This window comes from Haemorhous mexicanus, chromosome 2, assembly GCF_027477595.1.
Source record: "Haemorhous mexicanus isolate bHaeMex1 chromosome 2, bHaeMex1.pri, whole genome shotgun sequence".
Classification (NCBI taxonomy): domain Eukaryota; kingdom Metazoa; phylum Chordata; class Aves; order Passeriformes; family Fringillidae; genus Haemorhous; species Haemorhous mexicanus.
Window position 1 is genome coordinate 117657402 of NC_082342.1, and position 52478 is coordinate 117709879.

The following is a 52478-nucleotide window of genomic DNA, read 5'->3' on the forward strand; positions in this document are numbered from 1 at the left end:
TTATTGCCCCATTATCAGAAGAAATGAACTTCTTCCTGCCTCACTCAGTCCTGAAGACACCATCAGGATTAAGAGGAAGAAGCTGACACTGCCCAGACAGAATCCTGTGTGTAAATGGAATTTATGCATCATTTATGAGGTGTATGAATATGCAACAGGCTGTTGCTTTTAAGGGTTAATCCTCTGTTAACGTGGGTCCTTTTTTGGGCTTATTTTGCCCAGAAAGAGGTACCCAGATTGTCTGTAACTCTTTGTTTTTATTGTCTCATATTGTCCTAATCCAAATTGTCCAAATTATTATTACTGTAATCAGATTGTTATTTTTATAACCATTTTATTCTCATTAAACTTTTAAAATTAAAAAAAGCCACAAGTGATTGGTGTTTTTCACAGCTCAGAAAACTGGGAAACAGGTACAGAACATTAGCTCACCTGCCTGTGCTGAGTGAATCAGTCAAGGCTCTGTTGGCAGGGGAAGTGCAGTAAAACTTTCAATGAGATTTTACTTGGGCATGTGAATAATGTAAGTTTGGTTTGCAAGGGCACCAAGATGAACTTATTAAGTCCAGCAGCTGTAATTGCAGATTTTGTGTGTAACTAGACAGAAAACCTGAGTAAACCTGTGTCAGTAAATGCAGAGCATGGCTAAGGGATTCTGTAGGTTAGAAGGGTCAATCTGACTCACCAAGGAAGTGCTAAAATAGACACAGATCTGTTTGCATCCTTATGGAGACTGGGAAAGGAAACAAACTCCAAGCAGGTGACTTTAGAGCACAAATACAATTTGTTCAGCTGGCAGTCACTAATACCTGTGCCTCAACAAACAAAAGCTGTACAATCACAGAAACAATTTAAGGCTTTGTTTCATCCTTAATTCTATCTCCTGCTTCTTCCATCACCTGCCAAATGCAGCAGGAATTCCAGCAAGAAGCTGCCATAAAGACTTACCTCAAATATCAGCAGCTTGCACAAAGGGGGGTTGTATTTTCAGCCCCACTTTCAAAAAACCCAGGCACCATCACATCAACTTCAAACTGCATCTCTTACTCTTAATTTTGGATTTCCTTGACAAAGTTGAGCAGATGCCTGCACAGGCCTGAATGAAGGCTGCTGGGAGGCAGATGGGTGTCACATCTTGCTCTCAGGGACAAGTGCCAGGGGCAGTCACAGCAGCTGAATGGATTTGAGTGGCACCGGGGAATTCAAAGCAGGAGGAGCAAAGATGCATCACACCAAGACATGGCACAAATATCAGTTGCTCATATGGATGGGAAGACAAGCAGAGGCCACCCCAGGTGCTCCTTTCTCTGGTGTGTATGCCTTTATCCCATGAAAATCCCAGTATCAGTTTAAAAAATTCAGTTTTGGGGGAAGTGCTAGAAATAACAAACCTGGAAGATGCCAAACATGCATTTTCTCAGGGAGGCCACACAGCCTCCAGTCTGTGTAGGGAGTACCAGAAGAGTCAAAGAACATAAGAATTGTGTTCTCTTTGGGAGTGCTGTGTCACAAGAGAAGTGCAGGATACAGAACATCCCAGATACAGGACAAAGCGTGGACATCCTGGCATCCTGACTTTGGCTTTCTGAGAACTCAGGTGAGAGTTAGATGTCCTTTCAGGGAAGAGACTAAACTTCACAATGTCATGCTTCTCACAGACCTTTCAGAAAACAGAGGTGCCTTTCTCCTGGTCAAGAATGTTTGATGTCACAGCTGTACCCAGTCGAGTGAAAAGGAGGAGAACAGGCAGTCAGATAAATGCCAACAGGTAATCAAATAAATGCCAAGAAACTCAGGAGATTTGCAGCAGTATCTACCAACTCCTGTGACTAAGCCAGCTGATTTTTATATGGGCTACAAAATGTAGTCTCAAACAACTTATCAGCTAAAAATCCTTCTGGGACAATGAAAACATGCCCAGAAGGAAACAACACCTTGTTCAGCTATAACTCCTGATGAATTCCTTACAGACACACCCAACGGTGGGGGCCCAGAGCTGCTCTGTAAAAATTCAAGTTGGATTCAGTAAAACATGGCATTCTGAATTTCAGTTCCTCCATATTTTCACTTTTTTGGCTGAGTAACCCAGTGGACAACTTTGCTCACTGGGCAGGTATGGTGCAGAGCACAATTAAATGTGCTGGAATAATGCTGAGAACACTATTGATATGTAACACTCAGTAATTGAGTAATGAATGTTGGGGGCTTTGTTTTTATTTATTGATATGTTTATTTATTTACATTTGTGTTTTTAAATGGTAAAAATGTCAACATTGGCAGCAGCCTGGGCTGCAGTGATCATGCCCTGGTGGTTTTCACCAGGTTTTCTCTCAAGGCTGGCACCAGAACAAACACACCACCCTTCTGTCTCCATGTACCAATAATAGCTGTGTTTGTTCAAAATATTGCTGTGAATCCCTTCCTTCATCTTTCCAAATTGCCAGATGCCAAAGGCAGCTAATAAATGAGAGCACTGTTCATGGCCAACATTCCATATCAAAGCTCCAGACACTCTGAGAGGCAAAGCCAGACATTTCCTGAGTGGATTTGCAGAGTTTCAGTATTACTAAGCATAAGCCATGAAGAATGCACTCTGTCAGTAGAGTTATTAGCTGCCAGCACGTTCCCAAGGACGCAGTGGTATTGTTTGCTGGAATAATTGCAACCAAATGAAAATTCTACCCAAATGTCTCTGTCAGGAAGGCAGCCTCTTCTTGGAATTCAGAGTCACCTTCACAGTCCTGGAGGCAGCAAGGTTTTTTGGGATGGATTTGTGTCAACCTGCTGAGAATGCAGCTCCTCATACCCTACTGAACCATGCCTGATCTGCCTCTAAATACCAGTGAAAGCAACTCCACAATGCCACCATACCCAGAGGTCCCAAGCCATCCTCAATGCTTATATCATTTTTTTCCTTGGATTTTCCCAAAGGCTTGATCCAGGTCAGGAAATAGTAAAAGTCCTATGCAGCAATTTGCCAAATATTCACTGCATCAGCAATAAAGTAACCAAAGCTTATTTTTTCTTCTCATTTTCCTTAGATCCTCCTCAGAGTTACCTGAAGCAAAACCCAACACCCAACAACTCAAAGAAAAGCAGCTGCCAAATGATTGTGTTCTTTATGGGCTTAAACAGAAATATTGTGGAAGAGAAATGCCAATTTCCTTTTGAAATTGATTACTTCTGTCATAAAGCAGGAAAAGGAGAAAAATGCTGTTTAAATAAAGGTTTATTCACCTGTTCCTACAAATGCTTGTAATTGTACAGAAGGCATTAAATATTTTTATGTGTGAGAAAATTACCTAGGAAAAAGCACTTTTACTAATATTTCTTCCATAAGGACAGGGAGAGGAAAAAGGGGAAAAGGTGAGCTCAAATTGATCTCTCTGCACTATAAAATTGCAGTATTCCTAAATATGCTTAACTTTCCCTAAAACACACCTAAACAAACAAAAAATAGTTGGATAAAACCAGTATTTTTTCATTCCTTACAGTTATTATTTCACCAAATCCAGTTTCTAAGCAGAAACACTCATTTACCCCATCCATCCTAATTGTTTTAGCCTTCATCATAGAGAGGACTGAACACCAGCTGATTAAAAGAGAATTTTGTGAGTGAATGTTTTGAGATCCTTTGCGAGCACTACACCAGTGTTTTATTTGTGAAACTTCTATACAGAATTTCAGCTTCATTGCTCTGATCTTTTCCTTGCCATCTCCAAATATTCTGCCTTTTTCTCAATTCTTCTTTCACACTTGCACTGTGGTTGTTTTTAGTGTGTAAATATTTGTGTTAGGTCTCTGAAACTCTTCCTTCTGTGGATTTCAGAGGAAAAAATCACTGGGGAAAGGAGGGCAGGAGAGGCAGGGAAGGGAATTTTCTGCCTGTGGATCAGGGAAGCCATTAGGAGGCTCTCTGCTCTAGGCTTTTGACTAAATCTTACTCAACATCATGGCTTTAGATCAATTGCAGCCAAACTTTTCCAGTTCCTCTGTTTCCTTCCGCAGCCGGCAAGAGAACTTTCCAAAGAGGCATTAAAAACCTGTCTTGTTTATATTTTAATGGAGGAGGAAATTTTCCAATATCTCAGCTTTTTCCCAACCCCACTGGGACCAGAATTTGGCAGCATGATAATATGGGGGAAAGGAATAGTGGTGAGTGTTTTGCATCAGGTGTCAGCAGTGCTGTGCTCCCCGTGAACAGTGGGGACATTAGACATGAACACCCCTGGCCCAAAGTGCTTCTCAGGAAACAGGGTGAGAAGCCAAAACTAAATCTTCATTTCTCCACATTTTCCATCCATTGTTTTAAATAATTATTTAGAGCCAATGTTTAATTGCAAGAACAAAATATGGGCAATGCCAAATTGGAAAGGGGGAAAGCAGCTCAGGGATTTGAAAGCAATCAGTGAGGCTCTGGGGCACAAGGAGGGTAATTTCTTAATCCAGGTGATGGTGAAAAAGGAGAGGAAGCATTGCTACACCTGTTGCTTACCAGCATAGAAAAAATGAATGCTGGGGGCTTTGTTTTTATTTATTTATATGTTTATTTATTTACATTTATGTTTTTAAATGCTAAAGATGTCAACATTGGCAGCAGCCTGGGCTGCAGTGACCATGCTCTGGTGGTTTTCACAAGCCTGAGGTACATAGGCCAGGCAAAGAGTCAGAACACTGAATTTTAGAAGACTAAACTTTCAGTTGTTTAAGGAATCAGTGGATACAACCCCCTGGACAACTTCCTTCAGGGATAAAGGAGCTGTGCAGAGCTGGCTACTCTTTAGGAGCCTATTTATTCAAGCAAAGAGCACTCAATTCTTCTTTTGGAGCAGGTGCCAGAACTGGGCAAATTAAACACCTGGGGAGGCTGGTGTGACAGTAGTTTCAGATTGAATCACCACATTGCTGCAAGAAATTGGACTGGGAACGTTGAATGCTCTTTTGGTTGTCTTTGCTGGAAAGGATGAAACTCAAGTGTATTTACCCTTTGTAAAGATGAAGAAAGAAACCCTTGGGAGGCCTTTTCTCTTGCAGTTGGTGGAAACTGCAGTCCACTGGGGTTTGGATGAGGTCCTGTGTCATGCTTTCAGTGATTTCTGAACATTATACTGGTACTGGAACAGTTCAGAAGCTGCCACATCCACCAAGTGCACATCATTAATACCTGTGACCAAATCACACAGGAAAACATAACAGTACAGAAGTCAACAATAAGTTACAAGGCTGCTTTTATTAAGATACCAAAATTCCTATAAACAGACTCAGTCACAAATAACAGTTTCTGCTGAGCATGCAAGGTATCAAATACAAGCTACTGCTTGACATTTCATCCTGAGGAGTAGTGCTCAGCTTTTGAAAATGGCATAGCTCCACCAAAATCAACAGGCAGATCTCTAATCCTGTCACCTCTGAGAAGTTCAGGATTGTAAGTACTAAAATCTAGAAAAATATTTATAGTAAAATAGCTGATCCTGTCACTGAGTGCAGAAGGCAAACACATTTCACATTTGTCAGCCAACTGAGCAAAAGTTAAGAGACTCCTACACAAGAAGAGCTACTGGTTATGTTGTTGTCCAAAGAAGTTGTGGACTCCCCATCCCTGGAAGTGTCCAAGGGCAGGCTGAGCACCCTGGGACAGTGGAAGGTGGTCCTGCCCATGGCAGGGACTTGGAGCTAGGTGGTCTTTAAGGTCCCTTCCAACCCAAACCATTCTATGATTCCATGTTCATCAGATTAAGACTGCAAAGATAATTTATAGTTTCACCACTTACAACTAAATGGTTGTAATTATTTTGGGTTTTTTTAGATCAGGATCTGGTAACTCTTACTTCCATAAGGAAAAGACAAGTCAAAGTGTCTTAGTCCTTTACAGAGTTACTTGAATCTAAAGCAGAATTCAATGATTAATCTGATATTTATTGATATAAATGATTTCTAAAATCAATCAGTTCAACCTCTTGCAAAATGTGGAAGCCTTTTATCCAGTAATCTTACTACCTAGTGGAAATTGGACTAGGAGGATTGAAAAGCCACTTTCCTATGCTTTTCTGTACCCAAAAATCAGCACCACAGTGCTATGACTACTTAGAAACATTCATGACTTCAAGCTAAGGACCATTTTCCACTAAGAGTTATTTATAATGGTGTCCATTGAGCTTAAGGAGGAATTTATTTATAAGTTACTAAGTTGGATGTGACCCAGGCACAGCAGATTATCACTGTGTAGGAGTGACTGCAGCAAACAGAACCCAGGGCTGGTGGGACAAGTTACTGACACCTCTTCACCTCCCATCTTCCAACACTCACTGAGGAGGAGATTTGGGGCAGGACAGAAGAGCAGCCCAGGAAAGAGCCCTGCAGGGGATGCTGACTGCATAAAGAGATTTTTGCTCCAGTTTATCCAGCTGACCAGACTGTTGTTGTACCCAATGGACTGTGTAAATTGAGCCTGTGCTGCTGCACTGATGATTGTGCAGCCAGACAAAATTCAGGTCAAATTTAGAACTCTTCATCTGCAATTGGAGAGCTCTCACTTAGGTGGGCAGCAGTGTGTGGCTTGACTGCACAATCATTAGGGTCTAATTGAGCTGAACACACAGGGACCAATTGATTTATCTGGAAAAACATGGGCTGCCAGCAACAAAAATAATTTCTTTTTTTGTTTTTTCTTTCTTTTCCACTGAAACCTTGTCAATTACAGAAGGAATCAAATTCAAAAACTCATGCTGAAGAAAACCCTGAGTAGGTTGAGCCCCAGATCCACAGTGGCTTTTCCTTACTTGGTGGCAAATCCAATGCTGGTTCCCCAGCTTCTGTATGCTTAAGGCGTTGCACAATTAGCTCTTCATCGCTGTTGCAGCTCAAAGTTTCAACCTCACCCTGAGTAAACAGCAAATTACAAAATGAAAAAGAGATCTCTCTGAGGGTTTGCTGATTTACTTCCTTGAATATCAATGGAAACATGCAGCTTGTCAATATGACTGGCACAAGTGATGCTAAGATGAGCACATAGTGATATGTCACAGTGAGAAAACCAGATCTTGAAACTTGAAGAGAGATCCAGATGTCTTTGTTTTCTTCCCTTCTATTTTATCAGTGGAAAAACTGCCAAAATTCACTTCAACCTGGAGCTGTTGTCACAGAGAGTTCTTAGGATACCAGGGAAGAACAAGATTGCTAAGAAAAAAAGAGATACTGGGGAAAAAGGGGGTATAGAAGCTTTTTTATATTACAATAATTTGAAAGAGTCAGTGATGTGTAGAGCAAGGAAAGCCAAATGTTGAGTGAAGACAAACTTCAGTTCTCCATGTGATGAGATATGATTCCACTAAAAAACAAAATATAAACCAAATTAATCAGGAGTGAGACAGGTAATCAACTTTCTTCCAAAGACAGTAAATACATAGGAAAGAAGAGCTGAGTAGTGCCAGCTCCAAAATGGAGCCATCAACTGAGTCTCCATCATGATATAGAAGTGTTATCAGCCTGACAATATCCTTTATGCTACAGCATCTTTGCACAACCCCAGGATTCCCCTTACTGAGGTATTACTCAGGAGAGCAGAACAATGAATGCAAGAGAAGCCACTCTTGCTCTGTGGAGAGACTCACAGATTTCATGTGTAGGTTTGAATTCAATGAACCTCAATATGCCCTTTCTGCTGGGTTATGGTTCCATGGTGGGATTTATGATGGAACTGCAGCTGCTGGAGTTGTACCAAGGAGTCCTGGGTACCTTCCCTTGGGGCTCCTGGCACATCCAGCCCTTGGGAAGCCACCAGAGCATCACCCTCACCTGCAGCCATCTCCCAGGAGCTGCCCAGAGATGGGTAAGAGGGATGAAAGAGATGGAAATACAACAAAATGTGACCACTCAGGCCTTACAAGCAGGAAGCTGGGATAGTGCTCCCTGCCCTTTGCCTGGGGTGTATATTAAATTATGTAATTCTGCGCTCAGTGAATTGAAATAAATTATCTGCAAATGCCACAGGGATGTGTCCAGTGCATTTACTGAGGCCATGGCATTGTCCTGTGGGAGGTCTGCACCAGGGAAGGGTCACTGACTAACTCTGGCAATAATGGCAAATAAACCCTTTTCCAGGAACAATTCCATCCACAGCAAACATCCTTGGGCTGTGAAGTGCTGTTAGGTGTTGCTCCTCAGCCTGTCAGCTGTTTCACTTCTCTCTCCTCCCCTTAAAGAGACAAGCATGCAAATGATGCTGAGCTGCTAGAACAGACTGATTTTACAGAAAAAGTGATGAATCCTGTGGTATCCTGAAAAAGTGTTAAATTCCCAAGTTTCAGAGGCAGACCATGTGGCAGTGGTTAAGTCTCCTCAGAGCTGTGTTTTCAAGCTCTCTGCAGGCACATGTAAGCACTGCTTATGCATCTCAATATTTCAAGTTCTTTATGCTTAACATCCCACTACTTTCTCAAAAAAATAATAATTAAACCCAAGCTTTTGCAGAAAGGGTCCTGAGAACCCTTCTTGAACTTCTGAGAAAAAATTATAAAGAGAGTGGTAAAGTTTCTCTCCTTCATTACACTAGTCCCTGGTTTAAACTCAAAAATTACATGGCTTTTTTGTGGAAATGCTTATTGGTGTTTTCTAAGATGATGTGTCATTTACTCTGACTGAGATCAAAGCCATGAAGGAAGATGAAGGACAAAATGCTGCCTTCCTCCTCTTGTAGTTTGCATCATTTGAAAACAAACTGAAGAACATTAGGAATTTCTTTGTTACTTATATGGCCTTTACCCACAGCAAAAAGGACAGCAGCTTCAAATATTCTCATATAAAAGGTGGTCATATACAAGTATTTCACCATTTCAGGAAGAGATAAACAGCTAAAAAATGCAACTGATCATAATTGAGTACTTACATGTGGTAACCTGTGAACCACTAATCATAGAACACTTGGTAGCTGAAGTTGTCAGACTTGATCCTGAGGTTGTATCTCCCTGTCTTTCGCTGGTACTGGAAAATGAGAAGGGTCACAACTCCCAGCACAAAACCAAACACAGCAAGGGCTATGAGGATGATGTATCCAATTCCCATTCCAGCCTCCTTCTCTCTCTTGGAATCAGATGCTAAAAAAATAAACAATAAAAAATCAAGAGGTGAAAGAAAAAATCTTGACATTCCTACATCTTTTACTGGGGAGAGAAACAAGCCCTGCATGTTAATTAGCCAATGTGCCAGTACAGATCTGTGCTACAGAAGTGTATCAGCCTTCTGGGGAGGGTGATTCTCATGGAAAGGGTGTGAGGACAGGCCATGTTCTCTTTTTACATACCAGTGTAGAGTCCCTGCAGACGTGAGTGTGATTTTCAGCTAATGTAAGAATTAAAGAACTAGTACTGGTGACTTTTTAAATGCTGCCTTACTTTCAGAAGTACTTTAGAGATGGAGTATTCCCTATCTCAATCCTTCCTCCACTCATCTATGATTATAAAAATGACTTGATTTGCTTTTATCATGTATGTAACTGCTCTTCAAACACAGAGTATTTGGGGGAGGATTCTCTGTGTCTGCTGGGTCTCTAAGCTGCCAGCTGAGCCAGCAGAGATGTGGCTCAGTGGAGTGACACTGCCTTGGTCACCACCGGCTCAATGCTGCACCTGAGCAGTCATTGAGAGCCAGCTGAGCAGCCTGAGGCTGTCTGCAATGTCTGCACAAATCTGGCAGACAGGGCACAGGACCTGCAGGACACCTGTGCTCTCCTAGAAGAGCACCCACACTCAGAGGGGAAGCAAAAAACAACCCAAATGACCCAGTGTGGGCAAGAGCCAGGTCTCACATTGCCAAGTGCCTCCCAAGGCACCATAGATCACAGACAGAAAGTGTTCTCCTGGTTCCCTTTGAACCACTTCCATGTATTTGTCCAAATCTGCAAGCAGAAACCCCTCTCCCTTTATTATTATGCCTCTCTTCCTGTTTGTACAAGTTCTTATAATCCCTTCCTGCAAGGCTCCATGCACCTACAAAAACATGCATTTGTTTGCTTACATTTTCAGGACAGCACTTGTTTTGTACCCAGGCACTTGTGTGGTACCTGAGGTACACAGAAGATAAATATCACTGCAAGTAGAGACAAGATTTTTGGCCAAAGGGCACTGCTGGCAGCCACAGAGGTCAGTAAGAGCAGTTCAAGCTACAGACACCCAGGGCATCATTCCAAGACAGGCCAAAGCAGAGCTGTGTAATATATTCAGTCTCATTTTTGAATTTCAGCATGAAACAAAGGAATAAAGTAGAACAGGCACAGTGAAAATGACAGCCTGTGGCCAGACACAGAGCAGGCCCTCCTGGGGACATGGAACAGTGTCCTTTGCCATAGCATGTGACCAAGTGTGGGCAGAGCAGGTAAAGTTTTTCATGTTTCACTGCAGCATTTACACCTGTTATTACCTGACATCATGTTTCATGTTATCCCCTTCCACACAGAGATGTAGATCGCTTAAAATGTGGGGTGGTTATCCAAACTAGAAATAAGAGGCAGCATCCAAAAGTGCCACCTTTGCCTACAAATCAATTTAGCACAACCCAGAGGAAGCTCTCCTCACCAGAGGCCCTTTAGGGAAATGACCATTTCAAAATTAGAAATTAATCAGGATCTCCAGCAAAACTGGGAGTAAGAGCTACTTGTTGTAAGAGCTAAACAAAGAAAACTGCATTATTTGCTTGATTTATGTTTTAAAAAATAACTAATTAGAAATGAGCACTGAGGGCCTGTTTGAACAGACAATGTAATAGAAGAAAAATACATTCTTCTAAGTCAGAGTCAGTTCCTTGGTCCAAAAGAACATTATGAACTGTCTGTTTATGGCAGCCACTAGTTAAGACTGATATTGGTGAGCCCAACCACTCTCAATGAGTGTTTTATGTTAAGTTATAAAGGTAAAGCTGGAAGGGGCCAAAATGACTGAAACCATGAGAGACCACAGATGCCCTTGAAAGCATCAGTCAGGTTAAATGCAGAAAAAGCAGGTGCATAAAAAATTAGACTTTGCTTTTCCCTAGTGCTGGTGTTGCCCTCAATTAACCTTCATTCCACCAAATTAACCAAGGGTGCTGTGCATCAGCTGTGCTCTGCCACTTCCCCTCACCGTGGCAATGAAGTCAGTAGCAGGGAGCCAAAGGAAACACAACAGTAAAATCTCTTACATCCTCTGATTTGGGACTTCAGAGCCCAAAATAATTGCAGACTAACAGCAGTGTAAACACTTGGAGAACCGATTGCAATCTGAAATATCAACTCTGCTTTCACACCTTACAATTGAAATAGTTGTTTGATTTTGTGGTTGTTGCACTTGCTACCCTGTGCAAACATCCACACAAAAGCACTTTATCTTCCTTTCTACATTCCCTTGACAACCTGACAGTCCCTGCTCCCAGCAGGGCACGTGCTTGTCCACGCAGCCACGTGGCTCCAGCAGGAATGCCTGCTCCCAAGGAATACAGAGGTGCACAAAAACCCTGTGTGTCTTCAGGTTCCTTTGCCAGCACAAAATAATCCCGGCATGACAGTCTGTTCTCAACTCACCAGCTGATTTACACAGGGGTCCCCAGGATGCTCTCTGCAGGGCGATGGTTTCTCCAGCCTTCAGGAGCCGAGCCCTCGCATGGCACCTCTGCAATGATCAATTCAAACTCCAGCAAGTCATTCGGCTTACTAATTCAAAGTACAAAACCTTCTGATGAGCTTGTGAAAGCCCAGTGCTACTCTCACCATCCAGCTTTTGTTTCTTAATGTAATGCTCTGTTAAACTGAAATTAGCACCAAAAGAAATGGCATCAGGGAAAAATCAGTATAAAATCTGTAATTAGTCTCACTGGAACACACTGCTGTGAACAGACACTTCACACAGACAACCTTTTCATTAACTTGCTGTTTGTTTTAGAGAAACCTTATGGCAGAATAAATTTATCCCTAATGTCAGGGTTTTGCAAGCACTTTTGTTTGGATGTTTGTGCTGCCCATGGCAGACACAGCAGATCCTGCAGCCAGCACCAGCAAAAGCAGCAGCAGCTTTCAGACCCTGCTGAGCCATGTGTATTCTGAAGCTACCCACGGCTTCAGTGACAAATGAACCACTAATCTGGGAACTACAAGGCTGAAATCCCTGACCTGTGGGATGCTGGGGCTCAGCTGCTTTAGCTCTGTATGAGCAGCCCTTGCAGAGACATTTTCTGTGTACTTCCTTTTTTTTTTGTTTGCTGCCTTTTCATTTTAAGTCACAGCCCAAAGGTCCCTGATGGGAACCAAAACCTCCTGGCATTATTTAAAGGGTACTGTGGCTCTCCTGGAAGGGCACAAAAAATCCCAGAGAAAGGGCAGCATCATACCATGACCAGCAAAATCAGCAGGGTGTCTTACCAGCTTGAATTCAGCTTACACCAGAATGTCCCATCAGAGTTACCAGTTTGGCTGCAATGGAAAACCTCTACAATTCACTGCCAGCAACAGTGTCTTCAGCTGGGTCAGCCCCCAGAAAAATACCCATATGGTTATTTAAGACTTTGGTCTGCTCTCAAGTAGCTTTCCCAGGTAGGTGGATCCATTAGAGAACACATTTAAGTAGTTGCTCCCTGGTGGAAATGAATTTTTTTGTTCCACATGGCCATGGAGCAGCCACATTCCACCAAACATCTGCATGGTGGTGGCACATCACTCCTCTTGCCATACAAAGTAATTTTTCTTACTCATTTCTTACAGCTTTTCTCCTCAGCCAGTCCATTTTTTTTCAGCTCTAAACTTCAGAGCACCTTACTCTCTTCCACAGAGAAAACAAGGAATAAATAGACTGAGTTAGAAGAAATAATCCAAGATGTAACTATTGAGTGTGTGAGTGAGGAGCTGAGCTAAACCTGCCCTGCAGCAAGTCACTGCTCCCCAGAATAACAGATCAGAGGGTCAGACCCCAGACCCAGGGCACTTTTTCAGCCATCTTACATTATTTACAAACATCCTCTGGTCTTGCTCATCTTCCTTGATCATTGCATCTTCTGCAGCTCCTCTTCCCTTCTTTCTAAAAGCCATTGCTCACCCTGTGTAGATGTGCCTGGTGCTTGTCTTCTCCACATCACAATTTAGCCTCAATTGAATGTACTGAATTCACTGACTTCTCGTAGAGGTAAATTTTGCACAGGAGAAAGAACAATGCATCCTATATATATTTATATTCATACTCAGCTGCAAAAACTGGAGCCATCTTACCATTGTCATGTTTCCTGTCCCTACATTTTTTTTTGTTTTATTTTTTTTTTAATCTGGAGGAAGCCTTATACTTTGAGAAAGGAAACAAGCATCTTCTGATAGCCTATAAAATCCTTTAGGAAGAGATCATTTGCTTTATAATGAGTTTAAACTGTTTTATTTAGAGCTAGAGGAAACACAATGGGGGAACACCAAAGAGGTTAAACAATGGGGGAACACCAAACTGCTAATGAAAACATCCTTGATAGAAAAAGAACCAGGAAGGTTGGCAGAGGAAGAGGAGAATTCCCAAGTGACAGTTAGTAATAAAAAAAAAGCCATCAGTTAAACATATTTTTCCTTCTTTCAATGGTAGCAACACATTTTCAGATAAAGCTGTGTATCACTTACTTGCAAGTAAAAAGAAACAATGCAATGCTTTGTAGCACAGACATTAAAAACTGCAGTTCTTATCAGAACTTGGCTTGGATAATTGCTTTAAAAAGCAATCAGGCTTTAAAAAGTCATAATAATCTCTATTAAAAGTCACAGCCCTAAAAACTTAATGACACTGAGCTTCCTTTCCTGGCACCTAAACTCTCAGTTGAAGAAGCAAATCTGTAGGGGATAAGAAAAAAAGGACAGAACAAAATATAAATTTACTCAGACATTCTTCTCATGCTGCTACTCTGGGAGTTCCTATTTTGTGACACCTCCATCTGAGCTGATACTTTTCTACCCAGCCTGATTTCATTGCTTTTTATTCATCCTTAAAATGAGTGAAAGGTCCAGTTCTCAGGTTCCCCAGCTCTGTGCAAGCTCCATGCTTTTTTCTAGCAGGATGAGCCACAGGAGGAAAAGCTGAAACTTCCACATGGTTGTAGTGTTTCCCCACTCCATTCTGCTCTCAGCAGAGGACAAAGGAAAACTCTAGAGTTATTTTAAACCTTGTTTGGAAACATTACTCCTTCCATCCCATTGCAGGACTCCATGTAGCACTGGAGAAAAATACATTTTTGTGGGGGGGGGGAATAGCATATCAGAGCAAAACACTTACAGTCCTGCAGGTGCTTCCTGGTGACTCCATACAAATACGAATTCTGCAGTGTAAGTAAACCACAGAGTTGTTGACAAAGGAAAAAATTTTCATCTTAAACTGAGCTTTGCTTGAATTCCCATTTTCCAGCAGCATGGTGTAAGTATTTGGGATGGGACAGCTGAAAAGGGAGACAAAAACCATGTAGAGCAGCTAAGGCAAGAGAAGGCAGGTTTTGGTTATAGCACAGAACTTGGGTTTTATGGTTTTCCTTCCTTTAGGATGTCACAGCCAGACCCTTCATGAAGCAGCTCTGGCAGTGCAGTGGTGATAAGGGGCTGTTTGCTGCTTTATTTATAGTAACCAAGTGGAACAGGAGCTGTGGTTGGAGAACTGGAGGAGGAGGGAAAGAGTAAGAGAAAGAAGGATTTAAACTTGGCTTCACCAAACACAAATTGAAAAAAACCTCAAACTTAAAGGACTAGATTGTGTTACTGAGCAAAATGATTACCCTGTATTTTAAGGTGGGCCTAAGAAATATGACATTGGGGTGAGATCAGGGATCCAGTCAGGAACAAACCTCCTCTTTCACCAGAGGCTGCTCTAATATCATCTGTGAGGAATTTAAAAACCTATTTCTTTGTTGACTAGAGACACATAAGCTCTTAATAAAGCTGAAACCACAGAAACACCTCTGAACCATAGAGCAGGAGATAAAGCACCTACTTCTCAAATGCTCTTTCACTACTGACTGCCAAAATCTCCTTCAGGTTAAAAGCACAATTCCCTCACAAAACTGGAGGAAAGACAACCAAACCCAAAAATCTTTCACATAGCCCTTTGAAATCCCTTTTCATATCTACTTTTCTTGTTCAAAGAAGGTGTAGCCAGGCCAGATAGAAAGGGATGGTGCATGTGAATGATGAGAACAGATGTAAAGCCATTTAAAATACAACACATAATTAGTCAGTAAGAGCTAAGGCATGGCTCATGGTATTTGCAAATGGCATTGCTGTACCTGTTGCTGATAAAAACAAATGACAGGGGATCCATTGAATTATTGGTTGGAGTGGCCCAGCAGTCAGTGAGAACCACCTTGAGCTGGCTGTCTGCCCTCTGCATCCCCACCTCGATCAGCACATCCTCGCTGGCAGAGATGCTGAAATTTCTGAGGACTGGGGAGTTTCCAATAAACAACTGCATTTCTGTTCTGAAGTATCCAGATCCATGCAAATCCTCAAAGATGGTGTAAAGTCTGAAAAATCAATTATCCTTTTTTAAAGACCACAAATTTGACAGTGAGTTTCTGCAAGTCTTAAATCAGTGCTTGTTTCCCCACATATTTAAAATCTGCAGTCCAGGATGGCAGGATGCTGCTCAATAGGAAGGATGTAAAAGCATGGGAAGGTAGAGAGAATGAAAACACAAGTGGAAAAATCCAAAGGGTGGTCTCAGCAATTCAAACAAGGCAGAGAGAAATACCAGAGTGGAGCAAAAGGGGAACAAGGCCATGAGCTCTCTGAAAGCTCAAAATAAGGACAGTAAAACCTTAGTGCAGAAGAGAAGAGCCAAAAAAACGAGACAGGGAAAATCTGAACAGAAAGTGAAAGGCATGAGAAAATTATAGAGCTCAAAGAAAAGTGGCCTGACAAAGATTTTGCTGGGGAATAGGAAGGAAAATACAATCTCTGGACAGGACTAGGAAACAGGAACTGGATTTGGTGCCAATAGTTTAAGCAGGATGATAGGCAGGAGAGGGGGTGCACTTGTATGAAGGGAGGACACTCCCCATGACAGAAAGGCTTGGGCTGTCATATTTTCTGTCAGCACAGCCTTGATTTTCTGTGCAGTGTGGCTCTGATTCCATCTTACTTGAAGGTGGGGCCTTCCACAACAAAAAAAGTATTTGCATGATGTATCTTCTGGTTTTTCAAGTTGACCAAATAAGGATTTGTGGGGGGTTAAAAACTGCCATTCTCAGAAACCACATAGCAATCTACAGGCCCACATCAGGTGGAAAGACACACAATTGATGTGTTCCAAAAGCAGGAAAATGCTGTTATTGCTACAAGGGATTGCCCAGGAAGACAATGAGGAGACATTCTGACTCCTGAATCAGCAGTTCCCAAAGGTTTATTTCTACCTGTGGTTTAGCCAGGTAAAGGCCAACTTGTTGGATCTACTGGCACAGTAGTTGGAGTAGGAGAGAAGCACACAGCAGGGATCTCCTTGATGCCTTGGACTGGCTACCTAGAGCACAGTCTAGACAGAGTTAGAGAATAAAGTGGATATTTATTAAAAGCCTTTAACAGATACACCTTGGGCCATGCAGGAGCCTGGCAGAGGCTACAGCCAAGATGGATGAGGGTCATGAGTTTTTAAGGCAGATACAAGTTTGGTCTATTTGCATATCAGAGGTTAATTGTCCAAGTAATTAAGTCACATTCCCTCAGTTTGCTTGCCCCCAATTTAATTTTGTTTATACTTTTCAGGCCTGAGGCTGTGATGATAACTTTGGTTCTCAGGCCTGGAAGGATTGTTTTGTCTGGCCACACTGTGAAGAAAGCTTACAAACATCCTATATGGAGTTCAGAGTTATACAGTACTGCAGTATAGGATCTGAAAAATATAACAGCTAAAACTTAAGGCATCATTCTGAGCACAGGATTCCCAGGATGGCAGACTGCTCCCAGTGCTGCCACAGCTGCAACCCCTGTGCGTTTTCCCAATGCATCAGCACTCAGCCACAGAGCAGAATTTCAAAGCAGAGAGAGATGCTCCTCACCCTTCTGCAGTGTACCCAGAGGAAGTCAAGACATCATTTTGAAACACGCAGTGGATGGGACTGGTAATGTTCAAGTGGTGGATTATTCCCTGAGTAGAAACGTCATTCCGAAGGGTGGTTCTCACCACTGTAGTAGTCATGTTCTGCAGCACAGAAAGGAGAATACACATCAGTATTTTCAGAGTTGTACCAGAGCTTTCCAGTTTCAGGTGCTTAGGTGTTCCTCATTCTCCTGACAGCAAAAAATCAAACAGATTAAGCCTCCAGTATCTTTGTTGCTGTACAGAGTGGCAAAGAAAATACACCAGTCTTCCTCCTTTTCCTTTTTGTCACATCACAGAGTCACAGAGCTCCACCAACGGCTTGGGTTGGAAGGGATCTTAAAAATCATTAAGTTCCAAACCCACTGCCATGGGCCAGGACACCTTCCACTAGACCAGGTTGCCCAGAACCTCATCTAACCTGGTCTTGACCACTTCCAGGGATGGAACAATGATCATTCCTTAGCAATGGTCATTGCTCCAGGAGGGAGTTTCTGTACTTTGGCATGGTCTGAACACAGCCATTGGTTTGGGATGCAAAGAGAGCTGTCACTCTTTGTCCCCACTACTGGTAGCTATTAAAGTATTTGTCAGCATGAGATGACGAAATTACTTTTAAGAAAAGAGAGATGCAAAATGAACCCAGAAGAGGCATGGGAAGTGACTCTCAGTTTGGACAGGCCCTTGAATTTTGCTGCCTGACCTCAAAGATTCCTCTTCTCTTTGGTGAGAGAGTTAACTTTCCATCACAGGAAGGGGATTCCTTTCTCCAACAGAAGTTCAGCAACTAAGAGACTGCACACCTAGCTAAGGATCTGCCACTGCCTCTCCCCTCCTGAAAGAGAAATAAAGTGCTCCAGGGCTTGCTGGCATTCCCTTGATCAGAGGACTTACGGTATCAACCTGGGTGCCACAGTCACTCCAGCCCGCCTGCAGCACAACGTGGGTGCCATTGCTGGTGCTCACATTGCAGCCAGGCTCCCCCAGGAACAGGGAACTCTCTGGGATAGACTCCTGCAGCAAGAACCTCTTCTGGATGGCAAGGACAATCCTCTCAATCTCACAAAACACACTCATAGTGTCTTTAATGGAAACCTCTTGGGTGGGTTTGACCAGGGGGGCTGGAGATGGTCGAGGAGAAACATCAGGAGTTGCCACAGGATCCATGGTGAGAGGACTCAGCACTGTGCTGGAGGACATGGCATCCTCCTGAGCTTTGTGCTCAGCAGGAGAGAAGTCCAGTGAAGCAGGGGAGGAAACATGAGCTGAAGTTTGCAGAGATGTCACAGGTAAAACTATGCTGTTCACAGGTTTCTCATCTGTCACTGTTGCCTTCTGGCTGAAGGGAAGTGCTGAAGAGTGCCAAAAATAAAGGTACTGTTGTAATTTGCATGTTGAGATTGGTCTCATTAGGCAAAAGCAAACTCTTAGGAGGAAACTCACAGTTACTGGCAGGAAACCAGTTCCTTTTGTTCTTTTAACCTGCTCTACTTACTGCCAAAGCTGGGGCTTTTTTTAGAAAGGAGCCCATGAGACACATAAAGTGCCCATCAGTAAAGCTGAAGTGCTTTATTTCCTGGCAGCTGCAATAATTAGTGTGAAACACATGTACATACAGCTTTTGGAAGATCAGTGCTTGCACAATATTCCCCACTGGAGGTTGCTCAGCAAGTGCTTGTGTGTTTTTGCCTGGAGCTGTAGGAGACTGCCCAGTTCTGGCTGGGGGCATCACCAGGAGTTTGATTTTAATAAAAAACAGACCTCATTTGCGACCAGTTACCACCCAAAAGATGGGATCTTGAGTGCTTTGGAAAGCTCATTTTGGGGGATGCATGGGACAAACCTCATGTGGCAGCCCCATATTGCAGGTGTGTCCTGAGAGAGAGGAATAAATGTGTCAGTGGCAATCTGTAAAGGTTCCAGGAAGAAAAAAAGTGGGGGAAAAAGGAAGCACAGGTTCAGATCAATGTATGTGTCAAACACCAACATCCAGCACAGGTCTGGGGTTACACCCTGAGTAGTCACCCACCACTGACTGAGAGAGAATCAAGATAATAAACTCCATTTGCAGGGAAGCACAAAAAAGGTGTCTCATTGCACAAAACTTCTCTTAAATAATTTTAGTGGCTAAAACATAAAAATACCACCTATTTCCCAAGCAATATATAAAATCTGTACACATATATAAATCCTTATGAAACTGCCCAGCTTCCAGAAATGCCCCAAATGAAAAAGTGACTGATTTGCACAATAAAGGAAGGAAAATAAAAGTTGGAGCTCTTCCAGAGCTGGATTTCCCAAAAGCTTATCATCACATTAATATTTTAGTTAAAACTGAACAAAGGTTGGTATCAATTGACAAATCATCATGACTTCCTTATCATTGTGGTTACAAAACCATATATAAATTACTGAAGAAGCATAAGAGAATTTAGGAAATTAAAGATCCATCATACATCAGCTAACAAATGACCTGAGGAAAGAGAAGCCAGATGAATCAGCTCATAGAAAAATGTAGTTTATAACATCAGCATTTCCTCCCTGATGCCATACAAAGGTCAAGCCACCTATCAAGTATTTTCTGTTACTTCTTCTATTACCTCTTCTGTCCCCTCTGCCACCGCTAATGAAAATCACTAAGAATCTTGACAATCCTGTCTATTTTTTGTGGCAAATATGAGAATCAGAACTCTTAAAAGAACCTCACAGCATTAAATATTAATATAGTTTATTACTACAGCCAAGGAGATGCTTCTAACCCCAGGGGCCTCCTCAGTTTTCCCCCCATTTCACAATTCTGAGGAGATGCTGAGTAAATGCACAGCTTGAGTGAAGCAGAAGGTTTGTGTCACTGATCCAGGTTGTAATCTACTTGCTGTCTTAATTTTTACCTGGCCAAAATTTTCATTTTTGAGAGAAAAAGCATGCTTTTACTTCTCTTTCTCTTTCCAAGGTCTAAAAACCAGAGCAAACCAGACCATAGGTGGGACTCAGAAAGCAGCAGGAGCCACCTGCTCTATGGGGACCTGTCCCTAAACAAACCCTTTGTTTTAGCCCAGGTGTGAGGGAGGGCAGGCACTCTACAAAGCACCACCACAAGACAGTAGAAATCCTACTAATTACCAAGATATGTAACTTTCCAGATTTACAGCTGTGAGTGTAACAGGCAAAAAACAAAAACAAAAAAAAATATAGAGCAGAGCATAAATATGTTTCTGAAGTATTTTTACATGAGATTCTAATTGACAGCTTACAACAATGTTCTTTGGACAAATGGGTTGTGTCAGGGATACAGTATTTGGGTTTTTTTCCCAGAAGTGACTTGTGAAACAGAATTCAGCTGCTCTTAGTCAGGAAATTAATGTTTTTTGTTACTTACTTCAATTACATATAAAAGAAAAGAAGTTGTACAATCAACCATCATGCTGGGCTTGGCAAAGTATGGGCTTTCACCTGAGCTCCAGACCCCTAGGTGTGTGAGGAAAACAACTATTCCCAGTGAAGGACTCACATATTCATTTATTTCTTGGGATTACTATTTCAGGGAAAAATTATTAGTGCAAAGCAGAGAGTAATTATTTTAATTATTTTAAACAGTGCTAGTTATGGCTGTGTTCAGGGATTTATTTCCACTGTTAGCTTATAAATCTCTCAATCCATGACCTCTAACATCTCCTCACCTTTTTCTCTGTAAAACTGATTCTAGATACTGTCACAAAGACCAGATGGTTTTGTCCTTTTGGATCAGTGGTACCTCACTTCCTATGTCATCTTTGGGTGTTCTCTGAAAAACTTGCTGGATGGATAAGCAGGAGCAATACAAGGAGAGAGAAGGACTTTTCATCCAAGTGTTTTACAGGTGTTTTCACCTCAGAGGACACAGATTAATAATAGATTTTGTCATTTATCTGGCTCTGAAGAATTACTGAGGCACAAGCTGCTCCTCACCGTGTATGGAGAGGCTGCTCCTGTCCACGGTGAAGTAGGAGCTGTGTTCCAAGGCCTCACAAAAAGTGGTGATGACATGGTGGACATCCACTCCTTCAGCAAGCAGCAAACTGAAACTTACCACTGTGCTCCCTCGCATTAGTAACACCAGCTACCAGCACTTTAATCAGGCCAGCATCCATCTGCTGGAGCACCTCAAGGGGCAGAGATTTCTTCACCTGGAATAAAAACAAAATGTATGTGGGGATGGGCAGATGGAACAATTACATTCCAGGCTGTGTACACTGCTCAGAAATGAGTGTTGTGCTTCCTGCTCTGGAGGGATGCAGCAGAAAATTGACCTTTTGCTTTGTAACATTTTCAATCCAGAGCAGCTGAAGGATGTGGTGCACATTTAACCATGAATATTAAACGACCCAAGCAATTAAGACATCTCATCTGTCATTTGGCACAAGCCCTTGCCTCTGGTAACAGAGAGGGAGGGAGGAGAGTGCAGGGAAGCTCCCACATTCTGCCTTTCAAAATACCTCTGGGGAGAGAGGCAATCCAAGGAATTCCAGTCCAATCCAAGGAATTCCAATGCAATCCAAGGAATCCAATCTAATCCAAGGAATTCCAAGCCAATCCAAGGAATTGCTGGTGGAAGTGAAGGTGCTCCTGACACTCCACACTGCTCAGAGGGCTCTCTCAGCCCAGGAACATTACAACTTGGAGCAGGTGACCTTCAAGCTTGGCTTTCCAGCTGATTTCTCACCAGAGCCAAGCAAAACCCACCTCTTTCTAAATACCCACACCAGGGTATTAAGGGGCCAGGTTGGAGCTACTACACTGTGGCCACCTCCAACTGCTTCTTCCTCTCCCTGATTTCTGCAGGGAATATCTGGAGCAGCAGGGCTGGATTTCAGCCATGAGTTTAAGGCACAGTTTATTTCAGTGTGTGATTCTCAGGGATGCCAGCAGTGATTCCCACCAGGAAGAGCCCAGGGAAGAGGCAAGTGCTGGGAGCCACCACTTTGTTTGCCTTGCACCCACGCTCAGAGATGGTGCTTTTAGTGCTGGATTTTCACAGCTTTTGCACAGCCTTGTGCCCTGCCTGCTGTGCATTCCCCAGCCCTGACTTCCCCACTGTCTGTTACCCAGCCCTGCAGATGGTCCCAGGATCTGCAGGTGTCCTGCAGCCCTTTCCTGAGTCCCCAGAGCTGGTGTGTTTCTCGTGCTGGGTGCCAAGGCCACATGGCACAGAGCAAACCCCCTGTGTGCCCCTGGGAACAGCTGCCATGTGCCTGCAAGTCCCACACAGCAAACCTGGGAGTGCCCCATGGAGCACACAGGCAGAGCTGGGAGGATGGAGACACCTGGCTCCCCTCTGAACACCTGGGCAGAACATAAGCTGTCCTTGTCAGACCCCAAATCTCCCTTTTCACCAAGACAGGGCCTCTTGGGCTCCTTCTGCTCTCTCTTTCTGCTGTTCACAAGCAGGTAGTGAAAAGTTGGAGGTCAGACCTGAATTTTCAGCTTTTATAATTTTTGTCTGAACTTCTCAACATTAAACACAGACACTTGTGACATCCTCTTAGCCCACCCTGATTTCATCCTCTTTCCCTCTCTGAAAATTTTATCAGTTCTTCTTTTTTCACAGAATCATTGAGGTTGGAAAAGACCTCTAAGATCATCAAGTCCAACCTGTGACCAGTCTCCACCTTGTCCTCAGCCCAGAGCACTGAGTGTCACCTCCAGACCTTCCTTGGACACCTCCAGGGATGGGGACTCCAAACCTCCCTGAGCAGCCCCTGCCAAGGCCTGAGCACCCTTTCCATGCAGGAATTCCTCCTGATATCCAACCTGAACCTCCCCTGGAGCAGATTGATGCCATTTCCCCTTGTCCTGTCACTTGCTCCCTGTGACCACAGCCTGACCCCCATCTGGCTACAGGTGTTTGTTTGTTTGTTCTGTCCTTATTCCTATTTTTCTTCCCAAAGCACGACCCAGAGCTCTAACAGTGTCAGGGCACATTCACAGTATTTGTATTTAGCCACTAGGTGCCACTACAAAACCCTTTATCCAAGACACTCCAGGATTTCCCAACAGGTGCCACACCCTGGGTTATCAAAACAACGCTTGATGAAGCAGGGCTAGGAAAAAAGAAACGGGATGGGGGTGTGGGAAGGGAACTTTTTGGAATGAAATACTCAACATATAATACCCTTGAGTATGGGGAGTTCTTACAGGAGAAATTATCTTCAGGTCTGTCATTATATCTGCAATTTCTATAGCACACAAAGGAAATCTAAGCAGGGAATGCATTGACAGTCTGGAAACTGTGAATAAATAAGTAAAAGGTACAGTAATTTGAACAGGATATTGTTTGAAGACGGTTTTTTCACTCAGAGAGGAAAAAAAAACACCTCCCCACTGTGTGTGGTTTGGGTGCACCTTCAGGGAGAAGATACCAGAGCACACATCTGCCCAGCCACCATCACCAGCAGCTTCCAGGATGTGGAGGTGGATACACTCAAATTAACAAAAGGGTGAAATTCCACTGGAATAATGAAAATTCCTTAATCCCTGTTCCTACACTCATTCCACATTCATATAGCTTCAACTACAATCATTTTAGGTGCATTCAGCTACACAAACACGGGCTCTGCGTGTGCCTTCCAAATGAGGGGGTCACATATAAGGCATTATCATTTATTGGTTTCACACCTTTTGTCACTAAGCTAAGTTTAAGACATCCAAATTCAAAACAAGCTTTCCACTTGTGAATTTATTGCACCTCAGTGAATTTTTTTTCCACTCAAACCTTTTGCTTTCCCAACATTTTGTGGAGGACAAGCCATGATATCCTTTTTGGGGTGTTGTAAAACACAAGCTGAACAAACCCCAGGACTTAAATACTTTTTTGCCTTTAGCTATGTTGTTTTTAAGTTGCATTACAAGAAAGGTGGTGGAACTGGCCTGGACAATGACACTGCAGATTGTCATATCAAGTTTTTACCTCCTTCTCATCATTTAAAGGATGATATTTCCATTTGCTGTGATGCCAATTTAACCTCATGGCACTTAAGTGCTGGGGCTTAAGAACATTATACACATTAGGATTTATAAATCTTCTGAATTGTAGATTATGACTCCAAAGAGGTTTAAAAAAATGTCTGGCAAACTGTATTTACCTGGAACCTGAGAGTGCTTTTAAAGCTCATAAAACTTTCCTCATTTATTTTAAAAGATCAATTTCTGGTCCTTATAACCTGAAAATAAAATATACAGATCTTTCTGGTCTCCTGAATTTTCCTTGGCATCTAGAAATACAATATTTATAATATTATTTACAGCAGCTATGCAATTATAGCCCATTTACGGTGGCTCAGAGGTGGAAGGAATCAACTCTAACACATCTCTCCAGCTGATCCACAAAACCAGAGTGCTGGGAAAAGGAGTGAGTTCCTTATAATGCCAAATGATCATTTTCTGCCTGAAAATTTGAGACTCAGGTAAAAGTGGCACAAAACTTCATTTTGTTCCTTTACATGTAACCATTTTACAATTTTTCCTAAATATATTCTGGACAAAGATATCTGACTGAATGAAGGAAATACATTAATTTCAGTCCATTTCAATACTGTGCTGTTCTGAAATAGCCTCGGGCAGAGCATGGTGCTGAATGAGAGAGAGGTCAGTGGAGAATTGCTCCCTTTTCACTTTGCTAATCACATCACTCTCGTTTTGTCACAGTTTTTCTGATGTGACAGCTTGGGGCCAAAACAGCTCCAGTAAAGCTGTGCTCTGCTAACACACCCAGAAAGGTGCAAACCAGTGGGAAACTGATTTGATGTGCAAGAAGGATAAAAGGATCACCCTCTTCCCTCCCTGCAGCTGTCTGTGACCCCAGCCTGGCCTGTGCCCCGTTGCCAGCTGTGTTCCAGTGGCACGTGGGGACTCTGTCCCCAGCGAGTCTTGGGAGGCCTCTTCGGGATTTGAAAATCCATCAAACTGCCAGCGATGGATTTATCACCACACTTATCAAAGCCTCTGCAAACACAGACAGTTGAAGGAGTGATAAAGGAGGCAATAAAGCAGCCCAGCATAACCAGTGGATTTCCAGGCATGGGTGTGTTGGAGGGAGCACCAGAAGGAAGAAACTTCTGGCAAATTCACTGCAATATTAGATACTGCCAAAAGCAGCACCCCAGAATGCTGAGAGGGTTAAAGGCACAGCAGATATCATGTTGTGCTTTGATATCCTGCATTCTAACTAGAAGTGAGGGCAGAGGTGACTTTTCAAGAAACCACTCCCTTTCCAGATATGAGGCTACAAAATCCAGGATGATTTCAAGAACTGTCAGCCTTGAGGTACTGCTGCAAAGGATAATAACAATTATACAGCTAATTAGGATAGTGCTGTTCAGGGCAAGGGTATCAGAGCACTTTGCTGGTTCCATTACCTTTCTACCACACCCCTGGAGGAGATCAATAATTCAGTATACCTAGGTATGACAAGGAGAGGACATGGAGGTACCAGAGAACCCAAAATCCTGATTGTTCTCTAAAACACAGCTGCACACTTATCCTGCAGCCTCAGGCAGTTAGGGGAAGCCAAACCTTAGAGGTGTGTCAAGGGACACACATGACTTATACAGGCTTTGGGGAGAACAGACCATATTTTATTGAGACAGGTAACAGGTCACATACTTCTTCACCACTTACTTCATCCACAAAGAGCTGTGCAAAGGTTTGATTTTCCTCACTGCTGTTATTGCTAAAGCCTGGAGAGTATTCCATGTTTGTTATCTGAACTGTGCCACGAAGTTTCTGGAAGGCTGCAAGGTAAGAAAAATATAATAAAGATATTAATATATTATATAAGTATATAAATTATATAAATTATATCAAGTATAAATAAATAAATTATATAAATATAATATGTGCTTTATGGGCTGCAGCCCATGGACAGGTGTGTCACAGTGTCCAGCATTCCTGCCTACATGCATCCACTCATAGCAGCAGAAGGCCAGCCCTCTGAAATGTAGCCCAAACCCCAAAAGTCTAAAAATAAATCATCCAGCATCTTAGTCTGCCCTGCTTGAGCCCCAGATGGCTCTCAAGAAAGGCACTGACCTCCTGTAGGTCTCATATCTGCCAGCTCTGCCTTGGATCCTCGGGGATGTCTGGGATGTTGCTCTATTCAGGCACCTGAATTGCTCTCCCAGGCTCAGTTGGGTGTCCCACCAGTCCCTCCAGAGGGAAACCACTGCAGCACCAAATCCTCCCTGCAGCCTCAGAGGAAGGCTGGGCTGCTGCCTGAGCTTAAACATCTACACTTTGGACAGCTGTGGTGGGATGAGATGAATCCCAAGAGAGTGTACACTTCCCTCCTATTCACATCTGCTGAATGACATCAAGGCAGACTCAAACATTTTGAGTTTATTTCCTGATTTCTCTGTGTTTCCCAGTGTCTTTGGGCTTGGCATTGTTACTCCAGACACGGAAGTGATCAGAGATCAGAGAAAGGGCTTCTCAAGGCATGGTTTGTGCCCCTGGCATGCATTTAGTGATGACTGCAGTCATCTAATGCTGTGACCATTGCCAGCAAATTGCCTTCACTCTGCCCCCAGCTTCTAACAAATCATCACTCCTGACACAGCAAAACCTAATGTTTCAATGGTTTATATAAATACAGGATTGTCTTCACCAAAAAACCTCAAGAACTTTATCATCTAGCTAAGGATTCAGTTTAAAATTCTGAATCAAGTTACCAGTCTTTACTTTCTGGCGTAGCAACCTGCTTTCCTCCCTGCACACACCCAACTGCACCTCCACAGGGTATCAGGCCCCAGGCTCCAGCTCTGAGACTGTCAGACTCCTATATTCACTTTTAATCTGCCATTTTAGCTGCTTTCTATGAAACAGAAGGAATTATAAAGCTCTGCATAAATTCTGTGGACCACGTTACACCCAAGTTCTACTCACACTGGGAAAATAATCACTTGAACTAGGACAGGTACTGGAGGAAAAGAAATAGTAATCAGGTAAAGCTTTACAGGGGAGGGGAGAAATGCCTTCCTGAACCTCCTAAGCCCACTGGAGAAGGGTTCTTTCATCCCAGCATAATTCTGATCCCAAAGGAATCCTCACCACTGACAGCTAGATCAAAGGATTTGGGTTTGCTCTTTGCCACGGCTTGTCCTGTCACGTGAACATAGGTATTTAGGGGATAAAACACATTCAGTTGTCTCAGGTGAGAGAGGAAAATGTTCTGAACAATTCTCAAATAATTTTATTTGAGAATTTAAAAGACCAGACTATGAAGAGTTGGCTGAGGTTGAGCCTCCAGGTCAGAAATGATGCCACAAGGAGGAGCTGCATATGAAGCTTCACCAAACATGGACTTTTGCCCCTTGGAATTCCTGCTCAAGGATAGTGAGATGCCACTCTGGTGGCTCTTGCTCTTATTCCTTAGGCATAATCCCTTCACAAGCTTCTTTCCCAGCAAAAGCACTTGGCTGAATATTTAATTAATCAGGAATATAAACAAAGTTTTTATAAACTGAACTCTTTTTGTGTAGAATTCTTCATTTGTATTTTCCAGCTGGGAACAGCCTTTATGTTGCTTTTTGTCAGTTTAAATTTGCTAATTTTATGCTTAATTTTTTTTTTTTTTCATTTAGAAAACCCTAAACATCTTTTTTAGGAGGACAGAAGACAGCAGCTGAGCAGGGCATTGGCACAGCTGCGCAAGGAAGGGCAGGATGGCAGGAGGGGACACCTGGTGAGCAGGGATGGGGGGACAAGAGAGGCTGGAGAAGCAGCAGAATTGGCTTTACATGGCTGAAAAAGGGATTTTCCAGGGAGAAAGGAATGAGGGAGCACCAGAAGTGGGGCTGGATGAATGGAGACCACCAGGAACATGATATCACAGGGGAGGAGGAGATAAAAGAGCAGAGGAATGTGTGACTGGGGATCAGGGAGATGTGGAGGGCATGAGAGACAGAATAAAGATGAGCAGAAGCAAAATTGAAATAGCCAAACTGAATAGTGACACACTTCAGAAAAAATATACATTTAGTGATGGGCGGAGACAGCAGCATTCCTACCTCAAACAGAACTGTAATTTTAACACCAAATCTGACTCTCTGAAATATGATTCAGCTTCAATCAACAAAAAAATCCCCTAATTAACTGCAACACATCTGCCCAAACCCAAACAGATTAAACCTTCAGCAGCCTTGTTGCTCTCAATTGCATCTCTTGAAGCAGTGTCTCTCAGGTTTTCAGGCAGCTCCTGCCTCCCAGGGGATTTGTGGAGGACTCTGACTAATTATCCTCTGCTGAGAGCGATGGGAAGGCAGGTCCTTTTCCTCCCTGGCTCCCTAAATTAACTCCACAGACAGCTGCTGCTGCTGTGTCCTGGTGCCAGAGGCTGCAGGAAAAACCAGGATGTGTGGCAAAAGAGCAAGCAGCAAATGTTGCCATGAGCCACATTTCAGTGCACTCTTTTATGTGCTTCCTCCTCTTGGAATGAAGAAATGTAACATCAAAAAAAGCAACTGCTAAATTGCCAGGAAGAGGAATTGCTTTCACAAGCTGATTTAGCAAAGAGAAAGTGCCAATTCCTGCAGAAAATATTATTGATACAGAAAAAATTGCAGGCACCAAGACAATAACTTTGACATTGAAAAAATAGTTTTAGATGCCTTTTTCTGAACTCTGAGTGAGACTTGCTTCTCCCCCAGGTGAATTCCCACGTGCAGACCCCATGGGATGTGTACTCACTGCGGGCTGGGCTGGGGGCTGGAGAGGTGCCTGGCCAAGCTGGTGTCCCCAAGGCTCCAAAGTGTCCCTCAGACCAAGAGCTGTTCTCCCTTCCCACCTCTCCATCTGCTCTGCGGGTGGCAATGCCAGCGTTCCCGGTGACCAGCAGAGCTGTGTCAGGGCCACCTGGAGAGCTGCCTTGGGGCACTGTGTGAGTGCTGGTGGCAGCTGAGGCTGTTTGAGTTGGGAAGAGCCAAAGTGAGCCGAGCTGCTCCTGCCTGGCTGTGCCCACAGCTGTGTTTGGGAGAGCGGCCCTGGCCATGGAGCTTGGCTGTGCTGGGCTCCTGGCCTCCGTGCCCACAGCTAGTGCCCTGCCGGGGGTGACCCCCACGGCCATGGGGCTGCTGAAAGCCATCTGTGGGGGCAGACCTTTTTGCCAAGGGGTTGGAGGAGCACTGGTGGGACTGTGGGACACTCTTTTGTCACCCAAGGCCAGCGCAGCAGGGAGTAGTGTGGCGGCGCCTGACGCGAGGCCTGCAGCAGCTGCTGTCCCCATGGCCAGTGCCCTGCTGGGCGTGACCCCCACGGCCATGGTGCTGCTGTCCCTGCTGAAAGCCATCTGTGGGGGCAGACCTTTTTGCCAAGGGGTTGGAGGAGCACTGGTGGGACTGTGGGATGCTCTTTTGTCACCCAAGGCCAGAGCAGAAGGGAGGAGTGTGGTGGTGCCTGACGCGGGGCCTGCAGCGGCCACTGTCCCCGTGGTGGCAGTGGGAGCAGGGCCTGCAGGGCTTCTGCCTTCTTCAGAAACCAAGTTCATGCTGGTTTTTATTTCAGGAACCACGGTTTCAGTGAGAGGATCCACAATCTCACCTGCAACATAGAAAACACACCCTGAAATGGGGCCTGAAACTGGAGGAGGAGGCACCAGGGCCTGGCCTGAAAATGGCACTGAGGGCGTTCAACCACCCATGGCAGCATTACAAAACCAGGTCTTGGATGGTCATGAGCACAGTGCAGAACACGTGATTTTTGTGGGGTTGAATATGGTTTGGGCTGACACAAAGAAGCAGATTTATTTCCTGGTTCTCCTATTCTGGTTGGCAAGGCTGTGGATCAATTTGGTGGGAGGATATTAGCCATAGACATAGCAAAAGAGAAAAGAGGGAAAAGTACTCCTTGCTGTTATCAGGCTTATCAAGGAGGATCTCAGAGACATTTCACCTGAATTTATTTATTTATTTCTATTTTTATTTTTTTATCTATCTATATATATATATATATACATATATTTATATATATATATAAATATATAGTTAGAGACAGGTCATATATACCCCTCCAGCCACAGACGGCAAAGGTGCAATTATATAAACAGATACTCTATAAGCAGATGTAAATTCCACAATTTATTCCAATGCTTCATGGCAAAAAAAAAAAAACCTTCATGCCAGCCTTTTTCTCACCTTCACAGTTTCTTCCAGGTCGGGATGGATTGGTATCCATGGTTGTCTTGCACCTGCACATGTAGGAGCCCATCAAATTGATGCACTCTGCAAACACTGAGCAGTCATTCTCAGCTTGGGAAGCACACTCATCCCAGTCTGTGGGACCAAAACAAGAGCAAGGGTCAGAGAGCCTCCCTGCTGGCTGCATTAGGCTAGAAATAATAATTAAGTAGTCCTTTTTTAATATACTTTTATGGTCTTCTATTTTCATCATTTACCTGTCAGCCAAGCTTTGAGTGATGCAGAACACTAACTGTTTTGTTATTCTCTTGTTCTTGTACTCTGGAAAGTATTTTCTCTGAGTAAAAACTTTTAAAATCATTGTTTTTAGACGTAAACACATTTAAAGTGAAAAAAAAATGCTGTAGGTTTGTACTACAATTATATCAAAATCACTCACTATACCAAGTTCTGTGTACAGCACCTCCAGATACATCAGGTAATGAATAGATCTGTTACCACTAGTTACCAGTAGAGACAACATTAAAGAGAGACTTAATCCAAATAATCTTCTGCTTCACATAAAAAGTAAATGCTAGTGACTCCCAGGGGAAGCACTGTTCTGTTCTTAACAGAGGAAGTGCTAAGGGCAAAATCTCTTTTTATACAATTTTTCTTCTCAAAAGTAATGCTGTAAAACTGTGACCCTCTTCCTGGTAGTGTCAGAAAAGACATCCTGATTCATCAATGCATGAAGATGCTCTAAGGGTGTTCCTTGTGTCTGATTTCAGCTGCTCTGAATCAGTTAGAGGGGCCTTTTCATGCAGTTATAGACCCATTTTATTGCTGACTCTCTTCTCTTTTAAGGGATTTATATCTGGAGTCTTGTGCTGCTATTCACACCCTGCTCTAGCAAATCTGCAAGGGCTGATTTAGTCCTTTGGACAGGAGTAATTCCAGTGAATCCCAGGTGAGCCCTCCCTGTGTGACAGCCTCCTGCACTCACCTTTGCTGCCTCAGGGCCCTGAAAGAGGGAGAGCAGCAAAAACTGTGTCTTGGGACAAATAATTCTGATCAGAGGCTAGAAAATTGTTCTGAATAACAAATTAACATAAGTGCTTGTTCTGTAAACTTGCAAATTAATGATGGTGATTATTTCTCTGAAACAAAGGACTGTCCCATTCCATGAGCATGCCCATACACACACTCATCTTTCTGCTTGCTTTTCCTTCCTCCTAGCTGGTATTTAAATTCTTTTAACTTTTTTTGTCACTGAGTAATTGCTGTGTCCATGATAGTCTCCATTAGACAATTTCACAGGCCTATGGCCAGCAGTTGCCTATTATGTTCCAGCCTAAGCCACTTAGAGGGAATGCAGAAGTGTGCAGGATTGACTGAACACCAGAGATGAAATCTAATTAATTCCTAACTGTGCTATGAAATAATTGTGACCCTTGGTGGCTTCCAACACCATCTGAGAGATGCTAATTGCCAAATCACTCACATTCACTGCCTCCATTGTCTCTGAGGGTTTCCTTTCTCCTCACTTAGCACAGCTTTTTAAGCAAATTCCTTCACCTCTGATGGCCACATTCAATCATGCATCGGGTCAAAACCGTGGTACTGACTGGTGCATCACTTGTGCACATCCACCCACACACACTGCACTCTTTTCCTCTCCAAACCATCATATCCCAGCCAAAATCTGCTCTGAGCTCTCTTTCTGCACTCTTGGCACCTCTCTGGCCCTTCACATTTGGCACTTCCCACACACACCTCAACCAACAGTCCTAGTCCAAAAATTACTAAAAAGCCACCTTTGTGTTCACTCTGATTATCTATTATACACCTGTAAGGGGTACATGCAAAGGGTAAAAATCTGTGAAATTTCCTTCACAAATGATGTTGCAGATGCTAAAGATTTTTCTGATTTGATGGGGGAGATTCATAGAAATCCCTCTGGGTTCAGGGAGTCCAGGAGATGAAAACAGTTGTTGGCTAAAGAATTATTTGTGGGAGGTCATGGCTTCTCCAGGAATTGGCTCCTGGATGGGACATTGTGCTAGAAGGATCTTGGGCCTGACTCAGCACACATCCCTTTCTCCTCTCTCACCATGCCCCACAAAACAGATTTGATTGTCTTTATCCATCATGGCAATAAACTTAATAATTGATGCATCTTCAAAGAGATCTGGTCTGCTCCCTTCAGTTGTGCTGTCCCTTCTGACTGCTCATCCCTGCTTTTCACAATTGAATGGACTGTCACTAAACCAAACACAGCCTGGTGGTGGCCAGGCTGCAGGGAGGATCCAGGGGACAGGATTTGGGTGAGCTTATTGCCAAAGGTCATGTCCTGGGGCTCTCCAGGGTCAGGAAGGAAAACAACCCATTATACAAATCCTTCCTTTCTGTGTTTCACTCCTTATTTTCCACTTAGGAAACTCATGTTTAAGAAACTCTTCTTTGGGTAGAGCTAAGAAATAAACCCCTTTTCTCAGCCATTAAGGAGGAGTGGAGGTGTTGGCTGTACCCCTGGATGTGGTGCTACTGGAAGCCACCTGGTTTTCTGCAGCTAAAGTGACAGTCCAGAGCCATCATCTTCTTCTTCCTTAGCCTTTTGGTCCCAGGATCAATAACATTTACAAAGTATTTTTGGCACACATCAGCCTCTTGCAATTCAGCTGCCACTGTGATACTGGTAGGCTTCAAGTGCAATTTGTCTCCTGTTTTTTTCCTGTCCTGTTCTCTTTAACCTGCATGTGCTCTGCAACTCCAAAGGGAGTTTTTCCTGCTCAGAAAAGACTCAACATGCCAAGAGAGAAGAATTCTGTTGGCTTTGGCAACTTTCTGTCTCTGCCAGCTGGGAAACCTGAGGACAGAACTCAGTCCTTTGAAGATAGAAGTGGTGATTACTGAAGATCAAACAAAGGCCTAGCTTAACATAAATTCCAGGCATGTTTCTTCAGTCCTGTTCACAGTAAGGACATTTGGGAATTCCTCTGGCTGGGTTTCTAGAGTGAAGATGTTAGATTTCTTAAACCTTGGCCCAATTACAGTCCCCCAATCTTGGAGCACAAAACTGTCTAGAGGGTGTATGGATTTAAAGGCTACAGATATTCCACAGTAATCCTGTCTGCCTTTTAGCTTGAGAAAGATATGGCAAACTTCCAGCTGGGGACAGAGAGGAGAGGGAGGAAAATGAATAGGAAAACCAAGGGCTCCACTTGGGTTAACCACAGTGAGGAGAAGCAATGCCTACAGGTACCTGGGGACAGTCAGTGCTCCTCTGTTTGTCCCTACTGGGCTTATGGATAAAAGCCCTGGAAGAATTCTCACATCATGGTTTTCTCTTCAACAAACCACATACTTTGTTTTTCTATTTTGTGAAGAATATTGGTGATACTGCATGTGATCAAAACAAAAAAGCTGCTTTCTTCTTTGAAAAAAAATAACAAAATTTACCTTCTACTGCAGTGTTTTGCTGATCCACCTCTAGCACAGAGCCATTGTGCAGGTAGGAAAGCACTGGGGCAAATGTGGAGGCATCCACTGGAAACTCGGGATCCTGCACGGTGATTCTGAGCCTCACAATGATGCTTCCTGCTCCCAGGGATTCAATCTGCACTTTCAGCTTCCCAGATTTGTACAAGGCAGAAATGTTGGGTGGGAATGAATTTTCAAGCTGAGAAAAGGGAGAGAAGCATTGACAATTAGGGAGCCGACAGGTACCTCTTTAAATATTTATGTAAGCACAACATAGAAGAGGGTGGAAAAAGAAAAGTTCCAAAGTGTTTCAGAAATCTTATTCTTCAGATATTATTGTGACACAAAGTAGTGTTGGTGCAACCTTGCTGAGAAGGACTTGGGTGTGCTGGTGGATGAGGGGCTGGGCATTCCCTGGCTGTGTGCACTGGGACCCAGAAACCCTCAGTGTGCTGGGCTTCATCAAAATCAGGAGGAGAGGGGGGAATTCTGCCCCTCTGCCCCTTTCAGGTGAGACCCCACCTGCAGAGCTGCATCCAGCCCTGGAGCCCAGCACAGGAAGGACAAGGAGCTGCTGGAGCCAGTCCAGAGGAGGCAGCAGGATCAGAGCAGCTCTGCTGTCAGGAAATGCTGAGAGAATTGGGATTGTTCAGCCTGCAAAACAGAAGGCTCTGGGGAGACTTAATTGTGACCTTCCAGTATTTGAAGAGAACTTACTGGAAAGATGAGGCAAGACTATTTACAAGGGCCTGAAGTGACAGGACAAGGGGGAATGACTTCAAACTGACAGAGGGAAGGGTGAGATTAGATATTAGGAAAAACTTATTTACTGTGAGGGCAGTGAAGTCCTGGCACAGGTTACCCAGAGAAGCCATGGATGCCCCACCACTGGAAGTGTCCAAGTCCAGGTTGGACAGGATTCTGAACAGCGTGGTCTAGTGGAAGGTGTCCCTGCCCATGGCAGAGGTTTAGGACTGGATGATCTTCAAGGCCACTTCCAAGCCAAACCATTCTGTGATTATATAATTCTGTGATACCTGTGAAAACTGTATCCATCTGACCACTGGTCTTACAAACAAAGTTCCAAATTTTGGCTCAAGGGAGCAGAATTCCCCCTGGCCCTGTTTGCTTGCAGCAGAGCTGAACTGTCCTGGTACATGTGTGCAGCAGAGCCTTGATGTTATCTCTGTATGTCACACATACATTTTATTTCATTTACAAGTGTGGCCATGGCTTTCATTCCCAGGGAGCATTTGAAACTCGCCAGTTCAAGTTCAGCCTGCAGCTGAGTCCAATAACAAAGAAACCTCAGGATGAGAGACCAGGAAAAATGGGGGTGGATAACTTAAAAAAACGTGTTTGAGACAGCTCAGCTTCAAGGGAGCATCACAATTACATCATGTTTAATTACCAAACCAGCTGAACAAATGGCATTACTCTGAACATTGAAGCTGGCCCACTGCTGTCAGTATTTGAACTGTGCAGGAGCTGGCAGTTTCACCTTACATATCTAGAAGGCAGCTCTTTGCTTGAGCCTTTTGTTGCTGCATACACCTCAAAGTGTGCCTTTGAGCAGGAATTCAGAGCCATAAATCAGCACAGCTTTGTGCCCATTCAGTCAGAGCTTGCTCAGGAAGATCCCTAGAAACAACCTGTGTAGCTGGTCTAAGCTCACATCAGGGTAGAGAGGCAAGAAAATGAGGAGAGAAGAAATGAGAGTGCTCACAAACACCCAAGGAGGCAGAAGCAACACAGATGAGCAAATGCTCCTTTTTCTTCCCAACTTGATGAAGCCAATCAGGTCTGCATTAATCTCAGAGAGGACTCACTCACCAAAATCTTCCTACACAACAAAAGTGAACAATTTGCAACTGTGGGAAATAAAACCATGTGAGGATGTTCAACTTGCAGTTTCTTTTGGGCAAATGCCTCTTCTCTGCTGCCCTTGAATGTACAGCTCCCTTATTGTTTTGGGTTTTTCTCTTGTGTTTAAGTTCACACATGATTACAAGTCACCCTTTGTTTTGGGGAAGCCTTGTGTTGGGTGGAGATCCCAATTCCTCTGTATGGGCCCTGTTCTGTGCAGCAAAATTGTAGGAGATTGCTCCATCTGAAACCTCTCCCTTTTTTGGGAAGCTTAGAGCTGCCACCAGACTTCATGACTCAGGTTTTGTTTCTGGCTGATCACACCTGACTGTGGACAGTGACCACATGTGTGCAGGCAAGGAGAGGAAAGCCTGATCCAGATACTTTTCTGGAAAGAAGAAAGACAGCAGGGAGTGAACTATTTATTTGAGAGGAGGAAGACATTTATTGAGCAGACTGTGCTGAAATGAATGCCAGGAATGCCATTTCAATAATCCATTTAAAAGCCTCAAGTTAATTTACTGTGAGTTTATTGCCAAATTAAAGGAAAGGAGCCCCTGTTGCACGCCTGCATTTGTAATTCCTTCACTCTTCTGCAGGGGAAAATTCTCACTGGCTTCATTGCTAACAAGGCCAAGGGCTTGATCTGTCTAGTCAGTTGAATTTTGTTGTAATTATAAAGAAAGGTCACAGGAAATAGTATGCTGATTTTTGAAGGAATATTTCATCCAGGCATAATATCCTCTCTTAGATTAAATAAATTTTATGTTGAAAAAAAATATATATTACCTAGATATATAGTAATCTTACCTCTGTAAGCAACAGCCTTGAAAATTCCTCATATGCTGAGCTGCTGGAATTATGGAAATCATCAGTGAAGTTGTAGTTGAGAATCCTCATAGTAACATCAAATATCTTGGCCTCTGTAAAATACAACATTAAAACACACTGCCAAAGAAAGAAAGGATTCAGTTAAAATTTATATACCTAGACGAAAATCTCAGCTGATGAAAGAAAGGAGGACAGGATTGAGAGATTTTGGTATTAAATAAAAAAATTAAGGCATATAGGCTCCTACAAGCTTCTGATACATTGAGAAGATGCACTTACATCAGATCTAAAGAGATATTTTGGTGCCTAATTGCAACTGCATGAGAAGTGGGTGTACACATACTTTATGTGTGGGTTTACACATACCTGGCCTGGCCCTACATAACTCCTGCCCTGAAGTTGCACCCAGGGTTGAATTGCCTGTGGGCTCATCTCTGGCCCACCAGTCACAGTTTTTATTTATTTATTTTCCTGATCTTGATAGTGGGGATAGTAAAGATATTCTTAAACTGAAAATACAACCAAAAGCTGTGCATGTCCCTTGTGTGTGTGGTGAGCCCTGACAGATACAGTACAGAGCACAGGAGCCAAAACCAAGAGCCAAGGAATCTCTAACTGCTTTGTACTGTATAAACACTCCCAGGCTGTTACTCCTTGGACTGATCCTTGGAAAAATTTTCTTTTTCTCAAAGGATCCAACTTCATACTCTGAAGTTCAGCCCTCTGTTTTCATAACAACTAGACCTCCTACTTTCCCTCCACAAAGAGAGTAATTTCCTTCTGACCCAAACTCATCCCTCATCTCATCAAAGGGAAGGTTCTTAGGGATAAACATGAACAGCAGCATTCCCACTGTGGTCAGTAATAAAGAGTTCACTGCCTGCTCTTTGAAAAAAGGGGGGGAGATTTATTTCTTTATTTGCATGGAGGCTTAGGAAATAATTTAAGACTAGAGAAAAAGCAAAATTATGTTTGATCAACACACTAGGGCCTCAGGAAGCTCCCACCACCAGTTAATTGAACAGAACTGGGCAGGTAGTCTGCAGCTTTCTTACTCAGAGCTTGTAATTCTCTTTAATCCTTAATTCAGCAGAATCTGCCCTTCCTCTGGGCGCTCTTGTTAGCTCAGCTGAGCCCTTGACAAACCTGTTGCCTGGATTTCCCTCTGGCACAGCCATCAACCAGGGAAAAATGAGGCCTGCTTGGAGATGAATGGCAGCAGAAAGCAGTGCCAGGCACCAAAGAAGTAAATTTAAAAAAAAAGAATTAAAGCTTAGCCTGATATCTGTAATAGTCTAATCAGCTCCAGCACTGCTTTGTCAACTAAGGCCAAAGTTCTGCTGCCTGATATTCTGGATTGGATAAATGCTGGAGTAGATGAGATAAAAAGTGATGGAAAAGTTGTTCAGTGAGGACCAAAGGATCATTGCTGAACTGCAAGTGAGTGGGGATGGAAGGAGGAGAAGGAAGAAGACAGAGCCATACTATATTATATATATGTATTTTAAAGTGTTTCTTTACCTGTTTTAACATTTTGATGGGAGATAATGGTTTTTCCACAAGTTTCATAGCTGATCTCTACTGAATACATCACACCTGCTTCCAGGTGAGACACATCCACCTGCATTTCCTCTGTCTTCAGGTTTTGCACAGTTTCATTGCCCTTGGCCACCCGGACTTGGAAAGTGTGGTTCAGAGTGGAGCTGACAAGCCAGGACATTTCAAAGCTGTTGCTGGTAACGCTGAGGATTTGATGGTTTGTAACTGCAGAGGGATCTGTTGCAGGAGTTGGCACAGAAAAAACAACATTTCACTTTTAAAACCTTGTGCTGTTTGAAATCCACTACAGACAAGCACTTTGACAGTCAATAGGGTCAGGACAGAATCTGCCCTTCTCACACCAGCAGATCTCCTCATCCATGAACCATCCCACTAGAGTGACAGATTTAGTGTTTAACCTTTTTATTTCCTGTTACTATATGCATTTCTGTTGAATCATAGAATCACAGAATAGATTGGACTGGAAAGAACCTTAAAGATCATCCAGTTCCACCCCCTGCCATGGGCAGGGACACCTTCCACTAGACCAGGCTGCTCAGAGCCCCATCCAACCTGGCCCTGAACACCTCCAGGGATGAGGCAGCCCCAATTTCTCTGGACAACCTAATCTCCTCCAAATCTCCAGCCATGGAGATAATCAGCCAGTGAGCTACAGGTGCAAGCAACAGCAATGAGTTTGGAAGAGTGACTCTGGGCACTCTACACGTGTTGACACCTGCTTTGCCTTCTGTCACTTTAATCATCAAAATGCCCCCATTCAGGCAAAGGTTGCCTGGATTTATCCTGGCAAATCCCCCAGAGCCCAGCTAAAAGAGGCTGGGGGAGAGTGGTGTGCAGCACTTCACCTGTCATCCCACTCTAGTGCAGCGCAATCATTGTCATGTCAGTGGGAAAAGACAGGGCCCTTCAGAGATGATTCCAGTCCTGGCAGGAGGAGGTGTTTAAGCTGGGTAGGATGAGTTGCCCTGCAGCAGAGCCAGTCTGTCTGGCTCGAGAGAGACAGCTCAGACAAGACATCTCTGCTGGAGAGAGCTGGGGCCAGGAGAGATGAGTATCACACCCCACACTAACCCAGAGACCACGGCATGCTGCTGCCACAGCTTCAGGTCTTTCATGCTAATGGTTAGACTAAGGAGAAAAGGTTGTTTTCATAAATTCATAAATTGTATTCATCAATAGAACACAATTTTTCCCAGCACTCTGAGCCAGGTGGCTGCCAAACACCCCAAAGCCACTCCCCCCTGTGCTCGAGGGGCCACAGTTTAATTCCTCTGGCTTCACTTCGATCACAAGTTGTGGATGAAGATCAAGAATACCCAGCCTGTCTCTCTGAACTCTCAAAGAACAACTTAAATCTGTTTCCTCCCACAGAAGAACGGGATGTTGTTAAAAGGATTGTAATAACTCTTGCCTGAAAGGGCTGGATCACCCATATAAACACAAATCTACTGAGGTTTGTTCCCATCACAAATCAAGAAAACATTTATTAAAATCCAAGGTTACTTACAGCACCCAGCATCTGTAGATTGGTTGGTTATGGACAAGAGACTTGATTTCCTTAGAGAAGCAGAGCTACTGCCAGTGTTAACAGCATTTACTGAACTTGGAGTAGATGCTGCAATGCCTAGGGGAAAATCATATTATCAGAGTGAGAGTATGTCTAAGAAAACAAATCCAAAATAATACCATTCAGGTTTTCTACATGAAAAGCAGCAATAGAAATCGTATAAATAAAAAAATAAAAGTGTTACCATGTCACAAAAGCATAAAGTAATACATTATCTTCATTTTTGAGATTAAGGGATTGTAAAATTGTTTTCTAATTAAAGCATTGAATCTGCAAGCAGTTATTCATCTCATTATCTTAAAGCCTATTAGCAGGCCCATTGATGTCTGGGGGCTGTAAGTATATTTTGCTGAACTGGTACCACAAGGAATTATTTCAGCCAGTGCCAAACTCCAGTTGCTTGCAGCAGAGAGCTCAGCAGCAGTGCAGGAGCTCCGGGTGGGATCATACAAGCACTGAGTCTGGGCTGCAGTCAAAACAGGAACAAAGGAAATAGAAATAATGCCTTTAATTGTTTTCAAGAGGCTGGGGAGGTGCACTGACAACAAGTGACTTGCTCTGAGAAGCAGGGTCTGAAGTTTCAGGTTTTGGCAGAGGAGTGAGGACAGCTGAGGGTGAAATAGAAGAAACACAAGGGACTGTGAAATAAATACTCTGCATTTCCATCAGAAATAGGTAACAGGTTTATGTGGCATTTTCTCCCAACAGGAAGAGAAGGGGCACTCACGCACCAGAAATTCCTGCAGGTGACTCTTGCAAAGGAGCACAAAGTCCTGCAGGAACATCCTTAGCACTTCCCAGGGTGAGACCTGCATTTCTTACCTTCCTTCCTTGGACTCAGCCAGTGAGGGATGACAGTGGCATGTTCATGCTGGGGCTGGCAGCTGTAATAACCCTCCAGGTTTACACAGCTGCTTTTCTCAGGGCAAGCATTGAATTCAGCATAGGAGCATTCATTGACATCTAGGAAGAACAACACACCTTGCATCAAGAGCAGCATCAAGATTGATCTGCACTGTGTGTAAACCAGGCTCTGGCTATGATAAATTCAATGAAAATCTGCAGTAATGCTGTTACAGCCACTCTGGATGTTACCACCCTATCACTTTTTACCCCAATTCTTTGGAATTAGAGGACAATTAGAGGCAGGTCCTGCTTACACTTGCAGGATGCCATCCAAACCTGAGATGTCAGGACAGGAGGAAGGACTACCCAGTGATTTCACTGAAAGCTGGACTGAGCAAGCCCAGAATAAGAAGAATGCATTTTGGGAGTGAAAATGTTCAGACAATTGCAGAGCAATAAGTAGCCTGACATAATTTAAAATTAATGTATTGAAATGTTTATGTAACATTCAAAAAGTATGTAGTAATATGCTATAGTAATTAACAGACTACAAATATTACTTTTTTCATACAGGCTACTGGAAGTAATATATTTGCTTCCCAAGAAAACAGGTTTTTAAAGAGCCTGCTTAATACAACTAATGATTGTGCTACAAATATGCACATATTTGCTTTTTCATCTGAAGAACAATGTTACTGGGATAAAATAAATTTGAGGTTTCAGAGGCATTCCCTTCCAAAATATTCACTCCAAAACAATCATTAATTCTCCATCCTATAACAGAAAGGTCGGGGCTGTGTTTCCAAAGTTTGCAAGATCCTCTTGCTACCTTTGAAAGCAAATTAATGGTTATAGAAATGAGATCCCAAGTGAAGAGGGACAAACCCCTTAAAATGTGACAGGATTACAGTCAGTGACCTTGCACTTGTGTGTCAATCACTTCATACACACACTTCACCATGGCCTTCAGGGAGGAGGAAACCTCTGCCAGAGGAGCTGGATGCTGCATGCCCAGGAGAAGCTGGGAGGCCACTGTCCCAGCGTAGATGTCCCCATGGTTACTCTGGATGTGGTGCACAGAGGCATTCAAGGGCTGCAATGCACCAGTGATCTGGAAAACAGGGCAGCAAACACTGGAGACCTTGGTCATTTCCCAGCACATGAATTATGCAGTGGTTATTATCATAATCTGAGTGTAGGAAGAAATTCAGAAACCAGGGCAAAGTGGTTTAGGCCTGTATTTATGCAAGGTGAGTTCTTGTTTTCACATTTCACAGCAGATTTATGTTACTGAAATGCCAAGCCCAGGGAGGTGTGGAGCTGATCTCAAAATGCTTCGGCAGAAGGAGTGTCCTGGGCTGTAAGATGTGTGTATTCTACTTCCCATCTGTCAGAGCTGGGGCAGTTCTCTGCTGTCCATGGGGCAGTTTGTTCTTTATCTCTCCCACAGCCCATCCTCCCTCCAGGAGATCTCTGCTGTCCATGGCCACTGAGTGTCCCTGCAGGGCTGATCAAATTCCACCATCCCATGGGGAGATGCTCCGCCCAGGGGAGGAGCCAAGCATTCCTACCTGGATCCAATCTGAGCTGGGAACAGCCCAGCAGCCTTTGCCCACTGCATTCCCAGAGGGGCAGCTTTCTGCTGCCCTGCATTCCCAGAGGGAGAGCAGGCCCATCTCCAGCAGCCCTGGAGCTCCAGAGGAAAACTCCCCCCTTGTGCAGGATCCCTGCTCCAGCAGAACCACAGCTGGCACTGCAGGAGGGCTGAGCCCCCCTGGGATGGGACTGTGCCACCACCCTGAGCCCCCCTGGGATGGGACTGTGCCACCACCCTGAGCCCCCCTGGGATGGGACTGTGCCACCTCCCTGAGCCCCCCTGGGATGGGACTGTGCCACCACCCTGAGCCCCCCTGGGATGGGACTGTGCCATCACCCTGAGCCCCCCTGGGATGGGACTGTGCCACCACCCTGAGCCACAGAGGGTCAGCTCCTATTCTGACTCTGTCAGTGTTGTTTTGTATTACTACATTTTTATTTTATTTTATTTTCTTCCCTAATAAAGAACTGTTATTCCTATTCCCATAGCTTTGCCTAAGAACCTTTTAATTTCAAAATTAAAATAATTCATAGGGAGGGGTTTTTTTACATTTCAGGGGAGGCTTCTACCTTCCTTAGCAGACACCTGTCTTTTCAAACCAAGACAAGGAGTAACCCAGGAGGAGGTGGGAAAAGTCCTGCTTTGCAAAGTCTCAATGGAGTACAATAAATTTGACAGGCCACTACCCACTACAATTCACCTGCAATAAAGCTGTCCAACACTTCTTACTTTGAACAGCTAAATGGACTGCTGGCAAAGGGAATGCAAAGAAAAAGAGGAAAAGCAATAGACTCAGGATGAGGGGTGGGATTAAGAGGCACAGAGAGACCCCAGAGAGACCAAGCCATCCCTACTGAGAGTCAGGAATGAGAGAAGGGATTTGCTGGTGGGCTGAGCATTAATAGTCAGTGGAACAGACTGCAGGACACTCTGAGGAGCAGCTCATTGAACAGCTTCACTTCAGCTCCCCATTTCTTGAGTGTTTGACTTTCACATTGCTTGTTTCAGACCAAGATGTAAAAGCCTTGGTGGATCCTTGACCCTACTCCCTACTACACAACAACAGGACCAGGCTTTCTTGCTTTTTAGGATATAAGAAGGGGAAATCAGAAAGGAGGAAGAAGGACACCCATGCTGTTGTTATCATTTTTATTCTCCTGCCCATCAGTGCCAGCAGATTATGGCAGATAGGTTTGTCTTGGAAAGGCTTAACTTAAAATTCCATATCAGAAAACATCATGTTTTGAAGGTCTTGAAGTCTGGTCCCAGTCTGTCATGGGCCCAAAACTGAACTGAGACAAAGCTGGAGCAATCACTACTTAAGCAGAAAAACCCCCTTTATTTCAGTATGTCTAAATTTCAGGTCTCTTCCAAATGCCTTTGGAAGAGACCTAAAAAATTTGCTAAAGAAATTGATAAATCAATGATACTTGAATTGCTTAAGGATGTAGCTGGCATTCAGTAATCAGAAACACAGAAATAATCAGAAATAGGGCCAAAAAAAATCAATCTGGCAGAACCAAGGGGGAGCAAAGAGTGACCCCTGAGTAACAGAATCGTGGGCACAAGGAGGGAAGAGTTTGTTTTTGTACATACCACGGAATGCAAAAGGCGGGAATGATTCAGAAGGTGGGAATCCACTCGGATCAATTCACTAAAATCCATTTTCACAAGCACTGTCACGTTGTACCAGAACATCCTCCCTGCAGTGTAGGAAATAAAACAGCCAAGTCATCTGAGGTCTGCTGCTACAGAAGGCCACAGAGCTTCAGGGAGGCTCTGAGGAAACCAAGCAAGATTTCACTTGGCAAATGTTGGGGGGGCCCCCAAACAGCCCAGCTAGGGCCTCGTTTGCCATATGCCACAGGCAGAGGAGCCAGCCAAGGAGAAGGAGCCAGGGAAGGTTTGCTGGACCCACAGCACCCACACTCCACTCAGTGCTCACGGGTGCAAGCGCTGAAGCTGAAAATCCTGGAATCCATCCAAGGCAGATTCCCGTATTTGTTTTAGGAAGAGCTATGGTAACAGTTTTCCTGCCCACTCCCACCCTCAGGAGGGAAAATGAAGGATATTTCTATTAGAAGCAGGGTTGAATTTATCAGTAACATACCCTCTGGCATGGGATCCACACAGCCTGCTCCTTTGGATGAGCTGCAGCATTTTTTCAGCCCTGGACATTCAGCATCAAACGTGCAAGGATAATCAAATGTTTCCATATCCTTCACTGGACAAATACCAGGTCTTGAGGCAAATACACTGGATCTATTGAGTGCTAAGTAACAAAAACATTTCTGAGAACAAAAATACAGAGAGTTTTTTCCATAAAATTGTGATATTTAATTTATACCAAACACCTCCTCCTCATTTTAGAAGCGTGTCTGTTCTGAGTTTTTCATGGGAAGAAAACAGCAGCCTAAAATATCATTATTTCATTTCAAGGATGTAAATATTCTCAGTTCTTTCTCTTGTCCATGACATTTCTGTTACAGAAATTTTGAGTTCCTAACTTTCCATTAATAATTATGGATGGTTGGGCTCATAGGTAAGTTTCTAAATGTGGAGACACTGAAGCACTGAGAAACAGAAAATGTGCCTGATATCAGCTGTGACTAATCCAAATAATATATAATGATCAAAGAAAACAGGTACTGTGTGAGATAGAAGTTGAGAACTTTCATTTAACATTTTGTGGCACAAATTTAACCTTAGTTGCAGTAATTCTTTTCCAGCTGGCCACTCCAGAGAGCTCTGCAGAGAGGGCAGCTGAGGCAGGAGGTGGCTGATTCCCAAGCCAAGGGCAGACAGTGGTTCTGGGTCAGTGCCAGCACAAAATCTCTTCTAGGGAGGAAAGGAGAAAATATTTCCAAGCCCTACAAAGTCACTTCTTTAGCCACACTCTCAAACACAGTTCCAAGTAATGCTCAGCTCTGGTCTTTCTAAGTAACCTGAAAGAAATCTCTTTTCCATTCGTTTTGCACCTCCAGGTTTTTGATCCTTTACTGAGCAATTGAAGTCAGCCAAGAGAAAAATGAACCTGATTGCTGCAATAGGAACAGTTGTGGTGCAGGAAAACCACATTTGACGCAATAAAACCCATAGCAAGTGAAAAGTCCACAGCAAACTATAAATCTGTTCTGAACAGTCAGATTGTGGGTTTGCAATTTCTGTTATCCCAAGGCTCTGGATGAGAGTAAATGTGGGGTTTCTGAGAAGCAGGAGGGGATATTGAATCAAGCACCTTTGGCCTCAGCCAAGTAACCTTCTTAGCCTGGGAAATTGTCATGATTAACCAAGATTTAAACTGAATCTACATAACTTGCTGCCATGTGCACATTCCAGGTGCTCCTCTCTCTGGGGCTGGCACTTCAGGTGGTTCCCCCAAACAGGTCCTTTTCCTAGAAATATCCCTTTTGCTTTTCAAAGCCACTTTCTGGTGTGATACACCCCCAGACAGGGAAATTATAATGATTAACCAAGATAAAAGCTGAATCTACATAACTTGCTGCCAGATACACGTTCCAGGTGCTCCTCTCTCTGGGACTGGCACTACAGGTGGTTCCCCCAAACAGATCCTTTTCCTAGAAATATCCCTCTTGCTTTTCAAAGCCACTTTCAGGTGTGAAACAGCCTCAGCTGCCCTTAGCTGAGTCCCACACACATTCCCTGCCTCTAGTGATTGCTCCTTCTCAGCCTCCTGGGCAGGGAGCTAAGCAGCCTCTCACCCTGGATTTTGCACAAACACAAGCACCAAGAGATTTCCTTGTGGTAGAAAATTCCCTATTCACCAGTGCTGCCCCTGTTCAAACCAGGCAGCTGGACCTAGGTGTGGAAATTCTCCAGCTCTGAGATTCAAGTGCAGTTCAAACAGGTTTGAGGTTCAAAGCAGGATTTTTTTCCCTACTTGTGTCTCTTTTTTGTGCGTGTGTGTGTTTAACTGCAGTGTAAATGGTTTAATGAGTCCCATGCAATCTCAGAAAACACTATTGAATCCTGGCTGGGTGCCACAGAGCCATTTATCTGAAATCAAAAGGTCATCTTTTTCAGATCAACGGAAACAGAGATGGATTCACTTCACATTTCTGCCTAATTGTAGCAGATGCCCTTTGGAAATTCAATTTATGCTCTCCCCTTCAATCATGCTGGGGACAGTCACCTACCAAGCAAGCAGTGAGGAGCAAGCCAGCCAACTCTGTGTCGTTTGGATGAAGTACAGGCTTTTCTCCTCTCTTATTTACATAAATGTATGGAAGCAGAACTGCAGCTTAGCAACCAAAGGTCACTTGCCAGCCTGCCTCTGGACAGCTGCTGGATCTGCTGTGGCTGCAGGATGGGGCATCTCCCAGGAGATTGATGATGAGGGACAGCATTAGCTTAGCCATACCCCCCCTTTCCCTCCCTCCTTCCATCTTCCAGAGGGTGTGGTGGAGCCATGGACCAGCCCCCTGCATTTGTCTCAGGTATCAGAAGGTGGAGACAAATCTATGGAATTACAGGGGAAGCCCCTGGGAAAGTCTGTTCCAAAGGCAGGCTGGCAGTTCTCATCATACAAGCCTGATTTTGGGGTCCTTGAGCAGTGGTTGCCTTTACTTGCTCAGGTGGATGTTTCCCATCCTGATTGCCTCTCCAGGGGTTTAACTGGGATTTGTGCTGATTCAGCATCTGACAAATTTTTAACACCCTTCCTGAGTGTTCCTTTTGCCTTGGAGGGGAGAAGGCAAAGGGGGGATGTGATCAAGGTTTACAAAGTCCCAAAGGCAGGGGGCGGGGTGAAGGTTTTCACCAGAGCCCACAATAATAAAATGGGTGAAAGAACTCACTTCTTTACCCAAGGAGGAGGGAACTTGTGCAATTTGTCAGCACAGGGGGTGTGGAGACAGACAGCTTCAGAGGGCTCAGAAAGGGACAAGGCAATTCCCAGACAGCATTCCCATCAGCAGACACTGAGGAGAACAGGCAGGGATGTCAATAATCCCATTTCTGCAGCTGCTGGGGGCACACAAGGGACACAAACTGCAGGGCAGCCAGAGCCACCTGCTTCTGGGTACAGTCCCACAGGACATTCTGGCACCTTCCCACCCCAGGCTGATGCTGCAGTGCTGCCCATATGTGACACCACTGTCCCCTGGCTTTCCTGTGACAGCCGAGCACAGGGACAGCTGTGGCCAGTTCCTGCTGCTCTGGTTACAGCCAGCATGGGAACATCTGCATGCCAGCTCTGGAAGGTCCCAGCCCTGCTGAGGAGCTGCTTGGACACCTACAATGAGCCTTTTTTTTTTTTACTTTGTAGTTGTTTTTCTGAAAATGTTTTTCTGAAAATTTCTGAAAAGACTTCTTCAGAAATTGTACATACCAGGCACGCTGTTTAAAGCCTGACTTCAACATTGCAAATCAAGTGCTCTCAAGAAACTTCACTATTAAAGTTGTCTTGAGCCTTCTTATTTCAAGGTATTTTTGTACATGTGTGCTTAAAAACCAGCCTTCATCACGTGCTGATGCACTCTTTCCCTCCCTAGCTGGGGATCAGGCAGGGTTAGATGGCAGATAAGGAGCTCTCTGGTTTCATCTTATGCTGGAAAATGGGCAGCAAGCCAGCTACCAGGAGAAATTACCATAGCATCCATTCAGGCAGCTGGAAACAAGCCTGGAGAGCTGGATCCTATCTCTACCTAAAAGACAAGATGCTGGGAGAAGTTTTGTACAGTGAAACAGCCTTCAGGGTTTCACAGGTCCATGAGCTTGATCTGCAGCCCTGTGCCCCAACCATACAAGTTGTTAAAAGCAGCCCTAAGGACCATGAAAATCAGAATAAATCCATGAAAAAATTAAAACTGCACCCAAGGTGTCTGAAAGCAGGTCAGAAGCCAACACAGAATGGTTTGATCTCAGTTTCTCTGCAGCTCAGTTGCCCATCTGTGAACAACACAGAAGCTCCCTCGCTTCCCACAGCCTTTGTGAAGACAAATTGCTGCCTGTGAATCCCCCAGGATTCACCTTCAGAGGTGGTAAATAATTCTCTACTCAGTGAGAGGCTGAGCAGAGCACTGAATGTGGAGGTCAGGATGGCACACCCTGGGAGCTCCTCTGAGGGGCTCCATCATCCCTGAGCACTGGGAAATGTGGTCCTTGGGGCACTGCAGAGCTGGATCAGGTAATTAAAAGGGTTCACTGATCTGCAGGCATGGGCAAAAAGAGAGAAAACAATTTTTTTAAAATTTAATTCTACCTTAAGAATTCATTCCAGCACTTCCTAACTTTTGGGTATTTAACTTTCCAGCTGTTATTTTAAAATGTCAAAGTAATTTGTGTGTGCAACTGTAACACTATTCTGATGGACAGACACACAACTAGTGAGAGCTACCAGAGCAACTTGACCAGTAGTCTAGAGTTAAGAAATAATAAAAGCAGGGCCTGCCACATCCCAGGTAGGGATAAATGTTTCCTTCTAGGAAGAGAAGGTGAGGAGTGGCCAGGAGCAGGCTGCTGTGAAAGGTCATGGAGACCTTTCCACCCCTGGCAGGATGGGGAGCAGGCCGGCATGGATAATGTCAAGAAGAAAATAACAGCAGCTCAGCAGTGTGCTGTGCAGTAATTTCTGCAGTTCCAGTTTCTCTTCTCATCATTTATTTAAGACTGTGTCTAGACAGTGCATTACCATTCACAGAATTTATGACTAATGCCCTGAAAAGCAAAGATACCAGAATAATGTAAACATGGAAATCACCTAGAAGCCATACAAATCCTTAAATGGTTTTAGATATTCCCAAATTAAGTTTTACAGGAAAAAGTGTCAGGGTGACCACAGTATTTCATGGACAAACTTTCCCAGAGTCCCCATCAACAACATGGGAAGGGCAGGGTGGAAATTCTGCAGCTCAGCTTTACAAGAGATTTACAGATTTGTTCATGTTGGATGAAACAGAATCATCAACAGCTCTCAAGCCTAAAATATCCCTAGAGATGCTTTTATGAGACAGAATTATACTGGGAAAGAAATATTTCAAGCATTACCAGGATGCTTTTTTTCCCCACACAAGAAGATGGTCTTGACTTTCAGAGGTTCAGGAACACCTGAATTTCTTGCACAAACAGTGACAACCATGGTGACTTTTCCACATTTAGCTGGCACAGCTCTTTCCTTGTACTACAGAATTAAAAAGCCATTTTCTCTGATTGTCTCTCAGGCTTGCCATTTGATACTTACAGGCACACATGTATGCACATGTCTGTATATCTAAAAGACTTCACTGAAGCACCTTTTCAACCATAATTAGATGCACTGGAGATTTCCCCCAGTGTGGAACTGATGCATGAAAATAGAGATGATCAGCAGCAAGTCCTTTGCCTGTCTGACAAATCTGCTTGAGCACACAATAACCTGCAGCCCAAATTCTGCTTTGCTGGGACTGCACAACAGCCATGGAGCCAAACAATAGCAGGATACAGTAAATTATAAATTATGTTTTAACTTCTCTCGCAAATCATTTTAGAAACAAATAAAACATATCAACCATTTTTGTCTTCCCATCCTGTTAAAATCTTGCTAGACACAATATTCTACCTGTGACTGTGGAAAAAAGGTCTGGGGTGAAAATAAATGTTTGGAAGTTCTTTTTCCAATGCTCTGAAGCAACTTAAATGTGGGATGAGCACATTGTTCTTGACAGATCCCATGACATGACATATGGCTCACCCCCCTCATGCCACGTTACATGATCCTCTGCAGGAGCAGGTTTGGGGACATTCCCACAGATCTGAGTCACCCAAGTCCTATGACCCAAAACAAGGGCCAGGGCTGCAACAGGACCTCTCCTTTCAATCTGCTGTTCCTGTGGGTGGTTATGTAAATGCCCAGGTCCATACTGAAAAGTGGAAATAGAGAAAATGTAACATCATATTGAAAACAGGAGACAAAACTACATCCTGCAGAACTTCTCTGGATGACAGAAAAGTTCAGTGCTGGTTTAGATAATTCAAGATGCCTGCTCAGCTTAAAAACATCTAAATTTATCCAATGGAAAAAGAAAGTTCCTTTTCCTCAAGGAATCCCCTCCATCTATGTCTCAAGTTCTGATAAAACTGGGAATTTCTGGTTGACAACTGGTAACCCTGATATAGGAAGGGGAAAAAGTTTCCATCTTGAGACAAAGGTGATAAAGTCTTCCTGAATAGAGTCTTATTAACACTCAGATGTTAGATCAGATCCACCAAAAAGTTCACCAGTTCTCAGACCTCCCACAGAGTCACAGGTAACCAAGGAAGTCCTCAGAAAACCGGTCCTAGTCTGGTTTTGGTTGGAAAGCTTCTGGTATCATGTTGCCCTGAGGTCACAGGTTTTAAATTGGAACCAAAATTGGGTTTGCATTCTGGGAACAGACCCTGCTCCACATCAAAGGAGATTATATTCCAAGTGCATCCTGAATTACTTTTGAGGAGAAAGTTCCTGGTGTGAATGCAGGCAGGCTCAGAGCAGACAGCTCCAGACAGTGAATTATTGCTCTTGGCCAGGTAATGAGCCCTGGAGGACTAACAAGCAGGTGCCTTCCTCAGGCTCTCTGGAAGTTTAGTGATTTTGTGACTGGAGGTGGCAAAGAGCAAGAATCAGGAGCTTTAATCTGCTATGTCTACTCCTTGCCATGTTGGACAAAGTTTACTGTACATTATTTTACACTCATTTATTTCAGTGAATAGGAACCTATGGCCCAGAACTGAATTAAGCCTTTACACATCTCAGCTGAAGTGAATCTTCTTCCATAAGAAGCATTTATTTCCTCTCTTAATCTGACTAAAACTTACCTAGAGAGCAGTAGAGTCCAACTTGTTCATACCCTTCACAGCAATCTGTGAGAGTGATGGTTTCAGGGACTTCAACACTGTGAAACTCTGTTCTGTGGTGTGTCTGGGGACACACCATCCACGGGATCCACCCTCCACAGGATGTCTTCTTCTCATAGGACTTTTGGTAGGCAACCATTCTAGACACACTTTTGGTCAGGGTGTAGTTGCACAGATGGTACCCTAGCAAAGAGAGGCCTTTTTCTAGGAAACAGAAACAGAAAAGAAAAGGATCAGCATTAATGTGTCACCCTACTGCTTTTTGGCTTCCTTTTTCTACCTCTGTCGAGGTCAGGATTGAGGGCACTTGAGATGATAGTTTGTGTTCACACTGAGGTGTTTATTGTTTCTTATCTATGCTACAGCCTCACAGCTGTGAGTTCTGCAGCCTTTCCCTAGCAAGGCACAAAATGGTTAACTATCTCTTGTTCCAAGGTCTTTTAAGGCTAAACTATCCAATTAAGAAATTACACCTAGATTGTTTTCCCTTTTACCCCAATAAGTGATCCCTCAAGCCCGCAATGCAGACTTTTCTGTCCAATTACAAAACATCACCCAAACCCATGGAGAAGAAGGAAGAAGGTAAAGAACAGCCTGCCTCCACCCTAAAACCTCCATCTTGCTTCATATTCATTTCTATATTCTAAAACCCCAAACTTTAAGTTTTCCACCCTGTGATATAACATACTTCTAACCAACTACACCCCCATAATTCCAGTGTTATCAATGAGTTTTGGAAGCCTCTTCCATGGCCTCAGGTGTCATGCAGTGCTCTCCAGGGAGTCAGAGTCTGTCTGTGCAGAAAGTCTAAAATTCTCAGCATCCTGAACTCCAACATCACCCCAGAGCAGAAGTTCCCTGCAGTATCCAGTGGAAAATGGAGTTATAAGAAAGCAGTGACAGAACCAACAGAGATGAATGCTTTCCAGCAAGGCTGACATTGGGAAGAACATCGCTTCAAAAAACAGACCCAAGAAAGAATTGGTAGTGACTGCTTGTCATAGGCATCACTTTGGTCATGAAAGGATGAAGATTGGCAGAAAATTCAAAGAATTCTTGGTGCCTTCAGGTTCGAGGCAGAAAAAGGGCAATTTAACTCCAGTTAATATTAAAGAAATTTACATATGTTAATATAAATTAACATGAGAGCACAATAGGCATTTCCAGAGCAGAGTCATCCAAGTAGTTTAAAAGCCCATTCCAGCCTCCTGCTACCAAAGCCTTCATCACTCCCCACTGACTATAAAGGGAACAAAGGGTGAGGAACTCATGGGCAGATGAGTCACAGTAGATGTCTGGAATAAGACATCCTTCAGACATCACCCCAGGCTAAAACTGGGTACTCATACATCACTGGGAAGCACTTCCAGGTATCTGACACAAAAGGTATTCCTGGAGATCCTGCACTGCCTCTCTGCATTTGTAGCAGACCTTGTTGATCAGCCACTGGAAACCTGCAGTGGTTCACTGACTTTGAGTACAAACAAAGTCAGTGACAAGGTCATTAACTGCATCATTTCACACTGGTCTGGGGATGGGACTGAAACCATTTCTGATGAGGAGTGAACTTGTTAGGTGCTGTGGAAGCACCTAACAAGGGCACTGGGAATATTTCTCTGTCTGCTCTGGGGTGCCCTGACCCCCAGGGCAGCACTGACTTTGACCCTCATCCATGGAGAAAGTTTCCC

General features: G+C 43.7%; 2 protein-coding genes across 2 annotated transcripts; both read right to left on the minus strand.

Annotated features, from left to right (window-relative positions):
• Positions 1 to 5211: 5211 nt before the first annotated feature.
• UMODL1 (uromodulin like 1) lies at positions 5212 to 43886 on the minus strand. Its single transcript, XM_059840328.1, has 16 exons — positions 43555 to 43886; positions 41280 to 41472; positions 40338 to 40478; positions 39456 to 39572; positions 37910 to 38164; positions 36368 to 36480; positions 33671 to 33890; positions 30204 to 30364; positions 21133 to 21229; positions 17958 to 18553; positions 17023 to 17165; positions 15256 to 15492; positions 14259 to 14418; positions 11549 to 11636; positions 8885 to 9092; positions 5212 to 7327 (listed from the first exon to the last, which is right to left on the minus strand). The coding sequence occupies exons 1-15, from the start codon at positions 43654 to 43656 to the stop codon at positions 8905 to 8907; spliced, it is 2811 nt and encodes a 936-aa protein (XP_059696311.1). The 5' UTR covers positions 43657 to 43886; the 3' UTR covers positions 5212 to 7327; positions 8885 to 8904.
• On the minus strand, positions 25638 to 29616 carry LOC132324092 (TSC22 domain family protein 2-like). Its single transcript, XM_059840085.1, has 2 exons — positions 28785 to 29616; positions 25638 to 25831 (listed from the first exon to the last, which is right to left on the minus strand). The coding sequence occupies exons 1-2, from the start codon at positions 29578 to 29580 to the stop codon at positions 25644 to 25646; spliced, it is 984 nt and encodes a 327-aa protein (XP_059696068.1). The 5' UTR covers positions 29581 to 29616; the 3' UTR covers positions 25638 to 25643.
• Positions 43887 to 52478: the final 8592 nt, after the last annotated feature.

Bases quoted from the DNA above. Each gene is read 5' to 3' on its own strand.
- LOC132324092 (XM_059840085.1), bottom strand. From the start codon at position 29,580: ATGAACTTGGTTTCTGAAGAAGGCAGAAGCCCTGCAGGCCCTGCTCCC. The intron at 25,832-28,784 runs GTGAGTACACAT...CTTACCTTGCAG, and splicing joins AGCCCCCAGCCCAGCCCGCA to CCTTCCAGAAACTTCGTGGC.
- UMODL1 (XM_059840328.1), bottom strand. From the start codon at position 43,656: ATGTTCTGGTACAACGTGACAGTGCTTGTGAAAATGGATTTTAGTGAA. The intron at 39,573-40,337 runs GTAAGAAATGCA...ATTTTCCCCTAG, and splicing joins GCTGAGTCCAAGGAAGGAAG to GCATTGCAGCATCTACTCCA. The intron at 15,493-17,022 runs GTGAGGAGCATC...TTGATTTTTCAG, and splicing joins TCTGGGTACACTGCAGAAGG to ACTTTACACCATCTTTGAGG.